Genomic DNA, 62,657 nt, shown 5'->3' with positions numbered 1-62,657 from the left:
GGTCAAACCTTTGGGACGGAGGTGGTTTGTTCCATTGATACGAACCCGCTGTGCCCTGATAGTCATTGTCAACCCCAAGCGTGCGAGAATCTCAGTTTTTAGCTTGCCATACTCTTTCGCATCCTGCAAAGCTAAATCATAGTATGCCTTTTGGGCGTACTATGCAAAGCTAAATAGGGCGTACTATGCAAAGCTAAATAGGACGTCCTGCAAAGCTAAATCATAGTACGCCTACTACGCGTACTTCTGGGGCTCTCCAAGTCAAGTATGGCGACAGTACCTCTGCCCACTGCTCTTGTGGAAATTTCTCCCTCTCGGTGACCCTTTGAAACACCATCAGGAAAGTCTCAACCCCCAGGGTCATTTTCTGCAAAGCTCGTCATGCTGCCTTCCGGACATGGGAGTCATCAGTCGGACCTGGGGTTGGAGCTCTCATCCTGTCCTGGATGGCGGTTGCCAGAAGCTGCATCTGCTGATGTTGTTTCTGCTAGTGCTGCTGTATCTGCTGTAACTACAGCCTGTTGGTCTCCTGTTGATGCTGCTGCGACTGGACCAGGTGTTTAAGAAGGTCCTCCATTTCGTCTGGCGATGCTTGCTGGCTTGCGACAGACTTCACCCAGGGCATGCAGTCCATCCTGTAGCACTCATACGTCTCTGCTGGGAACGCTGCCCGCAAGTCTAACACTAATTGTGGAGGTTTTACTCACTTGGGTGTGACCGGAGGAAAACAGGAGGCATGTTCCTTTAAAAGTTCATGTGGGTTTATTTCTTCATAAACCCAGAAGCCAAACAGAAAAGAAAATAGCCTTTAGATCAGGCAAACAAAGTAATTGTCCTTAGCAGGTCTCTGCTCAGCCAGGCCTGTGTGGCACACAAGCTGGGGTAGCGTCCAGTGTCCTGGCTTGGTCTGAAGACAAACATACACAGGAGGCCTTCTCCCTCCAAACACACAGACCATGTGCCAAACAACAGCCTCCATTTTATAGGCTGTTAACCACACCCAGAGATGAGGTATGTGGGTAGCTGGACCCACCCATTCTCTCCTAGCTACCCGTAACCCGGCTCCCAGGTGCACCAACCGATCCTCTTAGTGCTTATCTGCCCTAGAGAAACACTCCGGGTTACATCACAGAGACCAGCCATCTCTGTGACACATGCCTCCCATTGACTATGCAACCATTAACCACCTTAGAATACCTTGATACATATCTGGTTTTATGATTACCCCACGACTGATGAAAGGGAATCTGTCACCCCCTGGGACTTATCTGACCTCTAATATTGGCATACAGGTGATAGAAATGTGAGTCTATACATACCTGTATGCCTCATATTAGAGGTCTGTTTGCTGAGAAATGGCTTTTTATTCAGTGAAGATTCTGATGCTTGCTGTTCGTGGGGAGTGGATTCCCTTTAATAAATACTCACTTAGCCTCATTCTTCGTGCAGATACTAATAAATACAGGACCTATGAGATTTTTACCATATGATAGTTGGATAGTTAGGGGTGTATCATCCATAGCAGCAGCCCACAGGGCCACTATGGTGCCCGTGAAAAAACACAGAATTTGAGCTTGGTTTAAGTTGGTATCCATGCAGCACATAAATGCATGTTTACTATGGCAATAAATCAGAAAAAAACCTATAAGAAGAAAAATGATCATAAACCCTGCTGTAAATAAATAAATAAAAAGGAAAAGTGCATTTAAATAAAATAGGGTTCTTAGTAACTCTGTTTTTGATCAAAAATAGCATGAAAGCTATCCCACCATGGTAAAATGAACCCATTCAGGATAGTCCTACTCTGTTTAATATTAAAAACTTTACCATGTATCAAAGCCTCAAACTTCTGTGTGTGAATCAGACATGAGATCTAACGTGATAGAAGATTACAATCCGGGGAAGATGGGAAACATTCATATAGACGGCCGGAGGAGATGTAGTCAGTGAAGAACTCTGGCTAAATATGTTTGTAGAATCGTAGTTGAAGATGTCGTCGTCGTCCTCCTCATGAAGTAGTTATTTCTCATGTCACGTGTAATGAATATCTCCTGCAGTATTGCTAATGCCGATTCCAGTGTCGGTAAATGAGATGAGAATTAGCTTTATGGAAGATGAGTCTATGAGAAACTTGTTCAGCTACAGACTCCAAGGAAGAAACTGCTTGTTGTATGTGGCCTAAAATATATAGGTTTTATTACTAGATGTAAAGCAGGAAACTAAATACTGTAAAATAATATATCTCCTCATATGTTTCCCCTTATTATCTCCAGTAATTGTATTATTACACAATATCAGATCCTCTCAGTGAAGATCTTCTATTTAAGAGAATTTTCCTTATGGACCCATCAAAGACAGATATGGATAGAGACAAGATGGCGGAGAGGATATTACACCTCACCCTAGAGATCCTCTTCCGTCTTACTGGAGAGGTGAGAGATTCCAATGACCTCACATTACGTCATTCTTATCTATGGGAATAACAGATGAACAGAACTGGAGAGGTGAGGACTCTGGAAATGTCTGTAGTGAGATTTATTTATATGTCTTTCCATAACCAGGATTACATAGTAGTGAAGAAGACCTCTAGTGAGCGCTGTCAGGTCCATGTGTCTGAGGGATGGGAAAGACCCCTGAGCTCAATCACAGGACCTCCATCTCACCCCTTCATACATGAGGACATCAATGACCAGAAGATCCTAGAACTCACCTACAAGATGATTGAGCTGCTGACTGGAGAGGTGACACTGCTGGGACATTATACTGTAACGCTATGAAAGGATCGGGGGGATGACGGTATCATTGTGTGTGTCAGGTTCCTATAAGATGTCAGGATGTCGCTGTCTATTTCTCCATGGAGGAGTGGGAGTATTTAGAAGGACACAAAGATTTGTACAAAGACGTCATGATGGAGGTTCCCCATCCCCTCACATCACCAGGTAATAGACAGGACTAAATACACACGGCCCATAATTATCTGTATGTAAAGAATAAATTCAGTCCCTGTATGTGTTTCTTCCAGATCTATCCAGTAACAGGACAACACCAGAGAGATGTCCCCGTCCTCTTCTTCCACAGGACTGTAAACAAGAAGATCCCAATGTTCCTCAGGATCATCAGGTAGATGGAGAGAAGGTGTCATGAGATCTCCCCTATGATGTGTAGACGGCTGTGAAGGTCTTGTGTTCAGTCTTGTTTTATCCACCAGTTTTATATGTTTTCTACTTGTGTAATGAGAACAGTGGAGATGGCAGGATTAGAGCTGATCATAGATGTGACTTCTCATCTGTTTGTGACTTTTACAATATTTGTTTCAGGGTGAAGATCTCACCCATATTAATACTATAGAGGCATATGTAAGGGGTTATGAGCGGTGTAAAGAGGAGATTCCTACATATGACTACCCAGGTGAGTAGTAACCACTAAATGCAGAGAAGTCACAGATTCTTCTCAGTCACCGGCTGTGGCTGCTTTATCGGTGGTGTAGTCCGGCCTTATCACAATCGTGTGATCGCCATTTTGCCTCTAGACCACAACATTCTCTTCCACCCAAAACTGTTCAAATGATTTTGGGCATTGAAACCCTTTTCCATAGAACTTACAACCAGGAGGATCCACCTACCCCCTGTGATTAGGAGACGCTACCTGCCCAGATCTGTAAACCACAAAGCCAGAAAATCACTTGAAAAAAATATTATGATGGGACTGTAAGAGAAAGCGGAGGGTAATGATGCTGTTGGCTTCCTAGAACCCTGATATCTTATTGGATGAATCTACCTTCTCTCCCTTCTGTGCTGCTGAATGTGCTCATATGGTCCCTACAAGACCAGGTCCAGTCTTTCTGGCCAAACTTCACTTTTATGATCGACAACATTTAATGTGCAGTGAGGCCAAGTGTGAATTTCTGTACAATAACAACAGAGTTTCCCTTTATCCCGACTTACCAATTTCTTTTAAAACCAACTAACTTCAAACAGGATTGTGATAAACTAAGCAAAAAAAAACATTACACCTGTGCCATGATATATCTCTAAGCTAAATTTAAGATGCCTCATCTCTGCAGTATTATAAAAAGTTCCCTTTGAACGTCTAATATTTCTTCTTGAAATTCATCTGATAGAAAATATTGTCCCTTACGATAGTTTAGATTGCCAAGAGCCACCGAGCCCCAAACTGTAATTACCCCAGAGAGGTTTCACCACTAGTTACTCACTACTTACTGATGAAGACTGTTGAGTTTGATCATTTCAGTAGATGTGTTATGGTCTGTACTCACAGTTTTGACTATAGTAGTTAGTGCCCAAAATACTCTGATTTAACCCCTTCCTGCAGCCTGTTTTGTGTTCCTATCTGAGCCCATTTTTCAAATCTGACATGTGTCACTTTATGTGGTGATAACTTTGGAATTCTTCACAAAGGATAATAGGAAACAAATGGACCTTACAAATTATATTCCATCTTCTCTTGAATCTGACAATACCCTATATACGGTTATACACTACTGTCTGGGCACATGGCAGGTTAAGAAAGGCAGGAGCGCCATTTAGCTATTTGAATGCAGATTTTGCTGGGATAGTGTGCAGACACAATGTATTGGGGACACTATTCGTTGTCACCTGGCAGCTCAAAAGATTGCTACCACAAACAGGCTTGGCACTATCTACTCCATTTTCCAGATCCCAGGGTTTGCCTTGCTCATCATCCTTTAACCCCTCTACATGGATTTGGACTTAGACAGAGACCCCCCTAAGCTTGGGCCACAGTGTAACCTAATGTTCTGTGGTGTGAGCTGGCAAGAAGAATAGTCAGATAGCCAGGTCAGAACCAGGAGGTCAGAGAAAATATAAAATCACACAAGAGTAGTCCGTAAACGGGCCGAGGTCACAACAGGAAACAAATACACAAGCCGGGAGCTGAGCACAGAGGACTGAACCAGAGGAGAACAAGGCTGGATCTGGCAGCTTCCGGCAATATGCTTCCAGCTTTAGTAGGGTGCGGTGCTTTCCAGTTGGCTGAAACAAGGAGCAGATTACTCCAGCTGGACAGCACACACACCCATACTGCCAGACTGGATGGTGCTACTGGTCCCAGGCACCCTAATCTTAGTGGCTGGACAGAGCCTGCGCCGCCCAGAGCTTCTGGTTCTGACGTCTCCTCCATCACCAGCGCCGCCTGCAGGATGAATAAGGCGGCTCCTGGTGAGAGAAGCAGACGTCGCAGGAGCAGATCCCAGAGGAGATGGGACCCACCATTTGCAGAAGCCCTAATGTGACCAAATTGCAGAAAACCAGAGCAGTAGAAATCCCCATAAAGTGACACCATTTTGGAAATTATAACCCTCAGTGAAATAATCTATAGGAGTAGTGACTATTTTGACTCCACAGGCACTTTCCGGAAATTAGCACGCAGTGGATGTTGGAGAGTGAAAATTACAAATATATAATTTCATTACCCAACACATTGTGCCCAGATTGTGCTCCAGGAGACACACACCATCAATTAATTGGGTTCTTCTCACTATAGTAATGCCGAATACATGGAGGCTAAATGTGGTTTGAGGACACTGCAAGGCTCAGAAGTAAGGGGGAGATTTGACTTTGGGAGAGTGGATATTGCTGGATTGGTTTATGGAAGCCATGTTGCTTTTCAAAAGCCTTTGAGCCACTAATAATGTGGAAACCTCTGGTTTTCCATTGACAGATGATGGACCTGAGTGGGGACTTGTTTTTTGTGAGATGAGTAGAAGTTTTTATTAATATTATTTTTGCCTACATAACATTGTTTGGTGGCTTTTTATTCCACATTTGGGAGGCAGAATTAACAGTTGAACACTACGCTCCACTGGTTCATGCTATGAGGTTTTCTATTAGACTGTGAACTGTTATTGTCTTGGTGAATAATGATGGCTAACATAGGGCAAAATTAAAAAAAATCACAGAAAAAGATACAGCCTTACCAACACCAAATCATATAACAAATGCACTAGCAGGATGCAGCAGACCCCCATGATAAAGGGGGGGGGGGCAACGCAGGTGCAAAATACTGGTGGAGCAACCACTCACAAACCTACAAATTCATGCAGGGGGTGGTTGCCTAGTATTAAAGATGCACACAGAAGAAGCTTGCATAGGACGCCACTCACAGGTAGGTTTGATGCACAGTGTCTGGCTTAGGATAGTGATGATGCCCATACTATTACATCAGGAAGGCTGCCCAGCGCTATATAAGTGCACCCCACATGGACAGACACCCCAGTACACCCAACCAACACTAAAATGCTAATGCATTTGTTATCTGATTTGGTGTTGGTAAGGCTGATTTTTTCTGTGATATGTTTTCTTGGTAGATAATGATACTTTTACATAAAGTACATTTTTACGTAGAGTTTAATTAGAAATATTCAACAATATAAATTTTAAGGATATGTTATTCATAAATAATAATTGGTTTTATTCTTGACAGATGACTGCACCAGGAGATCAGAGGGACAGCTGACATCTTCAGTTTTTAAAACAGATGATCTTGAGATCACACAAGATACAATTGAAGTGAATGTCATTACTCCAGATTTACCATCATCCCTTCACAGCAAAGATTTGTCATCTGATCCTTTGAAACAGGTCCTGTCTTCTGATTCATTACCGACTAATAAGGAAAATCAAAGTCACAAAATAAGCATTAAAAAACAAACTGCTCCTAAAACAAAGAAGCCATTTTCATGTTCAGAATATGGAAATAGTTTTTCCCTTGAAACTTCTTTTCTTAAACATCAAAGCATTCACACAGCAGAGAATAGATTTTTTTGTTTCAAGTGTGGGAAATTTTTTAACCAGAAATCAAATCTGGTTAATCACCAGAGAAGTCACACAGAGGAGAAGCCATTTTCTTGTTCAGAAAGTGGAAAATGTTTTACAGACAAATCAAGTTTAATCAAATATCAGAGAACTCACACAGGGGAGAAGCCTTTTTGCTGTTCAGAATGTGGGAAATGTTTTAGCCAGAAATCAGATTTGGTTAATCACCAGAGGACTCACACAGGGGAGAAGCCTTTTTCCTGTTCGGAATGTGGAAAATGTTTTAGCCAGAAATCAGGTTTGGTTAAGCACAAGAGAACTCACACAGGGGAGAAGCCCTTTTCCTGTTCAGAATGTGGAAAATGTTTTAGCCGGAAAACATATTTGGTTATACACCAGAGAATTCACACATGGGAGAAGCCTTTTTCCTGTTTAGAATGTGGAAAATGTTTTAGCCGGAAAACATATTTGGTTAAGCACAACAGAACTCACACAGGGGAAAAGCCTTTTTCCTGTTCAGAATGTGGAAAATGTTTTAGCCGGAAATCAGTTTTGGTTAAGCACAACAGAACTCACACAGGGGAGAAGCCTTTTTCCTGTTCAGAATGTGGGAAATGTTTTATCCAGAAATCAGATTTGGTTAATCACCGGAGAACTCACACAGGGGAGAAGCCTTTTTCCTGTTCAGAATGTGGGAAATGCTTTAAAGATAAATCAGATTTGGTTAAGCACCAGAGAACTCACACAGACGAGAAGCCATTTTCATGTTCTTAATGTGGGAAATGTTTTACACGGAAATCAACTCTTAACAAACTTCATAGAAATCACACAGGGGAGAAGCCTTTTACATTTTTAACCGAAAATTGTATCTTCATAAAGGGGTTGTCCACTACTAGGACAACTCCTTCTAATTCCTCATGTTTGGCCTTGTTAAAATAAAAACACTCATACGCACTTACTGTTCTGGCGCCATTCCATTGGTGTCACAACTTGCGTTTCCGTAAGGCTGTTACATCACACAATCCTGCTGCCAATCAACGCCACCTTCAGATGTATTGTACATCAACAGGAAGGACATGGCCTGGACATAGCACCAAGAGAATGCACACACTGAACGCACTCTCTTCAGACCGTGTTCTTGGGGGAATTATAAGCAATTTACACCCTCAAACATGACTTTCGATATGGGAAAGAAAGACCAGATCAGAGGTTAATCTGAGGTCCTCCACCTCTGTCAGCATGTCTGGTATGCAGCGTTTCTTATGGAAGGTCTTATCTTCCTGCTCTGGAGCTATTACTGCCTCACCTCAGCGTTCACCTCAGCGTGGAAAAAGAAGCAGTCTTAACCATCATGATGTCAGACAGCTCCAGCCTGTAAGTCCTGCGCCAACTTCTCTCTTAATGTAGGCCCCACAAGAAAACAGCTCCACAAATCTCCCTCTACTCTCACCGAAGCCCACAGATTGAGCAGTGCTTGCTTCACAGGGACATTTACCCCCCAGCCACAGGTTATTCTGATATGGGGAACAACATAACTTATTTCATAGAATGGTAGAATTGGAAGGGACCTCCTGGGTCATCTGGTCCAACCCCCTGCTCAAAGCCGGATACTCTAAATCATCTCAGACAGATGTCTGTTCAGCCTCTGTTTGAAGACGTCCATTGAAGGAGAACTCACCACCTCTTGTGGCAGCCTGTTCCACTCATTGATCACCCTAACTGTCAAAAAGTTTTTTCTAATATCTAATCTGTGTCTCCTCCCATTCAGTTTCATCCCATTGCTTCTAGTCTTTCCTTGTGCAAATGAGAATAAAGATGATCCTTCTACAATGTGACAGCCCTTGAGATATTTGTAGACAGCTATTAAGTCTCCTCTCAGTCTTCTTTTTTACAAGCTAAACATTCCCAAATCATGTTGACGCGCCCCTGGGCCTGAGTCGTGCGGCATCGCGCGCACGGGGGCTTACCCGGAGCCGGATCAGATAGGGGTAGTAGTCTCGTGGCGGTGACCCGGTCCGTGCCCAGGGAGTCAAACTGAGTGGCAGTATTTAGCAGTAGATGTTAGAATGTTCGACTACGCCACCCGTGGATTGCGGTTATGAAACCGCCGCTGCAGGGCAGACCGCTGAGGCTGGTGTTGTTTGTGCAGCTGAAGATGGGATGACTCCCCACGGGAGGAGTATTGCCTCAGGGCAGCTATTGTAGAGTTGATGATGGGGGTGATGGTGCGGATGTCCCAGTACTGGTGGTGCAGGTGCGACGACGAAACACGGAGTCTGGTAGTGCAGTTTCAAAAGCTTTACTCACAGTTCTTTATCAGATCCTTGTGCACAGTAGGACCACCCGAGCCGTGCTGCGTCCACCAGGTCAGGGACTCGGCCAACTCCCAGGCGATTCCAGAGCGTGGTCCAGAGCTCCCATCTCTTCCTTCCTACTGGCCGTCCTCACCAGGGACCCACCTATGTCCGGCTTCCTCGGGCCTTATGGGGCAAAACCTCTCTCTGGCTTTCCTGACCCTATGTGGCGTGCCTTCCTGGTGGATGTGGCAAGGGGTCGTGCCAAAGCTTGACCACGACCTCCGGTTCCTGGCTAAGGATGATTGACCTCCACCAGTTTGGGATCCGGTACCCTTCTCTGCCAACCCTTCACCCGTTTTAGTTCACTCGTGGGATCTCAGGGTTCCCTCTATGCTTGCGTCTCTGGGCCTTTCTTCGTGTTTCTCCTCTTCCTCCTCTCTCCTCTCTGCTTCAGGCCTAGCTCTGGAGCTGGGCCCAGACGGAGCCACAGCTCCCCCTCAGCCCTCTCTGGCTGAACTCCTCTCTCCACTCCTCCAGGCTGAACAGACCCTGTCCTAAGATGGTGCCCACCATATATACTCCCTCTATGTGTGAGCCCAGGTGACTAGCACCCAATGAGCTCCTAGCTTTACCCAGACTATTCCCCCTATCTGCCCCTACACTACTGGGATGTTCCACCCCCCTCCCACTCCAGCCAGGGACAGACGCTGTCGTACCTGCACATATACTGGTGGGAGTACCGTAGTTCTGTCCCCCGGAAATGGGATGTATGTAGTGCATGCAGCCTACTGAGCTCAGTCCCACACTCCATCCTTACCCGGGAGTGGAATACCACACCTCTGGCTTGAGGTGTAATACCCCTGTAGCAGCCGAATCCTCAGGGTGCTACATTCCCCCCTGGTAAATCACAGCACGTCCTCGGGCTGTAAAAGAGCAAAAACATAAAACATACAAGCTTTTTTAAAGTGCACTACATATAAAATATATAAACAGTAACCTTCAATCATCCCTTTATGGGAGGTACTTCTCTTTTAAAATGTTACGGACACATCATAAAATAATATTAACTCTTTCATCATAATAAAACTTTTCATATAAAACATTTTTGACCTCTGGCCACTTGTGCAAATTGTGACCAGGTAAGTGACACAGTCTCTGGTAGAAAAAAAAACATTTTCCAATAAAACTGGTAGGGGGCACTTTAGGAAGCGCAACTATTTACAAGGGATATGGCCGCTCTCAGTCCTCGGCCAGTGGGGAAAAAGGGATGGCTGCTCACAGTCCTCAGCCTGTGGGGAGATGGGACACACTGGAACAGTTCACTGGTCCCAACGGGGACTATAATGGTAACAGTTATTGTACCTTCACGGGTAACTATTTACAGTGCTCCTACTGTACATCAGTGGCGACGTCCTCCAGCTCCTTCCTCCGTGTACCCTTCAGACCCGTCCGGGTCCTCTTGCTCCTCCTGACACCTCAGCTCTTTCTCTGTCAGTCGGTGTACATGAAGGGCATAGGGTCCTTTGGCACATTGGTGCCGGGTGAAGGTGACCTCATCACCCAGGTAAAGGTCACGACCTCTGTGTCCCTCCGGTAGGTGGGACTCGACATCTCTTCTGGTCACGAAGACGTCGCCGGGGGTGGGATGATCTCTGATGAAGCCCCAACCGTGCTGCAGTTGGAATTTGATTACAGTCCCGGTGGCACGGGGACCGTGGGCTGCACGGGGGTTCCTTCGGGTCCGGCTCTTTTGTTCTGCACTCTTTACTTGCAGCCGCTCCTCGCGGACCCGTCTCTCCGTTCTCGCTCAAAGACTTCCAACTGCTGGCGGCAGCACTCCGCACGCTCAGTTGCAGCCGCCCGGGTCTCTTGAGTGAACCCGATGAGGTCTCCTCCTGCGGGGTCCCACTCAAACTGCGCCTCCTCTAACGAGAGCGGGGTCATCTTGACGGGCGCCGGAACCGGGATTAGGGGCTCATCCAGGGGTCTTTCTTTCCGGAGTCGGGGATGGTAGTACTCCGGTGGCCACGCAAAGGGCTGCCCATCCGGGCAAGTGTGCTGGGCAAACAAGTCTTCACCCAGGTGCGGCACAGTGGAAGTTGAGGGCGCGGTGGTGGCAGCGGCGCCCGGGATCACTAGGCCTTGCGACCAGGCTTGGGGTACCCTGAAGGTAAAGGGCACCGTGAAGACGGCGGCGCCCGGGGGCGCTCGGCCTTGCGACCAGGCCGGTGGCGTCTCCTGCTTGGCCGCGCTCAGGGTTGAGGCGCGTGACGTCACAGGGGGCGTGGTCGCGGCTCCTGCTTGGGGCCTAGTCTGGAGCGGTAGCGGTGCGGCAACGGGCACGATCAGTGGGACTTCGGGCTCTGCGACGGGGAGCGGGGGTAGGCTTACGGTGCCTGGGCTCGGGGTAGTAACGTCCCCTTTACTTGCCTCCGTCTCTTCAGCTCCCTCTGCGGCGTCGTCTCCGGCCTCCGTCCCTTCTGCATCCTCTTCAGGGGCAGGCGTGCTCCTCGTTGCGGGTGGTGTGCTCCGCTGGCGGGTTCCAGCCTGCTGGGCCATCTCCCTGCTCCACTCCATCAGCGTTTCTCGCTGCACCTGGGCCATCCTCCGTGCGAGGCCCTCCAGCGCGGTCTGTGCACGCTCCCGGTCTCGGGGGAGCTGTGCCAGGATCTCCACCAGGTCTTGTGGGGTGGTGGCTTGCATCAGGCTCCTGACCACAGGGTCGGTGCTGCCTGCCTCTCCCTCCATCTCCGGCTCCTCCAGACTCCTCCAAGCTGCTCCCATCTTCTCTCTTTTGTTCCCTATCCGCCCCCATTGAGGGTGGTCCCGGGGCAACTTGGTGACAGTCAGTTCCAAGGGCAGCCCCCTCACGCTGATGGACATCTCTATCATTGCAGTCTCTGCTGGTGGGGGCGGTTTCCGCTTTTGGCGCCATTCTTGGACCTGGCCCACGATGGGAGGTGGTCTTTTGCCATCCTCTGGCACGCCCATAATGGAGTCCGCTCTGTCAGGGCGGGAAATCGTCTCAGATGGCGGGAATCGTCTCCTTATGGCGGGAAACTCCGTGGATGGCGGGAAAAGGCTGCAGATGGCGGGCAAACGGCGGGAAGCGATCCGAGATGGCGTCCGATGGCGGGGACCCTCCGGAATTGGCGGGAGACTCCTTTTTACGGTAAATGTGAACTTTTCTTCAGGCACGCAGTACCCGTCGGTTGCGGGCACGTAATCCTGCCGACTACGCCAATGTTGACGCGCCCCTGGGCCTGAGTCGTGCGGCATCGCGTGCACGGGGGCTTACCCGGAGACGGATCAGATAGGGGTAGTAGTCTCGTGGCGGTGACCCGGTCCGTGCCCAGGGAGTCAAACTGAGTGGCAGTATTTAGCAGTAGATGTTAGAATGTTCGACTACGCCACCCGTGGATTGCGGTTATGAAACCGCCGCTGCAGGGCAGACCGCTGAGGCTGGTGTTGTTTGTGCAGCTGAAGATGGGATGACTCCCCACGGGAGGAGTATTGCCTCAGGGCAGCTATTGTAGAGTTGATGATGGGGGTGATGGTGCGGATGTCCCAGTACTGGTGGTGCAGGTGCGACGACGAAACACGGAGTCTGGTAGTGCAGTTTCAAAAGCTTTACTCACAGTTCTTTATCAGATCCTTGTGCACAGTAGGACCACCCGAGCCGTGCTGCGTCCACCAGGTCAGGGACTCGGCCAACTCCCAGGCGATTCCAGAGCGTGGTCCAGAGCTCCCCTCTCTTCCTTCCTACTGGCCGTCCTCACCAGGGACCCACCTATGTCCGGCTTCCTCGGGCCTTATGGGGCAAAACCTCTCTCTGGCTTTCCTGACCCTATGTGGCGTGCCTTCCTGGTGGATGTGGCAAGGGGTCGTGCCAAAGCTTGACCACGACCTCCGGTTCCTGGCTAAGGATGATTGACCTCCACCAGTTTGGGATCCGGTACCCTTCTCTGCCAACCCTTCACCCGTTTTAGTTCACTCGTGGGATCTCAGGGTTCCCTCTATGCTTGCGTCTCTGGGCCTTTCTTCGTGTTTCTCCTCTTCCTCCTCTCTCCTCTCTGCTTCAGGCCTAGCTCTGGAGCTGGGCCCAGACGGAGCCACAGCTCCCCCTCAGCCCTCTCTGGCTGAGCTCCTCTCTCCACTCCTCCAGGCTGAACAGACCCTGTCCTAAGATGGTGCCCACCATATATACTCCCTCTATGTGTGAGCCCAGGTGACTAGCACCCAATGAGCTCCTAGCTTTACCCAGACTACTCCCCCTATCTGCCCCTACACTACTGGGATGTTCCACCCCCCTCCCACTCCAGCCAGGGACAGACGCTGTCGTACCTGCACATATACTGGTGGGAGTACCGTAGTTCTGTCCCCCGGAAATGGGATGTATGTAGTGCATGCAGCCTACTGAGCTCAGTCCCACACTCCATCCTTACCCGGGAGTGGAATACCACACCTCTGGCTTGAGGTGTAATACCCCTGTAGCAGCCGAATCCTCAGGGTGCTACACTATAACCGTTCCTCATAGGACATGGTTTGCAGACCGGTCACCATTCTGGTCGCTCTTCTCTGAACTTGCTCCAGTTTGTCAATGTCTTTTTTAAAATATGGTACCCAAAACTGAACACAGTATTCCAGATGAGGTCTGACCAAAGAGGAGTAAAGTGCGATAATGACTTCACGTGATCTAGACTGTATGCTTCTGTTAATACATCCCAGAATTGTATTTGCCTTTTTTGCTGCTGCATCACACTGTTGACTCCTGTTCAGCCTATGATCTATTAGTATACCTAAGTCTTTTTCACATGTACTGTTGCTTAGCTCTATACCTCCCATTCTGTATATGCTTTTTTCATTTTTATTGCCAAGACGTAGTACTTTGCATTTTTATATCATTTGCATTTGTATATCAGATTGCGTCTATCCCTACTAAAGAAGATATGGAGCAATATATTCAGAGGCTGGAGACCACATACAATACTGAAATACGTCCCCTCGCTTCTATCCTGTCACAGCTTACTGACAAGTTACAGAGATTAGAGGATAATGTCGTCCAAGTTAGAGGCCATCATAATGCTCAGAAACTAACACTGGATCTTCACAGCCAGTAAATAAACCATCTGTTTAATATGGTTGATGATCAAGAAAATGGCAATAATATCTGGATAAGGGGTATACCTGAAAGCATCAATGCACAAGTGATTATGCCAACACTACGATCATTATTCAATAATATCCTTGGTGATCCTATTGATAAGGAGGTGGAGATTTATAAGGCGCACTGGGCAATAGGCAATCATGGCCCAGATCCTGAGCGTCCAAGGGACATTATCTGTCGTATACAATTTTTTCAATGTAAAAGAGGCCATTGTGAGGAAAGCAGAGGAGTTGGGTCCTGGTGATTTCAATGGAAAACGCATGTAAGTGCTCTCATACAGTACAGATGAAAAGTTTGGACACACCTTCTCATTTAAAGATTTTTCTACATTTTCATGACTATGAAAATTGTACATTCACACTGAAGGCATCAAAACTATGAATTAACACATATGGAATTATATACTTAACAAAAAATTGTGAAACAACTGAAAATATGTCTTATATTCTAGGTTCTTCAAAGTAGCCACCTTTTGCTTTGATGACTGCTTTGCATACTCTTGGCATTCTCTTGATGAGCTTCAAGATGTAGTCACCGGAAATGGTTTTCACTTCACAGGTGTGCCCTGTCAGGTTTAATAAGTGAAATTTCTTACCTTATAAATGGGGTTGGGACCATCAGTTGTGTTGTACAGAAGTCAGGTGGATACACAGCTGATAGTCCTACTGAATAGACTGTTAGCTGCTTTTTTCTTGCCATAATACAAATTCTAAGTAAAGAAAAACGAGTGGCCATCATTACTTTAAGAAATGAAGGTCAGTCAGTCCGAAAAATTAGGCAAACTTTGAAAGTGTCCCCAAGTGCAGTTGCAAAAACCATCAAGTGCTACAAAGAAACTGGCTCACATGAGAACCGCCCCAGGAACGGAAGACCAAGAGTCACCTCTGCTTCTGAGGATAAGTTTATCCAAGTCACCAGCCTCAGAAATCGCAGGTTAACAGCAGCTCAGATTAGAGACCAGGTCAATGCCACACAGAGTTCTAGCAGCAAACACATCTCTACAATTGTTAAGAGGAGACTTTGTGCAGCAGGCCTTCATGGTAAAATAGCTGCTAGGAAACCACTGCTAAGGACAGGCAACAAGCAGAAGAGACTTGTTTTGGTTAAAGAACACAAGGAATAGACATTAGACCAGTGGAAATCTGGGCTTTGGTCTGATGAGTCCAAATTTGAGATCTTTGGTTCCAACCACCTTGTTTTGGGCAACGCAGAAAAGGTGAACGGATGGACTCTACATGCTTGGTTCCCACCGTGAAGCATGGAGGAGGTGTGATGGTGTGGGGGTGCTTTGATGGTGACACTCTTGGAGATTTATTCAAAATTGAAGGCATACTGAACCAGCATGGCAACCGCAGCATCTTGCAGCGGCATGCTATTCCATCCGGTTTGTGTTTAGTTGGACCATCATTTATTTTTCAACAGGACAATGACCCCAAACACACCTCCAGGCTGTGTAAGGGCTATTAGACCAACAAGCAGAGTGATGGGGTGCTACGCCAGATGACCTGGCCTCCATAGTCACCAGACCTGAACCCAATCGAGATGGTTTGGGGTGAACTGGACCGCAGAGTGAAGGCAAAAGGGCCAACAAGTGCTAAGCATCTCTGGGAACTCCTTCAAGATTGTTGGAAGACCATTTCCGGTGACTACTTCTTGAAGCCCATCAAGAGAATGCCAAAAGTGTACAAAGCAGTCATCAAAGCAAAAGGTGGCTACTTTGAAGAACCTAGAATATAAGACATATTTTCAGTTGTTTCACACTTTTTTGTTAAGTATATAATTCCACATGTGTTAATTCATAGTTTTGATGCCTTCAGTGTGAATGTACAATTTTCATAGTCATGAAAATACAGAAAAATCTTTAAATGAGAAGGTGTATCCAAACTTTTGGTCTGTACTGTATCTATCCTGAATGACACTTGCTAAAAGAAGGGTATTGAAACCACTACTTGATGCCATCCGGAAAAATGGCCTGATGTACTCCTGGGGGTACCCATTCCACCTGTATATTTTCAAAGATCCAAGCAACATGAGACGTATTTGTGATGTCCTGGACATTCCCAGAATCCATATATCTGACTGGCCACCTGCTCCACCATTGCCACTGACAGTTCCAGCACTTCACAGAAGGTGTTCAATGGATCAGGAACTTGATGGTGATGCAGCCAGATGGGAAAGGAACCTGCTAATCATATGAGCTCCTGAAATGAATCTGGTCTTCCCTGATGAGAGACAGTTTGCAGATGCTTACTTATTTCTTTAAGCATATAATTAGATATATCTAAATAGAGCATTAGGTGCCACTCTTCCACTATATAGAATGTCTAAGTTCATATAAGATCTTAGACCGGCATATAATTTGAGTTCACATGATACTACTGTAATATCAGGCTGTATTACATTACTTGCTTTATATTCCATGGTTCCACCTAATAGGAATCCTAGAACTGAAAGTTTGACTTACGTCTGTAAAGACAACCCCCAGTTAGGGACTTGCATTGGGATCTGCTTGTTTCGCAATTTCCTACTGTTTTGATATATTCATAATCTATACTTCTTAGACACTGAGAGGTAGACGTTACTATCTACCGTCTATACTTCCTCTTTTAATCTTTCTCTCTTCCATTCCTCCTTTTTTTCATATAATATGGCACAACTCAAAACTTGCTCATTGAATGTCAGAGGACTTAATGTTCCAGAGAAAGGAGCTCAAGTGTTTTATCGTAGGCATAAACAGCACGTACATTTTCTCTTTCTTCAGGAGTCACACTTTAGAGGGGATCATATACTGTACCTCAGATTATTAATAGATATTATTCATCTTGGCGTCCCAGAAAAATGCAGTTTTGAAGTCTAAGGTGCTGAGTATAGGCCGCCACAGATCACTGATGCATACTATTGTAGAAACACTGTCTGACACGGAGAGGAGGTATGTGTTTGTTAAGATCTCCGTCTACTCCAAAATTTTGACTTTGGCAAACTTCTATCTCCCTAATTGTGACCAAATTAAGACATGTCGTCATTACTTAAACAAACTAAAATATTTTGCGGAGGACCTTATCATCATTGGAGGTGACTTTAATTTTGTCTTGGATCCTTCTTTAGACGCGTCCCAGGGCTGGTGTCACCAATCTTAAACACAAACAAAAGCTTTGCTAATTGTGCTTTGGTCTCAACTGGTCGATGTATGGAGGATACTACATCCAGACGTAAAGGATTATACCTATTGTTCTCCTTTACACAATATGCATAGCCATATAGTCTTTTTCTTAATTAGCCATCACTTGCCTACATGGCAACCTACATCTCGGGTAGGAACTACTGTATGGTCAGATCATGCTCCTGTGTATTGTAATCTGACTATGCCGGACTCCACCAAGGCTTCAGATGTTGGAACCTAAATGATAATCTGCTGAAAGACTCACTCTGTGTCTCAGACCTTCTTGAGACTATAGACTCCTTCAAATATATGAGCATGATGAAACTGCCTTACCATTTAAATGGGAAGCACTCACATGCGTCCTCAGAGGGATAATAACAAAACATAGACAAAAGCTAAAAAAAGGAGAGAACAGCTAAAGTCTCCCATTTGCTTGAGCGGATTGATCTCCTTGACAAACAATATAAATGATCTGCTTCCCTCCAGGTATATGCAGACCTGCTTAACGCTAGAAGGGAGCTAAAGTAGTTTTATGGATGGGTACTTGAAAATATTGTGTAATTTCAGGGCACCTACTTATGGAAGGAACCAAGTGGAAGCTTCCATTCTCGGTACTAGATATGGGGCCTCCTCGAGAAAATGACTTAAAATGTCCTACACTAAAGTTAATATATAAGGCGTGGGATAGGGGTAAAAATATTCTGGGGATTGGAAAGTACACAAACTATACCCCTTTATGGCACAACTATAACTTACCAGAGCTACATAAACTAAAAAATGTTAGTGAGTGGAAGGATAGGGGTATATGTTTGGTGTCACAACTCTTGAGGGATGGATTATTCAAGATGTTTGAACAAATAAAGGCAGATTTTAACCTTCCGCATAGAGTGTTTTATCAATATCTGCAAATACATCTTGCATATAGTACACAACTAGAATAAACGCCATACTGATTGACATCACTCAATATATACCATTACTACATCGTTAGATACAAAAGGTCTAATATCCCTTATTTATAGGCAGTTACTGGCCCTACATTTGGATAAATATCCTTTGATAGTTAAGACAAAATGGGAGGAAGATGAGGGTCCCTTATCTGAGGAGCAATGGGGGAAATACTGGATTTGACACCGAAACTTTCATTGTCGGAGTCACAAAGATTGTCCCGAATTCTTCTCATTCATAGGGTATATAGATCCCCAAGTATTTTATTTAAAATTGAAATACAAACGGATGAAACATGTCCTAGATGTGGTCAAAATGACGTCCACCTGATGCATATGACGTGGGAATGTGTAAATATTGGCGACTACTGGAAGGGGGTGATCGCTCTTGTACTATCTGTATTTGGGATACAACTTCAGTTGGAACCTAAAATCTGTATCCTAGGACTCCTGGGAGAAGACGTAGACCCAGACTCCCATATGGCAGTAGGTAGCTCAAGAATATTATTCCAAGCCAGAAAGTTGTTGGCACTACATTGGATAGACAATTCTCCCCTAACGATAACAGAACTAAACTCCAGGATAAATGACACTCTATGCTTGGAAAGTGGAGCTTATATAAAAAGGAACGCTCTCAAGAAATCTATACACATATGGGAGCAATGGTTAATTACCCCAGGTATTGCTTCAGAAATGCTATACTGGACCATTTGTACATATCCCTGCAGTTAACCAGGAATTTATATCCTTATACCTAAGGTGTCAGCAAATAATAATTGTCTCAGTCCACACAATTGCCCCTTCTTAGATATATTCTTTTTCTTTTGATGTCCCAATAGGGGAAAAAAAGCCGTCAGGAAGTATTCAGATATTTATGTACAAATGTAAAATTACTATTCCAAAACATTGTACTATAGAGCGATATTGGGATTTATATCATTGTAAACCGGTTCTTGTATTGTTTACTTCTTTTTTCTTTCTTTTTATTTTTTTTGTCACAAAGTTTATATGACAAAAACAAAATGTTGGTCTTTCTTTCTTTTGTTAAATAAAAATGATCTGATTGAAAAAAAGAAAGGAGCGAAGGTCTTTACTAGATCAAACATATACAAAATATCAAGATCGCATGCGAAGGTACTCGTATGAATTCACAGATAAATGTGGTCTCTCATTGACAAGGAAGTTACATCCACGGATGCAAAGGACATACGGCTCCGGCAAAAATAAGAGACCACTGAACAGTTTTCTATTGGAAAGCATGGAAAGACTGGTGGAAAGCATGGCAAGAGGAATGAAAGCTGTGATTAAAAATCATGGTTAGTCCACCAAATATTGATTTCACATTTAAAACATGAGTAATTTGAGGTCTGAAAACACTGTTTCTTTTTAATATTTTGACACTTTATCATTTGCTGCAAATAAATACAAAATTTTTAGCTTTGAATTTCGGAGACAAGTTGTCAGTAGTTTATAGACTAAAACAACAATGTACATTTTACTCCAAAATATACCTATAAAGAGAAAAATCAGAGAAACTGAAAATTTTGCAGTGGTCTCTTAATTTTTGCCAGAGCCGTATGTATCCAAAACAAAAGGAGCACGACTGCTATAAATTCCTAACCCCACTGACATAGCTGACGCATTTCATTGCTGTTATAGCTCACTTCATAATATTCATGGAAAATATATACATTTTCTTGAAACAATAATTGACAAATATATTTTGGACACTACCGTTCCTTCCTTACAGACCCCTGAGCAGGAGATACTAGACAAATCTTTCACTGAACAACAGATAGGGAATGATTTAATGGCCTGTCCTATCGGGAAGAGCCCTGGGCCAGATGGATTCAATAATAGATTTTATAACATGTTTGCACCTCTGTTATTACCATTAGTGTTCAATAATATCTCACAAGACTCCCCCTTTTGCCCCCCAATCACTTGAGGCTCACATAACAGTTTTATCAAAGCCTGGAAAAGAACTAAATGCCTGCCCTAATGTTCATCCAATTTCATTAATTAATATATACATGAAAATATTCTCTAATATAATTGCACCATGGCTCTCCCACTACCTACCCTCAATTGTTAGCAACGATCAGGTTGGCTTCGTTAAGGGTAGAGAAGTGCGTGATAATACCAATAAAACGTTGTTAGTTTCACGTGCAAAAAAACGGGATCCCAATGTGCCTTGTTTCTTTGGACGCTGAAAAAGTGTTTGACAGAATGCACTGGACTTTCTTGAAGAGCACCTTACGAAAAATTGGGTTAGGCTCTTTCTTGTTATCTAAAATTCTATCCTTCTACACTGACCCTAAAGCTATAGGGTAAACGGCCTTCTATCTGACACATTTTCTATTAAAAATGAGACAAAGCAAGAGTGTCCCTTATCACCTCTCCTATACACATTGGTGATGGAACATTTCGCGGTAGCATTACAAAAAAATCCAGATATTAGTGGAGTTGCTATAGGCTCACATCACTATAAACTAGCTCTATACGCAGATGACTTGTTGCTCTATTTTCAAACCCAATTATCTCATTTCCTTCTATACTAAAGGAATTCGAAGAATTTGGTCAAGTAAGCGATTTTATAGTCAACTGCTCTAAATCAGAAGCAATAACATAAGACAACAGCTAATTTTTAACTTTCCCTTTAAGTGGCAGAAAGACACACCTAAGTACCTCGGTACACAAATTCCAGGGAACATGGATGATCTGTATAGTTTAAATTATATCACTGTCCTTGAACAAACTCTTTAAAATGTAATGAATTATAACTCCAAACCCTTGTCCTGGTTTGGTTGTATTTATGTGATAAAATGGACATTTTGCCAAAACTTCTTTATATATTCCAGACCGTTCCTGTCTGCGTTCCTCAGACCTTTTTCTCCCATCTCGACAACGCTATTAGGTAGTATGGGGAACGTCGAGGTCTAGGATATGTTTTAAAATATTGTGATGTTCCAAAAATAAAGGTGGGTACTAGTATGCCCGTTCTAAAAAAAATTACCATCAATCTTTGATTCTTATGAGAGCAGTGGACTGGTTCACGTCTGTGGAACATAAGCAATGGGTGAAACTGGAAGAGGACCTCTATCCGTGGATACTCACATCTCTACCTTGGATTGACTAAATACATGTACAAACTAAACAATTATCAATACCCATTCAACACTTTTTGAAAACATGGGATCAAGTCTTAATCTCTTCATCTATATCACGTAGGTTGGGTCCATTAATGCCCTTGTTTGACAACCCAGATTTTCCCTCTGCTTCAGGTACGGACTCATTTCTAATCTGGGACTGATCTGATGGGGTTAGATTGAGACACGTTCTCATGGAATCAGGCTCTTTTCCTTCCTTTATAGAACTTCGTGGCTCCTTTCTAATTAGGAGTCTATCCTGCCTGGCTTATTTCCAGCTCAGGTCATTTATAAATTCTCACATGTTACTAGTATAAAAGATGAACTCACTCCTTTTGAACCCTTAATCACGCAAGTAGGTCCTTGTACTAAACTTCTATCTTGCATACACAAAGCAACACAAATGGACACCAGCAATGACCCTCTACCCTTTACTGGGGTTGGGAGAAGGAATTGGGTAGTCAAATTTCAGAGAAGGATAGGCAAAAAACATTCATAATGCCGGAAATGTCACTGCGGAGACGTCTCTATGTAGCATCTTCACTCCGGATATCACTGTACAGGAGCCGCACAGTTTACACTGTGCATCCACTGAGGCCCCTGATCATGTGACCCCTGACTCCTCCCCTCCTGTGACCTCATCACAGGTCCTGTGCGCACAGAGCAGCCATATATGTGGTGGCGGCTCTGCAGGTGGAGGTATGTGGAGATTCCTCATTACTGGGCGCAGGGGGGCATTAACCCCTTCAGCACGGAGACTCTTGGGGTCTGTGTGGTGTGAACAGTGATGTAACAGCTGTGGACTGAATGCGGCTTAGCTGGTTCCCGTCCACATTAGATACATTCAGACGACTACAGGATGAAGGACAGAAGCCCAGAGAAGTCCTCACACAACGCCATTATTCCTCTCCTAGTTCCAGCACAATAATGTAGATAGTAGTGATAACCGTCCACACATTCTCTTTATACCCTCCGGTACGATGGATTTGGCCTCAGTGTCCAGGAAGCTTCACGGTTCAGCAATGCCCCTCTGCCATCTCCCCTCCACCTGAACGTTTTACCCTTTCAGTGCCACAAAACTGAAAGTTCTTTCAGTCCCCATTGTGTTTTCTTAGGAAATGTGTGGAAACATTGGAGGGGTTAATGGCTGCGGGATTAGTGGGGTCTCCTATGTGCTCATTAATTCTCTGCCTTATTTACAGGAGGAGCAGCCGACATATCTGACATTACATCCCAGACACTGAATACAATATACTACAAATTCTCTGCTGCAGGTGATACATTGTGTAATGAAATGTTTTATTTAATGTGATTAAATCTATTTCTTGTGTTTGGCATATTTACATGGTGGACATTTATCAATGCCGCATCTGTGAAAACCCAGAGGTGTAAGCCAGGTTCTCGTTATGTGTTTCTCTAACGATTAAACTAGGAGACAGGAGTTGTGAAAGGGTCGGGGCCGAGAACAAACATCCATCTCATAAAACCATCAAACCACCATCTTGTGAGAAACAGATTCAGCTGCAGACTCCGAGGAAGAAACTTCTTGTTGTCTGTGGCCTAAAATAAATAGGTTTTATTACTAGATGTAAAGAAGAAAACTAAATACTGTAAAATAATGAATCTCCTCATATGTTTCCCTTATTGTCTCCAGTAATTGTATTATTACACAGGATTTTTATTATGTTACATCGGCTCATCATCTTCTCATTCAGGTCCCTACAATATCAGATCCTCTCAGTGAAGATCTTCTGTATAAGAGAATTTTCTTGATTTACCAATCAAGGATGGATATGGACAGAGACAAGATGGTGGAGAGGATATTACACCTCACCCTAGAGATCCTCTTCCGGCTTACTGGAGAGGTGAGAGATTCTGATGACGTCACATTACATCATTCTTATCTATGGGAATAACAGATGGACAGAACTGGAGAGGTGAGGACTCTGGAAATGTCTGTAGTGAGATTTATTAATGTGTCTCTCCATAACCAGGATTACACAGTAGTGAAGAAGACCTCTAGTGAGCGCTGTCAGGACCCTGTGTCTGAGGGATGGGGAAGACCCCTGAGCCCAATCACGGGGCCTCCACCTCATCCTCTGATATATGAGGGCATTAACGACCAGAAGATCCTAGAACTCGCCTACAAGATGATTGAGCTGCTGACTGGAGAGGTAACACTGCTGGGACATTATACAGTAACGCTATGGAGGGATCTGGGGGATGATGGTATCATTGTATGTGTCAGGTTCCTATAAGATGTCAGGATGTCGCCGTCTATTTCTCCATGGCGGATTGGGAGTATTTAGAAGGACACAAAGATCTGTACAAGGACGTCATGATGAAGGTTCCCCTGCCCCTCACATCACCAGGTAATAGACAGGACTAAATACACACGGCCTATAATTATCTGTATGTAAAGAATGAATTCAGTCCCTGTATGTGTTTCCTCCAGATCTATCCAGTAAGAGGACAACACCAGAGAGATGTCCCCGTCCTCTTCTTCTACTGGACTGTAAACAAGAAGATCCCAATGTTCCTCAGGATCATCAGGTAGATGGAGAGAAGGTGTCATGAGATCTCCCCTATGATGTGTAGACGGCTGTAAATGTCATGTCTTCAGTTCTGTTTTATCCATCATTATTATGTTTTATATTTGTGTAATGAGAATGGTGGAGATGGCAGGATTAGAGCTGATCATAGGTGTGACTTCTCCATCTGTCTGTGACTTTTACAATATTTGTTTCAGGGTGAAGATCTGACCCATATTAATACTACAGAGACATATGTGAGGGATGATGAGCGGTGTAAGAAGGAGATTCCTACATATGACTACCCAGGTGAGTAGTGACCACTAAATGTAGAGAAGTTACTGATTCATCTCAGTCACCGGCTGTGGCTGCTTTATCGGTGGTGTAGTCCGGCCGTATCACAATCATGCGATCACCATTTTACTTCTAGACCACAACATTCTCCTCCATCCAAAACTGTTTAAATGACTTTGGGCATTGAAAGCCCTTTTCTATAGAACTTACAACCGGAAGGATCCACCTACCCCTTGAGATTAGGAGATGCTGACTCTTACCTGCCCAGATCTGTAAACTACAAAGCCGAATGACAGCGTACATAGAATGTGCTGACGAGTTAGAAAATCACATGAAGAAAAATATTATGATGGGACTGTAAGAGAAAGCAGAGGGTAATGATGCTGTTGGCTTCCTAGAACCCTGATATCTTATTGGATGAATCTACCTTCTCTCCCTTCTGTGCTGCTGAATGTTCTCATATGGTCCCTACAAGACCAGGTCCAGTGTTTCTGGAAAAATTTCATTTTTATGATCGACAACATTAAATGTGCAGTGAGGACCAAGTGTGAATTTCTGTACAATAACAACAGAGACTCCCTTTATCCTGACTTTTAAATTTCTTTTAAAACCGTCTAACTTCAAGGAGGATTATAATAAACTACATAAAAAAGCATTACCCCTGTGCCTCTGTGATGCTGAGTCACTTTTCATGGCCAAGCCGTGAGACAGGATAGTCAAGGAGTCCTGTAACATCCCTGGCGGCGTGCTTGCATGGTTTACCACCTCCCACCATGCAAGACCGCAATCTTACCTATCAGTCCAGGCTGCACACTTTGCTCCAGTGCCTGCTGTTTGCATGTCTCTTGTCCAATTGCTTAGGGCGGCGGCGCTGTTGCTTTCTGATTCTTATAGTTGCAGTGTGCGCACTCCTAATGCGTCCCCAACCTATTGCTGTGAGTCACTGGATACTTAAACCCCCTTCACCCAGTAGGAGGTGCCTGAGCAACACTTTCATTCAGTGTGTTCTGTGCAACTGAGTTGCCAGGTCTTGTCCTGTATCTTGTCTGTTTCTGCCACCCTGGGGGCTGTATACCCAGGCCTGTTACCTGTGACTTCTAGTCAGTTTCCGCCATCCTGGGGGCTGAGTTCCCAGGCTCGTTCCTGTATCTTGTTCCTGGTTCAGATCCTGTCTGAACAGTGTCCTAGCCCTTTACCTATTTGTCTCTATGTCTGTACCTTCCCTTTTCCTGCAGTGTCTGAACCTGCACCTAACTCCAACTCGTTGTCTCTGTACTTCTGTTTGTGAGTTTTGTGTCCACTCGCTACTTCATTGCAAGTACCTTGTGTGTATCTGGTTCTGCTCGTTCTGTTTCCCTGTCTCCGAATCTACTCCTGTGTTCCAGCTATCTTCTTGTGTTTTCCAGTCTGTTCCATGTGAACAGAGCCCTGTCCTGTCTACCGCATCTGCGGGTTTTGCTCTGCTCTGCTTGTCTGCCGCATCTGCGGGTTTTGCTCTGCTCTGCTTGTCTACCGCATCTTTGGGTTTTGCTCTGCTCTGCTTGTCCACCACACCTGCGGTTTTGCTCTGCTCTGCTTGTCTACCGCACCTGTGGGTTTTGCTCTGCTCTGCTTGTCTACCGCACCTGCGGGTTTTGCTCTGTTCTGCTTGTCTACCTCATCTGCGGCTCTGTTCCTGTATCATAGTCTGTCCTGGTTCCTATTTTGCCTGCGTTCCTACCTGCCAGTACCCACCTGTCTGCATATCAGCTGTGCCTGACAGTACCCACCTGTCTGCATATCAGCTGTGCCTGCCAGTACCCACCTGTCTGTATGCCAGCCTAACCTGCCTGTTCCTGCATTCCCTGGTGTGGTTCAACAGCTGTGACCAGGGTCTGATCTGGAGTAGCACCTGGTCCCTCTGCTCGGTTCCTCCCTGGTTTACAGAGTCGATTGAGCCGCCGTGCGACCTTGGTCGAACCGGGTTGATACTTAGTCACGCCCCTCCAGGCACTCCTCGGTTCATGATCCAGTGGGATCACTAATCACGCTCACGCCAGTCAGCCCGGGCGTGAGCGTAACAAGTCCGAAGTCAAAAGCCAGGAGGGTACATCATAAACAAAAGGAAGAAAGAAAGAAGTAGACAGGTAACGTTCCGTTCGTCAGAATACCAGGAGGATAGCGAATCAGAGCATAAGGGGTTAAACATGCGGATGGTCAGAACAAGGTCAGGCAACAGAAGATCAATTCACAGAACATAAGGCACAGAGAAAACCTCATACAAGCTGAATGTACATCTGGCAGAAACAGCCCAGTTAAGTAGCTTGGCAATCACCTGAGATAATGAACACTTTGAGATAGCCAGTTCCTTTTAGTCTCAGATTGGACAGCTGAGCTGTCAATCAACACACTGACAGCTCAGCACAACCCTGCACCAGACTGGATGACCGAATTGTCAGTAACTGCATCCCAGACACACTGAGTGGTATAACCGTGACAGTACCCCCTCTTCTAACGGAGGCCACCGGACCACCAAGCTTCCCAGGAAATTTTAGATGCAAGGTCCTGACTAACCAATCTGCCTTCACATCTCAAGCTATGACCCACGTTCGCTCCTCTGGTCCGTATTCCTTCCAATGGATGAGGTATTGGAGGGAATTTCGGACCCTATGAGAATCCATAACCCACTGAAACTCATACTCCAAGCCACCGTCGACTGAAACCAGAGGAGGCGGGGAAGAGGGAGACAATGCCGAAGGGACAAACTCCTTTAATAGGGATTTATGAAAGACTTTAGTGATGCGAAGAGATGGAGCAAGCTTTAATCTGAATGCCACCGGATTGACCACCTCTAGGATCTCATATTGACCAATAAAATTTGGACCCAACTTTGTCGACAGCACTTTAAGTTTAATTTTCCTATGACAACCAAACCTTATCCCCGATCTTAAAAACAGGACTCTCTGAACGTCTTCTATTGGCCTTCTGTTTTTTGACGAATCTGAGCAGTCCCAATATTCTTTTGAACATCCTTTCAGACATTCCCAAATCTTAGTATTGCGACCTCCACCCCAAGGCATTCAGAAATAATCATAGAAAATTCACCAAAATAAGGATGAAAACCATAATTACAGAACAATGGTGAGGTTCCAGTAGACTGATTCACTCAGCTGTTAAATGGAAACTCAGCAAGTGTAAAAATGAAGACCTCCTGCTGAGCCGCCACAAAGCACCTTAAAACTTATTCCAAAGATTGATTTGTCCTGTCAGTCTGACCATTGGTTTGAGGGTGGTAAACAGATGAAAATGACAAGTCAATCCTGAGTTTACTACAAAAAGCTCTTCAGAATTTAGAGACAAATTGTACTCCCCTATCAGATGCCATGTTAAGAGTGATCCCATGAAACCTTACAATATGAGAAAAAAAACCTGGAGAGTGTCTCTGCATTAGGTAATCCTGACAAAGGAACAAAATTAGCTTGCTTGCTGAATTGGTCAACTACCGCTCAGATAGCAGTTTTCCCACGAGACAGAGGAAAATCCGTGATGAAATCAATGGACAGATGAGTCCACTGGCTTTCTGGAATTGTCAATCGAATCAATTCCCCAGCCGGCCGGCTATGACTGACTTTATCATGGGCACAAATTTCACAAACAGATACAAAAATCTTTGATATTATTATGCATGCACGGCCACCAAAAAATCTAGCAATTGCTTTCTGTGCAGCAATAACACCAGGATGATCACTCAAGATGGAATCCTGAAATTCTTGTAACACACGCAATCTTAGGTACACAGGCACAAATAATTTAGATCCTGGAGTAGCGGAAGGAGCCAACGACTGGACTTTATGGATCTCCTCCTCCAATTTCAAGGTTACCATAGAATCCACAATACCGTGAGGAATAATGGAGGATGCAGGTTCTGGAGGAGAAACTGAATCGAGACTACAAGATAATGTGTCAGCTTTCACATTCTTAGACCTTGGCCAGACATAATGTGACGCTGAGTCACCTTTCATGGCCAAGTCGTGAAGCAGGATAGTGAGGGAGTCTGAAGTCAGAAGCCAGGAGGATACATCCTAAACAGAAGGAAGAGACAATGGCGTGGTCAGGTAACGTTCCGTTGGTCAGAATACCAGGAGGATAGCGGATCAGAGCACAACAAGGTCCAAGGTCAGGCAACAGAAGATAAATTCACAGAACACATGGGGCAGAGACCTCACCCAAGCTGAATGTACGTCTGGCAGAGGTCTAGGAGAAACAGCCCAGTTAAGTATACTGGCAATCACCTGGGATAATGAACACTTCGAGATAGCCAGCGCCTCTCAGTCTCAGATTGGATGGCCGAGCTGTCAAACAAAGTACTGACAGCTTCAGCACGCCCCTTTACCAGATTTAGTGGTTGAGTTGGCAGCAACTGCCTCCCAGTCACACTGAGGGGTGGAACTGTGACAATCTCTAAGCCTTTACTGACTTGCCTCTTATTTTACGTAATGCATTTAGTAGTGCAGGGTTAGGTAAAATAGGAGGCAGGTCAGTGAGCGATCAGTGAGCTGTCATAAGAGCATATAGATGAATATGTAAGCAGAGCACCAGATAGCGCACCCCCCACAGACCGCCCCGGAGCAAATGTATATCATTATCTCCAAACTGAAAGTAAAGATAACACAGCAACCACAGGACGGATTTCATCAACCAAGGTATCATATTAATCAGTGTAATGGTGCCCACCAGACAGTGTATGTAGCTTACTGAGCACAATCCCGCTGACAGGTGCGCTTTAAGATCTAGGAAGAGCTATCAATTAAACTCCTTTTGGAAGACCTCGTAATAGGACATATGGGGAAGTGAGAGATAATGCTTTAACTTCTTTTGAAGCATAGGAACCCTGTAGTGTACAGGTAATTAAACAAGAAAGTTATTTTAGGAGAAAACATGCCAAAAGGAGAGGGGTTTACTAGAGGAGAAGTGTGCTTTCCCAGGCACAGAACTTTTATTCATGCAGCACAGATTGTAGCCAGCCTAGCTCCAGACCGGAATATTGGCGTTGGTATCGATCCGATATGTATGAGATATAGATTTTCAGCGTTATAACGAAGAGCGGATGTGACGCATTAACTCACATCGGCGGGGGTGGGGGCACTAGAATCACTCCAATTGAATAATGGTCAGATAGATGGTGCGAACAAGGTCATATTTGATCTTTATGTACAGGTAAAATCATGATAAAAAAATATGACATCAATATCTAGTGCCTGTGATCTTCAGAGGTGAAGATATCTTAAGTTGTGGCTCTCCTAAAATCCTTAAAGGCTGAGAACATCTCACAAATAGTCACACATGAGTTCATAAAGGAGAAGTGTGTGGGCGTAACTTAGGAGCTAATAAAAAGCAAATCCTGGTCTGGATCATTGTCAGCACCTAGGAAGACCTACAGTAGTTCTCTGTGGAGGTTCTGTCCAATTCCAAATCGAAGCGCTTCCCTTCTCTAAGCTCTGAGCCGTTTCTGCGACCAAGTTTAGCAAGTTTCTTGTTTATACCTTTTATGTATTTGTATATATTCTGCTGTTTTGTTCCCATTTTGTGTTATCTTGTATATTGTTTAACCCCTTAAGCCCCGAGGGTGGTTTGCACGTTAATGACCAGGCCAATTTTTACAATTCTGACCACTGTCACTTTATGAGGTAATTACTCTGGAACGCTTCAACGGATCCCCCTGATTCTGAGACTGTTTTTTCGTGACATATTGTACTTCATGATTGTGGTAAAATTTCTTCGATATCACTTGCGTTTATTTGTGAAAAAAAGGAAATTTGGCAAAAATTTTGAAAATTTTGCAATTTTCAAAATTTGAATTTTTATGCCCTTAAATCAGAGAGATATGTCACACAAAATAATTAATAAATAACATTTCCCACATGTCTACTTTACATCAGAACAATTTTGGAACCCAAATTTTTTTTTGTTAGGGAGCTATAAGGGTTAAAATTTGACAAGCGATTTCTCATTTTTCCAACAAAATTTACAAAACCATTTTTTTAGGGACCACATCACATTTGAAGTCACTTTGAGAGGTCTTTATGACAGAAAATACCCAAAAGTGACACCATTCTAAAAACTGTACCCCTCAAGGTGCTCAAAACCACATTCAAGAACTTTATTAACCCTTCAGGTGCTTCACAGGAATTTTTTGAAAGTGGAAGAAAAAAATGAACATTTAACTTTTTTCACAAAAATGTTACTTTAGACCCAATTTTTTTTATTTTCACAGGGGTAACAAGAAAAAATGGACCCCAAAATTTGTTTTGCAATTTCCCCTGGGCATGCAGATACCCAATATTTGGGGAAAAAACACTGTTTGGGCACACGGCAGGGCACGGAAGGGAAGAAGCGCCATTTGACTTTTTGATTGTAAAATTTGCTTGAATAATTAGCGGACGCCATGTTGTGCTTGGAGAGCCCCTGTGTGCCCAAACATTGGAGCTCCCCCACAAGTGACCCCATTTTGGAAACTAGACCCCCCAAGGCACCTATCTAGATGCATAGTGAGCACTTGGAACCCCCAGGTGCTTCACAAATTGATTCGTAAAAATGAAAAAGTGAAAAAAAAAACACTTTTTCATTTTTATGAATCAATTTGTGAAGCACCTGGGGGTTCCAAGTGCTCACTATGCATCTAGATAGGTGCCTTGGGGGGTCTAGTTTCCAAAATGGGGTCACTTGTGGGGGAGCTCCAATGTTTGGGCACACAGGGACTCTTCAAATGCAACATGGTGTCCGCTAACAATTTGAGACGATTTTCCATTCAATTTGTTAGCGGACACCATGTCGCGTTTGGAGAGCCCGTGATGTGCCTAAACAGTGGAGCTCCCCCACAAGTGACCCCATTTTGGAAACTATACCCCTAAAGGATTTTATTAAGGTGTATAGTGAACATTTTGAACCCAGAGGTACGACACAGAATTTGTTTACATTAGGTCATCATATTGAATAAGTTGTCATTAGTCTTGAGCGCAAGTGCTCGCTACTTGAGCTTGCATCGGGTACTCAGGTATGCACCATGTACAGCGTGTGCTCGAGTGACATGCTCGAGTCCCTGCTCCGCATGTTTCACGGTTATTAGACACCCAAAAAAAAACATGCGGGGATCGCTCGTGCATGGCAGGCAATCCCCGTAAAGTTTTTTTGGCCGCGAAGCATATGGGGCAGAGACTCGAGCATGTCACTCAAATACCCACGATACTCAATGCATACCAGAGCACCCGATGCAAACTCAAGTAGCGAGCACTTGCGCTCAACACTAGTCGCCATATCGTCATCTTTTTTTCTTACTTTTGAAAAAAATCCCAACCCCATCACAACCCCAACCCCAGCCCTAACCGTAGCACAACCCTAACCGTAGCACAACCCTAACCCTAGCACAACCCTAGCCCTAGCACAACCCTAACCCTAGCACAACCCTAACCCCAAACCCAGCCCTAACCCTAGCCCAATCCTAACCCAAGAGTTTATTTTTGACGCCGTTCCTTGTGCGGTATAAGTGATTAGACGACTTTATTCTTCGGGTCGGTGTGATTACAGAAATACCAGAATCATATGGGGTTTTTATGACTGACAGCTGTCACACACTAAAAGACGCACTTTTTGTAAAATCTAGTTTTTGCATCGCCATATTTTGAGAGCTATAATTTTTCCCGATTTTGGCAGACAGTCATGTGACGGCTCGTTTTTTGCGGGATGAGTTGACGTTGTTATTGGTGCCATTTTCAGGCACGTGACATTTTTTGATCGCTTTCTATTCCGATTTTTGGGAGGCAGAATAAACAAAAACCAACAATTCAGGAATTGTTTTTTTTGTTTTTTTTTTATTCTGTTCCGCGTGTGGTAAAATTGATAAGGTAGCTTTATTCTTTGGGTCAGTACGTTTACAGCGGTACCACATTTATATCGTTTTTCTATGTTTTGCACTTTTACATAATAAAAGCAATTTTATAGAAAAAAATATTTTTTAGCATCGCTTTATTCTGAGAGCTATAACTTTTTTATTTTTCGGCTGATGGAGCTGTATGTTGGCTTGTTTTTTGCGGGACGAGATGACGTTTTCAGTGGTACCATTTTTATTTACATTTGTCTTTTTGATCGCGTGTTAGTCCATTTTTTGTTTGGCGGTATGGTGATAAAGCATTGTTTTTTGCTTCGTTTTTTTTTTTTTTTTTCTTTACCGTGTTCACTGAAGGGGTTAACTAGTGGGACTGTTTTATAGGTCAGGTTGTTCCGGACGCGGCGATACCAAATATGTGTACTTTTATTGTTTTTTTTTTTGTTGTTTTTTTTTATAATAATATTTATTGATGGGTACATTATATTTTTATTTTTGGTGGATTATTTTTTTTATTTTTTTTAAATATTTTTGCAATTTTTTTTTATTTTTTTTTTCACTTTCTGGAAGCTTATATAGTTTATTACTTTGTCCCACTCTGGGACTTTCACTGTTTTTTCTCTGATCGCCTGCATGGCACAGGAATGCAGCACCATCCCTGTGCCATGCAGGCTGTCAGCGCTGGACAGGGAGAAGATTGTTTGGAGATGCACTGCGCATGTCCAAACAATCTTCCTGCTGTCTGGTGACCCGGATGTTGTCATGACAAAAATCGGGTCGTCATGGCAACATCCAGGAAGCCTTTGCAGACAGTGCTGGAAGCCGGAAGAGGAGGTGAGTATCTGCGATCACCTCCCCTTACCCCCGCAATGCTGCGATCGACTTCGATCGACTTCGATCGCAGCATCGCGGGGGTTAATGTGCTGGGAGCGGTGCAGGACCGCTCCCTGCACATAGTACCGGGTGTCAGCTGTGACAATCAGCTGACACCCGGCGGCGATCGCGCCCGCACAGCCTGTGTGCGTGCGCGATCGCCATGACGTACTAATACGGGTCTGGCTCTTAAGTCCCAGGGCACAGACGCGTATTAGTACGTCAGATGTTGTTAAGGGGTTAAACACTGCCTATATTTTGAATTAAAAATATAGTTTAATAGTTCTGTACCTTTTGCTTTGTAAACCTCACCTGAAGCCATATGCTACCTGTAATGGGTGTCCAGTTGGCCTGTATAAATGATTGGTGCTGTTAGTTTCCTAATAACCGGCCTAGTAGTGGAAGCAGCTGCAGTCTTGTCCATCAATCATTGATCAATTGCGTATTTTCCTTACGATTTGGAGGCTGTGGAGTTGCGTTACCCTTGATGAAGTGATAACAATGGGTGGATCTGCATGACCCCTCCGGCTGTGTATCTTTGACACTGTGCCTAATGATAGAAGCAGACTTCGCAGGAGCAGATCCCAGACAAGATGGGACACACCATTTACAGAATCCCTAATTTGACTAAATGGCAGAAAACCAGAGCAGCAGAAATCCCCATAAAGTGACTCCATTTTGGAAATTATAACCCTCAGTGAATTAATCTATAGGAGTAGGGACTATTTTGACTCCACAGGCACTTTCCGGAAATTAGCACGCAGTGGATGTTCGAGAGTAAAAATTGCACATTTGCCATTTTACTGGTTCCCAGATTGTGCTCCAGGAGACACACACCGTAAATTAAGTGGGATCTTCTCACTATAGTAATGTCAAGTACATGGATGCTAAATGTGGTTTGGGCGCACTGCAAGGCTCAGAAGCGAGTGGGAGATTTGACTTTAAGAGAGCGAATATTGCTGGACTAGTTTATGGAAGCCATGTTGCTTTTCAAGAGCATTTGAGCCACTAGTAATATGGAAACCTGTTTTTCCATTGACAATCATGAGTGGGGGCTTGTTTTTTGCGGGATGAGTAGAAGTTTTTATTGGTGTTATTTTCGACTGCAGAACATTGTTTGGTGGCTTTTTATTCCATATTTGTGAGGCAGAATGAACAAACAGTTGAACGCCACGCTCCACTGGTTCATCCTGTGAGGATTTCCATTAGACTGTGAACTGTCATTAATTTGTGAATAATTCAATTTTTGAACATAACTTTTTATAGACAATTTAAGTACAAATGTTCAAAAATATAAAAGTCAAACATATATTATTGAAAAATAATAATGGTTTCTTTTTATTGCCAGATGACTGTACCAGGAGATCAGAGGGACAGCTGACATCTTCAATTTTTAAATCAGATGACCTTGAGATCCCACAGGATACAATTGAAGTGAATGCCATTACTGCAGATTTACCAGCATCCCTTCACAGCAAAGATCTCTCATTTAATCCTTTGAAACAGCTCCTGTCTTCTGATTCATTACTGACTACTATGGAAAATCCAAGTCGCAAAATAAGCATTAAAAAACGAACTGCTCCTAATGCAAAGAAGCCATTTTCACAGTCAGAATATAGAAATAGTTTTCCTCTGAAAAAGTCTTTTCTTAAACATCAAAAAATTCACACAGCAGAGAATAGATTTTCTTGTTCCAAGTGTGGAAAATGTTTTTACTACAAATCACAGCTTGTTAGTCACCAGAGACGTCACACAGGGGAAAAGCCATTTTCATGTTCCGAATGTGAGAAATGTTTTACAAAGAAATCAAGTCTTATCAGACATCAACGATTTCACACAGGGGAAAAGCCTTTTTCATGTTCAGAATGTGGGAAATGTTTTGTAGATAAATCAACTCTTGTTAGTCACCAGAGAACTCACACAGGGGAGAAACCATTTTCATGTTCAGAATGTGGAAAATGTTTTGTGAAGAAATCATCTCTTCTTAGTCACCAGCACTGTCACACAGGGGAGAAGCCCTTTTCCTGTTTAGAATGTGGGAAATGTTTTAGACAGAAATGTAATCTTGTTATACACAAACTAACTCACACAGGAGAGAAGCCTTTTTCATGTTCAGAATGTGGAAAATGTTTTAACCGGAAAGCTAATCTTGATAGTCACCGGAGGATCCACAAAGGGGAGAAACCTTTTTCATGTTCAGAATGTGGGAAATGTTTTAACTGCAAATCAGATGTTATTATACATCAAAGAACCCACACAGGGGAGAAGCCTTTTTCATGTTTAGAATGTAGGAAATGTTTTAAACGGAAAGTGCTTCTTGATAGCCACCAGAGAAGCCACACAGGGGAGAAGCTTTTTTCATGTTCAGAATCTAGGAAATGTTTTAGCTGGAAATCGCTTCTTGATAGCCACCAGAGAACCCACAAAGGGGAGAAGCCATTTTCATGTTCAGAATGTGGAAAATGTTTTAATCGGAAGGCGTATCTTGATGGCCACCATAAAACCCATACAGGGGAGAAGCCTTTTTCATGTTCAGAATGTGGGAAATGTTTTAACCGGAAAGCACATCTTGATAGCCACCAGAGAACCCACACAGGGGAGAAGCCTTTTTCGTGTTCAAAATGTGGGAAATGTTTTAACCGGAAAGCACATCTTGATAGACACCAGAGAACCCACACAGGGGTGAATCCTTTATCATGTTCAGAATGTGGGAAATCTTTTACGCGGAAAGTGCATCTTGATAAACACCAGAGAACCCACACAGGCTAGAAGCCTTTTTCATGTTCAGAATGTGGGAAATGTTTTGTGAAGAAATCATCTCTTCTTAGTCACCAGAGCAGTCACACAGGGGAGAAGCCTTTTTCATGTTCTTAAGGGGGGAAATGATTTACACTGAAATCAACTGTTAATGGGAACCTGCCACCAGAAATAACGCTATTAACCTGCAGATATGGGCTTAATCTGCATGTTACTAACTTGCCTGGTACATGCACATAGCCAAACACTGCTGGGAGAAAATTAACTTTATTCTCCCCGGCAGCATTCAATTTCAGTCACGTGGGCAGTGCCTGTGCGAATTTTGTTACCGCTCGGAGAATACAGAACGGCTGTTGTAAACAAACTCCCAGCTCTGACTGCCACTGACTCTGCATGGGGGCTGGCTGTCAGTCAGTGCCGGGGTGCTGTTACAGTCACTGCTCTTTATACTCAGAGTGATGACTGAACCAGCACCGCCCCTGTGACTGAAACCGAATGCTGCTGAGGAGAATAAAGTTAACTTTCTCCCAGCAGCGTTTGGCTATTTGCAGGTGCCGGGCACGATAGTAATGTTACTAACCTGCAGAGTAAGCTCCTATCTGCAGGTTAATAGCGTTTTTGGTGGTGACAGGTTCTGATTAATAAATATCTGAGAAGTCACACAGGGAAGAAGCTTTTTTCATGTTCAGAATGTTGGAAATGTTTTAACCGAAAATTGTATCATCTTAAAGGGGTTGATATGTTTTAACCAAAAATTGTATCATCTTAAAGGGGTTGTGAAATACTAGGACAACCCTTTGTCATTCCTCATGTTTGGCCTCGTTAAAGTAAAAACACTCATACTGAGCTCCTGTGCTGGCGCCATTTCAGGCGTTTCTGGGCTCGCATTTCCGGTGTTCATGTGAGGTTGTTACATCTCACAAGCCCTGCACGTAATCAGTGCCGGTTTCACTGTCCCTGCCTTTGAATGTATTGAATATCAACAGGAAGCCAGGGCTGTGGTTGCTCTCTGACTTCCTCATGATGTTTGATTTGTCTGAAGTTGGTGTGAGGCAGTGAGGGGGATCATATTCGAGGGACGGTAGATATTCCCTAGGATGTGCATAGAGGCATATTGGTTGTGTCAATGTTTTGTTTGCAAGCTGCAGAGCAGGAGGCTCTGTGCACTGCAAGCCTGAGTGAAGGCATAACACAGGCTTGTGAAGGAAACAACTGGTGCACCCCAGACTGGAACGGTACAGCCGTCTCCCATGGCATCAGGTTTACACGGACTATTTGGATATCCCAGCTGCAATCTGGAGGACAGCTTTTGCATTTGAGCTTGGAGTTTTGGCAAATAAAGACATTTAAGTTGAACTTTCCTTGGGTCAATGCCTCATTACTGCACAGTCTGAACACCGTCGCACTACAGTGGGGACATTGACGTCAACACTGATTGGGCACAGGGCTCACGTGACATACTAACCTCACATGAGTCCTAGGAATGCAAGTGCTGACACCGCTGGAATGGCGACGGCATGGGAAGTTTGTATTTCTTATTTTATTTTAATAGAACCAAACATGAGGAACGAAAAAGGCTTGTCCAAGTAGTGGACAACGTTTTTAAACATAAAAAAAATGAATTACTGGAAAGTTCTATTTTGTTGACCATCAAAAAGACTCCAATGGGGAGAAACTATATATGTTATTGACAAATTATGCAAAAACATATAACACACAGTTCTATAATTAAATGAGAAAGGGAAATTACTTTAGAACTTACCTTATTGTTTGACTTATAAGACACTTTTTAGCAATAAAAAAATATTGCTAATAAGTGAGTGTGTCTTATAGACTGGAGGCAATTTCCTGTGTCAGAGGAGGACAATGAGACAGTTTCCTTCCTGATCACTGAGATAGCTGCTCTCTCTCCTCCAACCCATACTTATCTAATTGATTGGTGCAGAGTAGGAGGGAAAGGTACCGGGACCTGCACAGAGCCTGTAAGTACTGAGTGAGCAGCTTAAGAACCTTCCACCCAAGTAGCTCATATATGTTTCAGATCATGTAACACTGTTTTACATATTTTCAAACTTTCTCATGTTCAGTTATGAAATGAGCCATTTCTTATGACTTTGACCTGCTTTCAAATATGACAATGAAAATTTTAGTTGTCTCTTGTTTCTATGATATCAAAGAGTTTTCCTTTTACTGCTACATATAATTAATGCATAAAAGTTTCAACACTTTGAAACATTATTATTTTTGAAAATATAAAGATTCAAAATATTTTGTTATTCCAATTTTCTGATATTTATTTAGTGGAAACTTGGCAAGAATTCAAAAACCTAAAATCTGTCTAAACACTATTGTGAATCATCAACAGTTAAAAAATTTGCATTACAAAATTTGTTACTCATTCAGTGACAATTCTTTTTTTGCTTGACTCTTGTCTTCCATCAGCTATTCTCTTACAATTGTCCATCAATAATCTGCAAGCATTGATGGATTCCATTTTCCGTGATATCTTTTCTCCATAGCTGCAATATCTTGGTGAAGTCTCTCAGCTTGCTTGTCACTTACTGCACCGCAGTTTGGTGGACACAGGTGATGTAAGAAATTAATCTTTAAATATGGGACCAAGGAAGAGAAGGTGGCTTGTATGCCAATGATTTGCTCTTCTTCCTAGGGAAGGCTCGGGGGGTCTCTGGAGAGCACGATGTCGACTATCTCCAGCTGACTTATTCCGTCCAAAGACCATTCTGAGGACTAGAGGGCACTTATTACAGGTGGAAGAATGGCCAATCCAGCAAACAGGCAAGAGTTCTTTACAGTTAGAGCAGTCAGACTGTGGAACACCTACTACAAGACGTAGTAATGGCAGACACTATTGTGAAGACCCTATTTCTTCCGTGGGCGTAACACTACTCAGACAACACAGTGTGAGGGGAAAACAGTGTGGTAATACTTTATTGAACCACAAAGTGGACAATAAACAGATAGAATAGTCCCAGCTAGTACCCTAGATGGTGCAAATGACAGAGTCCTCACCCTTCCACTGGCCCACCGGGAATAGAGAAGCTGCGATTTCGGGGCTTCCAGGGTCGACCACACCCACCACTGGCACCCCACTTTTGTAGGGCCCCCAAAGAGAGAAGGTAATGACAAGCTTAGAAAACTATCCGAGAGAAGTGAAGTCTGGGGCCAGGTGACTTGGATTGTTCAAGATGTCTCTGAGGGTTCAGCAATGGTCAATGGAGCCGATCTGTATTCCTCCAGCTGAGGTCAAAGTCCCCTAAGCTGACCAGCTGTAGAATGATACTGAATAGAGGCAGAGACCCCTTTTTATGGACCTTTTTGGAAGTGCATTGAGGTGAAGGGTGCATTGCTGGAAAGGGGAAAAAAAACAAAAAAAAAACTTTAAATCTCTTAGTTTGCGAGTGTGAACGAGCTGCGTGTGTCTGGAGCGTAAGTGCGAACGAAAGTAAGTGTGTGACTTGTTTTTCAGTGACTTTGTATTCAGGGAGTTTGGAAGGGAGGACTTTGGACTGAATTGCTGACTGTATTTCATTAATTCTTTACTTTACTTTTTACTTAACATTTCTGTCTAGTGCAATCCCCATTAGGAAATGAGCTCCATTATTGACAATGCTATCCAGTGTACATCTTGCCACATGTATGTATTCCTTGAACAGCCGGTCGTGGGTGCATACTGCTGTGCGAGATGTGTGCACGTTGTGCGTTTGGAAGCCCAGATACTGGATCTAAATGAGCAGCTGGCAACACTGAGATCCATTGACAACATGGAAAGGAGTCTGCTGCTCACTGAGCAGCAGCTCACTGGGGTAGATGTGGGGGAGGGTGGTAGTCGGGAGCTGCAGGACAGTGAGGTCTCTAGTTGGGTGACAGTTAGAAGGTGGGGTAGAGGGAAGAGTGCCAGGGAGGCTAGTCCTGATCTTGCACACCCCAATAAGTTTGCAAAGTTGGCAGATGAGGGGAGTGACGGTACAGGGGTAGCACTACTACAGCAAGGCATGTCCTCTGAAAGCCGGAGGAGTGTCAGCTCCAGTAAAGAGGGAAATAGGAGAGTAGGGCAGGCTAGGCAGGTGCTGGTAGTTGGGGACTCAATTATTAGGGGAACAGATAGGGCAATCTGTCACAAAGACAGGGATCGTCGAACAGTGAGCTGCCTACCTGGCGCTCGAGTCCGGCACATCGCTGATCGGGTTGACAGATTACTGGGAGGGGCTGGTGAGGACCCAGCGGTCATGGTGCACATTGGCACAAATGACAAAGTTTGAGGTAGGTGGAAGGTCCTTAAAGATAATTTCAGGGAATTAGGCTGCAAGCTGAAAGCAAGGACCTCCAAGGTGGTATTCTCTGAAATACTACCGGTACCACGTGCCACGCCAGAGAGGCAACGGGAGATTAGGGAGATAAATAAGTGGCTCAAGAACTGGTATAGGAAGGAGGGATTTGGGTTCCTGGAGAACTGGGCCGACTTCTCAGTTGGCTACAGACTCTACGCTAGGGACCGGCTGCACCTTAATGGGGAGGGTGCAGCTGTGCTGGTGGAGAAAATGGCTAGAAGGTTGGAGGAGTGTTTAAACTAGGGATTGGGGGGGAGGGTATTCATTTTATAGGTGGGGAAGATAGTGCAGATAGTGACCTGGGCACAAATAAAGAAATTGGGGGTGGGGTTTGAACAGTCAATAAAATAAGAAGGAATAGAGGTACAGAGAGATACATAAAATGCATGTGCACTAATGCCAGAAGCCTCACCAACAAAATGGAGGAATAAGAATTAATTCTGTTGGAAAATAATTATGACATGGTAGGGATATCTGAGACGTGGCTGGACGAGAGCCATGACTGGGCAGTTAATTTACAGGGCTATAGTCTGTTCAGAAATGACCGTACTAACAAGCGAGGGGGGGGGGGTGTTTATATGTAAAATCATCCTTAAAACCTGTCTTGTGGGAGGATATATGTGAATCTAATGAAAATGTAGAGTCCCTGTGGGTGGAGATAAGGGGAGGGGGAAAAAATAATAAATTACTGATAGGGGTTTGTTATAAGTCTCCAAAAATAATGGAAGTAGCGGAGAATATCCTCGTAAAGCAAATAGATGAAGCAGCGACTCAAGGAGAAGTCATTATTATGGGAGACTTCAACTACCCTGAAATACATTGGGGGACAGAAACATGTAGTTCAAGCAAAGGAAATAGGTTTTTGACAACTATGAGAAACTGGTCTGGTCATGGTTCACAACTGGTTCAGGACCCAACAAGAAGGTGGGCACTGCTAGACCTAATATTAACCAATAGTCCAGACCATTTATCAAATATACGAGTTGGGGGTCACTTGGGTAATAGTGATCACAAAATAATACGTTTTCATGTAACCTTTAATAAGATGTGTAGTAGAGGGGTTACAAGGACACTAAACTTCAGGAAGGCAAATTTCCAACGGTTAAGAGATGATCTTAGTGCAATAAACTGGAACAATATCCTGAGACATAAAGCTACACAAAGCAAATGGGAGACATTTATTAACATCCTGAATAGGACCTGTGCACAATATATACCCCTTGGGAATAAACATGTTAGAAATAGAAGGAAACCACTATGGCTAAATAGAGCTGTAAGGGGCGCAATAAGTGACAAAAAGAAAGCATTTAGAGAACTAAAGCAAGTAGGTAGTGATGAGGCATTAAATAAATCTAGAAAATTAAATAAATTATGTAAAAAACAAATCAAGGCAGCAAAGATTGAGGCAGAGAGAATCATTGCCAGAGAAAGTAAACATAACCCCAAAATATTCTTTAACTACATAAATAGTAAAAAACTAAAAAATGATAGTGTTGGCCCCCTTAAAAATAGTCTGGGTGAAATGGTGGATGAGGATGAGGAAAAGCCAATATGCTAAATGATTTTTTTTCAACCGTATTTACACAAGAAAATCGCATGACAGAAAACATGATTAGTGATAACAAAAATTCTCCATTAAATGTCACTTGCTTAACCCAGCAGGAAGTACGGCGGCGTCTAAAAATCACAAAAGTTGACAAATCCCCGGGCCCGGATGGGATACACCCGCGAGTACTGCAGGAATTAAGTAACGTCATAGATAGACCATTATTTTTAATCTTTAAAGATTCCATAATAACAGGGTCTGTACCACAGGACTGGCGTATAGCAAATGTGGTGCCAATATTCAAAAAGGGGACAAAAACTGAACTTGGAAATTATAGGCCGGTAAGCTTAACCTCTACTGTGGGTAAAATCCTGGAGGGTTTCCTAAGAGATGCTATACTAGAGTATCTGAAGAAGAATAACCTCATGACCCAATATCAACATGGGTTTACGAGGGATCGTTCCTGTCAAACTAATCTGATCAGTTTTTATGAGGAGGCAAGTTCTGGACTGGACCAAGGAAATGCAGTGGATGTTGTGTATATGGACTTTTCAAAAGCTTTTGATACGGTTCCACACAAAAGGTTGATACGTAAAATGAGAACAATGGGGATAGGGGAAAATATATGTATGTGGGTTAAGAATTGGCTCAGTGATAGGAAACAAAGGGTGGTTATTAATGGAAAACACTCAGACTGGATCTCAGTTAACAGTGGGGTACCACAGGGGTCAGTATTGGGCCCCCTTCTTTTTAACATATTTATTAATGACATTGTAGGGGGCATACAGAGTAATATTTCAATATTTGCAGATGACACTAAACTCTGCAGGGTAATCAATACAGAGGAGGACAATTTTATATTACAGGAGGATCTATGTAAACTAGAAGCTTGGGCTGATAAATGGCAAATGAGCTTTAATGGGGATAAATGTAAGGTAATGCACTTGGGCAGAGGAAATAAAATGTATAATTATATGCTTAATTGTAAAACACTGGGCAAAACTGTAACTGAAAAAGACCTGGGTGTATTGGTGGACGACAAGCTTACGTTTAGTAGCCAGTGTCAGGCAGCTGCTGCAAAGGCAAATAAAATAATGGGATGCATTAAAAGAGGCATAGATGCTCATGAGGAGAACATAATTTTACCTCTATACAAGTCATTAGTGCGACCACACTTAGAATACTGTGTACAGTTCTGGTCTCCGGTGTATAAGAAAGACACAGCTGAACTAGAGCGGGTGCAGAGAAGAGCGACCAAGGTTATTAGAGGACTGGGGGGTCTGCAATACCAAGACAGGTTATTACACTTGGGGTTATTTACGGTGGAAAAAAGAAGGCTTAGGGGTGATCTTATTACTATGTACAAGTATATGAGGGGACAGTACAAAGATCTTTCTACTGATCTTTTTACTCTGAGGCCTGAGACGGGGACAAGGGGGCATCTTCTACGTCTGGAGGAAAGAAGGTTTAATCATAAACACAGACTGGGATTCTTTACTGTAAGAGCAGTGAGACTATGGAGCTCTCTGCCGCATGATGTTGTAATGAGTGATTCACTGTTAAAATTTAAGAAGGGCATGGATGCCTTTCTTGAAAAGTATAATATTACAGGTTATAAATACTAGATTCCTTGATAGGGCGTTGATCCAGGGAACTAGTCTGATTGTCGTATGGAGTCGGGAAGGAAGTTTTTTCCCCAATGTGGAGCTTCGTGTTTGCCACATGGTTTTTTTTTGCCTTCCTCTGGATCAACAAGTTAGGCTATGGGTTGAACTAGATGGACTTAGTCTTCCTTCAACCTTAAAAACTATGTTACTATGTTACCGTTGTCCTTTCTGCCATAATTCACAGGTCAACCGTCAGAGATCAAGGTGGAAGGGGCCCATGACTCATTGTTTGAGCATTTAATCAACTTGCATAGTTTGTCCTCCATTTCTCAGCAAATCAACAACCCCCTGGGCTGGTGTAATACGTAATCAGCATATTATCAAACTGTATTGCTCCATGACCCTATCTTGCAAGATTTGCAGACAATACAAGTGCTTCTCACTAAATTAGAATATTATCAAAAAGTTAATTTATTTCAGTTCTTCAATATAAAGAGTGAAACTCAAAAGTCATTATCTCAGTAAATTAGACTAATTAACAAAAAACACCTGCAAAGGCTTCCTAAGCATTTAAAAAGGTCCCTTAGTCTGTTTCAGTAGGCTCCACAATCATGGGGAAGACTGCTGACTTGACAGATGTCCAGAAAGCAGTCATTGGATTCTTGTATGTGGCTCATAACAATTTCCTCCTTTATGTGTAATTATGAGTATACAATTTCTCTCGTTGAATGTGAAAGGGTTAAATTCACCTGCCAAACACTCTATGTTGTGGAGGGAGGTGAGAAAATCAAAGGCAGACATTGTGTGTCTGCTGGAGACACATTTATTGGCAGCTGATAATCATAGATTGCATCAGGCACAATTCCCCCAAATATTCTTTGCAAATGCCCAGACTAAGACAGCAGGAATCTGTATTATGATAAAAAATTCGGTGGCCTTCCAGAACATTCAGATGTGTGCAGACCCCATGGCTAGATACTTGGAGTTGGTGTGTACATTGAATGGGACCCCTCATACGATTTCAGCACTATACGCCCCAAATTCTGCCCAGCTCCCATTTGTGCAAAAAGTCCTCTCTACCATTTAAACACTTAAACAAGGGGAGGTTATTGTATGCGGGGATTTTAACATGCCAATGGATGGTACTTTAGACTGCTCATCTAGATCGGGTCGTCCTCGGAGAGAATTGGGCAAGTTGGTCCATGAATTTGGTCTGCACGATTTTTGGAGATACTCTCATGCCAGTGAAAGGGACTATACTTTTCATTCTCTCCGACATGGGTCATATAGTAGGATTGACTTATTCCTAGTAGACAATAGAGCTCTGAATAGATGTATATCTGCGGAGGTTGGAACGATTACGTGGTCTGACCATGCACCGATCTACCTACGTGTACGTCTTGCGCACCAATTCAACCCAAAACCACACTGGCGACTAAACACCTCTCTATTATTGAATGACTCTATAGTGACAAAAGCAACAGCAGAATTGACATCTTATTTTGAATTAAACAACAATAGCACAGTTTCCGACGAGACTTTATGGATAGCGCACAAAGCTGTGATACGGGGAGTCTTCTTACAACAAGCGTTACAATTGAAAAGAAAGAGGGAGCAACACAGGAATGACCTCCTGACTGAGTTGAAAAAGCGAGAAATATTAAATAAAACCTCCCCCTCCCCGGCTACCACTGAGGCCATATATCAGCTCAGATTTAAACTGCGCTCTGATTTGCTGGCAGTATATGAATATAACCTCTGCAAGTTCCAACTTAGTCACTACACCATGGGAGATAGGCCGGGAGCCGTTTTGGCCAGGCGGGTCAAGAAAAGGGCTGCAAAATCCAGAATAGATAATCTATGGGACTCAAAAGGGTTGATAGCCAGAAGTCCGAAGGACATAGCTGCAGTCTTTGCTGCATACTATAAATCTTTATATAACCTAAAAGATGATGTTGATACCCCACAGCCACAACAGGCAGATATTGATCAATATTTGAGTGATTTGAAGCTCCCGAAGATTTCCCGGGAACAGTTACAAATATTGAATGCCCCCTTCACAGAAGTAGAACTGAAAGATGTTATTAATTCATCCAAATGTCACAAGACCCCTGGCCCAGACGGCATGGCTAATGAGTACTATCGTGGTTTCCAAAAAATTCTTACCCCATACCTTATCAGGTTATATAATTCCTGGAGAGACTCGGGAAATTTAGCAGTACCTAATTTGGAGGCTACGATCGCCACATTGCCTAAGCCTGGAAAGACCCCTGATTCTCCAGGTAATTTTATACCAATAGCACTTTTGAATAGTGATGTAAAGATCTTTACCAAGCTCTTGGCTGTTAGACTAAATCGTGTCGTTGCTTCCCTGATATCCTCGGATCAAGTTGGTTTTGTAGCTGGTAGGGAAGCTAAAGATGGTACGAGGAGGATGTTGGATCTGATCAAAGTGGCAGAGTTGAGCGGCCTCCCCAGTACACTCCTGTCGCTAGATGCTGAGAAAGCGTTTGATAGGGTGCACTGGGGATACCTTAAAAGTGTTTTGCTTAAATTTGGACTAAAAGGACCTATTCTGTCTTCGATTAACGCATTGTACTCCACTCCTTCCGCTAAGGTTTTGACGTCTGGTTTCCTCTCTGAATCCTTCCCCATAACAAATGGGACACGGCAGGGCTGCCCCTTATCTCCAGTCATATTTGCTTTATGTATGGAGCCCTTGGCTGAAAAGATTAGAAAAAACTCAGAGATTTCGGGCATCTCGGTGGGGGGGTCCTCCCACAAAATCGGTCTATATGCAGACGATGTGGTTATCCCGTGCACTGATCTGGACAGGTCCTTCTCTGCCATTATGTCCGATCTCACTACGTTTACAAACATCTTGTATTATAAACTGAATGCAACTAAGATGGTTGTCCTGCCGATTCTTGTTCCGTTGTCACTTAGGCAAAGACTGGAAGGGGCATACCCTTTTCAGTGGGTGCAGGAAGGAATGACGTATTTGGGTATCACCTTAACCCTTTCATAACAATTGGTGGAAGTAAATTTTACTAGACTGATAAATACGGTGCGGGAGGAGCTGGCGGTATTACAAAACGTTGTTGCATCGTGGATAGCCAGGATAAATATTTTTAAAATGAAGGTCCATCCAAAAATGTTATACTATTTTAGGTGTATCCCAATTAAAATCCCTTCTAAAATCATAAATACTCTTCAAAGACTGGCTAATAATTACGTTTGGGACAATAGGAGACTGAGGGTGTCTGGTAGACTTCTGTATTATCCAAATGACATGGGAGGGATGGGCATGCCCAATCTCATAGCCTACTATAGAGCGGCGGTCTTGACGGGACTCAGGAACTGGTGGAACATGGACAGCGACCACAAATGGTTGCAAATAGAGTCCTTACTTGCCCGAAACCATTCTACCAGATTGATATTGGAGACAGAAGTAGTGAAGCGAAGCATTATGGTCGCCGTGTTACCAACATCGGAGGCTACTATGCATTGTTGGAGGAATTTGGCATCCAAACTGCTGTTACTCCCCAGGACTGAGATCTCTTTACGAGCTCTAGAATATCATATTCCATATATTAACCTTCAACGTTGGGTGTCAGCTGGAGTTCAATCGCTAGCAGACCTCTTGGAGGACAATGTAATAATTCCTTTTGATAAACTAGTCATGAGATTCCCGGACCTACGGCCCTTGTTTTACCAGTATTTGCAAATAAGGCATTCACTTCACTCTACACAGACATCCCCCTTTTTTATTCTACCTAAGGATAAAAAAGCTATGGGTTATTTTCTCCACTCTAAGACCGGTTCTAAGGGGGTTTCTATACTTTATAGGGCTCTAAACGACCCAGATCTGGACGATAAATTGAGGTATATGACTCGTTGGGAACAGGATCTAAGAATTTCGACGGACCCTCAGGACTGGCGGGATGGTTTGGATGAGGTCCAGCGAGTTTCGTCGTGTTTACACCACCTAGAGCAGCTTAAAAAGACGCACATGAGATGGTACTACTACCCGGCACAGATGGTACACTTCGGGTCATCTTTATGTTGGAGAGGATGCAATGGGGAAGGCTCGTTGGGCCACATGTGGTGGTTTTGTCCAAAACTTCAATCACTATGGGGGACATTGGATAGTTTGATATGGGATGTACTGGGGACTCACCTGGAGATAACACCTAGTATGGGAATACTTCATATAGGATTAATGGATGTCCCCTGGGAAATTATAGGAATTTTGTCACATATTCTGATCGCAGTTAGATCAGCTATCGCGGCTAAATGGAAAGGAGTGGGCATCCCTACGGTGGGGGAGATAGTGACCAGACTAAACACGAACTGTCAATATGAAAGGGCTCTGGCACACACACTCAAGGCAAAGAAGAAAACTGATAAAATATGGGAACCTTGGTTAAACAGCCCATTGTCTATACATGGGGAACGTTGAGGAAGCGGGATATTTTGTGCGCCGTTCTGAGTTTGGGTGACGCACGGGACGATTCTGGGCCCCTCTCCCTACATTGCACCTCCGATCTTGCAATAGAGCAAAATATGAGCCATGCGACATTCACAGCACTTACGGATATAAATTATTTCTCACAACCATCTAATATATGGGGAATTTAATGTAATGAATCCATTCTTTTTTCTTTTGTTTTCTTTTATGTATATGTAATTTCCTTTTATTTTATTTTTATACTGTTCATTTTGTACATTTTGTAAGCCCAGAGGTTGGGGCACAGTTTTTGGGCATCTGTTGGCCCTATAGATTGTATGTTCTGATTTTTGTGCAAAATTCAATAAACACATTGTTTAAAAAAAAAAAAAAAAAAGAAAGAAAAAACGACCAAGTATGGAATGGACAAGGCAACTGTTAGGTGGATTCATAACTGGTTTAGTGATCGGACTCAAAGAGTGGTCGTAAATAGCTTCACATCCAGTTGGATGAATGTCTCAAGTGGGGTACCACAGGGCTCTGTCCTGGGACCTGTATTGTTCAACATCTTTATCAATGATTTAGATGAAGGAATTGAGGGTAAACTGATTAAATTTGCTGCGGACACAAAGCTAGGAGGAATAGCTAATACTAGAGAAGAGAGAGAGGATTCAAAAAGACCTAAATAAACTGGCGCAATGGGCAGTGTTACGCTCGTGCCCGGACTGACTGGCGTGAGCGTGATTAGTGATCCCACTGTACCATGAGCCGAGGAGTGTCTGGAGGGGCATAACTAAGTATCAACCCGATCTGACCAAGGTCGCACAGCGGCTCAGTCGACTCCGTGAACCAAGGAGGAACCGAGCAGAGGGACCAGGTGCTACTCCAGGTCAGACCCCAGTCACAGCTGTTGACCCACACCGGGGAATGCAGGAACAGGCAGGTTAGACTGGCGTACAGACAGGTGGGTATTGGCAGGCATGGCTGGTATGCAGACATGTGGGTACTGGTAAGCACGGCTGTATGCAGACAGGTGGGTACTGGCAAGCACGGCTGGCATGCAGACAGGCAGGTGCTAGCAGGTTGGAGCGCAGGCTGGATAGGGTCCAGTACAGACTGGGAGACAGGAACAGAGCTGCAGATGCGGTAGACAAGCAGAGTAAAGCGAAACCGCCGGAGCGGAGGACAAGGCAGAGCAGAGCGGAACCGCAGGTGCGGTGGACAAGGCAGAGCAGAGCGAAACCGCCGGAGCGGTGAGCAAGCAGAGCGGAGCGAAACCGCAGGTGCGGTGGACAAGGCAGAGCAGAGCGAAACCGCCGGAGCGGTGGACAAGGCAGAGCAGAGAGGAACCGCCGGAGTGGTGGACAAGGTAGAGCAGAGCGAAACCGCAGGTGCGGTGGAGAAGAAAGAGCAGAGAAGAATCGCCGGAGCGGTGGGCAAAGCAGAGCAGAGCGAAACCGCCGGAGCGGTGGACAAGGCAGAGCAGATAGGAACCGCTGGAGCGGTGGACAAGGCAGAGCAGAGCGAAACCGCAGGTGCGGTGGACAAGGCAGAGCAGAGGGGAACCGCCAGAGCGGTGGGCTGGGCAGAGCAGAGAGGAACCGCCGGAGCGGTGGGCAAGGCAGAGAAGAGCGAAACCGCCGGAGCGGTGAGCAAGCACAGCAGAACAGGGCTGACGGTGCAGGCAGAGAGGACAGGGCTCTGTTCACATGGAACAGACTGGAAGATACAGGAAGATGGCTAGAACACAGGAGGTAGATACAGAGGAAGGGAAAAGGGACAAGCAGAACCAGATACACACAAGGTACTTACAATGAAGTAGCGAGTGGACACAAAACTCACAAACAGAAGTACAGAGACAACGAGTTGGAGTTAGGTGCAGGTTCAGACACTGCAGGAAAAGGGAGGGTACAGACATAGAGACAAACAGGTAACAGGCTAGGAGACAGTTCAGACAGGAACTGATACTGCAACGAGATACAGGAACGAGCCTGGGTATACAGTCCCCAGGGTGGCGGAAATGGACTAGAAGTCACAGATAACAGGCCTGGGTATACAGCCCCCAGGGTGGCAGAAACAGACTAGAAGTAAGAGATAACAGGCCTGGGTATGCAGCCCCCAGGGTGGCAGAAACAGACTAGAAGTCAGAGATAACAGGCCTGGGTATGAAGCCCCCAGGGTGGCAGAAACAGACTAGAAGCAAGAGATAACAGGCCTGGGTATGCAGCCCCCAGGGTGGCAGAAACAGACAAGATACAGGACAAGACCTGGCAACTCAGAGGCAAGGAGGACACTGATAGATAGTGTTGCTCAGGCACCTCCTTCTGGGTGGAGGGGGTTTAAATATCCAGTGACTCACAGCAATAGGGTGGAGACGCATTAGGGGTGTGCCCACAGCAGCTATAAGAATCAGGAAGTAACCGGGCCGCCGCCCTAAGCAGTGAGACAAGAGACATGCACACAGCATGAACTGGAGCAAGGTTTGCAGGCTGGACTGATGGGTAAGATTGCGGTCTTGCATGGTGGGAGGTGGTGCACTATGCAAGCAGGCCGCCAGGGATGTTACAGGCAGCAACTAACAGAATGTTTTTTAACAGGGAAAAATGCAAAGTACTACATCTGGGCAATAAAAATGAAAAAAGCATATACAAAATGGGAGGAACAGAGCTAAGCAACAGTACATGTGAAAAAGACTTAGGTATACTAATAGATCATAGACTAAACATGAGTCAACAGTGTGATGCAGCTGCAAAAAAGGCAAATACAATTCTGGGATGTATTAACAGAAACATATAGTCTAGATCACGTGAAGTCATTATCGGACTTTACTCCTCTTTGGTCAGACCTCATCTGGAGTACTGCGTCCAGTTTTGGGCACCACATTTTAAAAAAGACATCGACAAACTGGAGCAAGTTCAGAGAAGAGCGATCAGAATGGTGACCGGTCTGCAAACCATATCCTATGAGGAACGGTTACAGGATTTGGGAATGTTTAGCTTGCAAAAAAGACTGAGAGGAGACTTAATAGCTGTCTACAAATATCTCAAGGGCTGTCACATTGTAGAAGGATCATCTTTATTCTCATTTGCACAAGGAAAGACTAGAAGCAATGGGATGAAACTGAATGGGAGGAGACACAGATTAGATATTAGGAAAAACTTTTTCACAGTTAGGGTGATCAATGAGTGGAACAGGCGGCCACGAGAGGTGGTGAGTTCCCCTTTAATGGACGTCTTCAAACAGAGGCTGGACAGACATCTGTCTGAGATGATTTAGTGAATCCTGCTTTGAGCAGGGGGTTGGACCAGATGACCCAGGAGGTCCCCTCCAACTCTACCATTCTATGATTATGATTCTATGATTATGATTCTATGATAGGTTTGTTAACAAAACAACTAAAAGAAGCTGAGATTGTATTTAGACATGAACAAGGTCATTTAAATGATATTGAACATGAATGGACAAGTATGTCAGGCTCATCTTGTTGGAGGAATCTAGGATGATCAGTAACTAGTTGGTCACAGTCTTCAGCGAAAATGGCAGCAGGAAATGTATTAAATCCAATTATAATCATTTTTATTTTGATCTTGCTGTATATCATTTATCGGATTTTAATAATGTGTAAAATTAAGAAAATATCTAAAAAGATAATGACAGAAATGAAAAAGGAGGATGATATTTTAAGAGAAATGCTAAAAAGAAAAAATGTACTTTTTGAGTGAATTTTTATTTTTATTTTTTAATTTAGAAGTTTTTGAGAACTCAATGACATTCAGTACAGGAGTTGATACAAGGTTTTCAGAATAAAGAATGAATGTGATACGAATGGTGAGACAATGTGTTTAGGATTGATTATGATATTTCTTAAATTATAATCAGGGGGGACTGTAAAATATTAATCTCTTATGATAAAAAATACATAATAAGAAACTTTGAAGCTCTGGTTCGAACCATGTTTAGTTTTAAATATTTTTAGAGAAAGACTGAGGGGTTATTTTGAAGATCTTGGCAGAGACACCTGTTGTGTTTGTCAAACCTATAGGGCCTTTGTCAATATGGGTTATTTGGAGATAACTAATGATCCTTTTAAAGGTCATTAGTAGTGTTGAGCATTCCGATACTGAAATATCGGGTATCGGCCGATATTCGCGGTATCGGAATTCCGATACTTAATTCCGATACTTTTACAATATCGGATACCGGAATCGGAAGTTCCCATAATGCCTGCGCTCTGCAGTGTCTGTGAAGGATGACAAGTTGGATGGCAGCGCGATCCAGCCTGTCATCAGAATGCCATCCCAGCGGGGGAGAATTCTCCTGATTGTTTAAAAGCCGGCGGGCGGTATAAAGCCGCCGGCTTTTAAACAATCACACAGCCCCATACTGCTTCCCCGCAGCCTCCCACCCCGATCCTCCGCTCCCCTCGCCACCTCCCATCCCGATCGTAAGTTAGGACCGGGCGGGGAGCGCAGCTCCAAGGAGCGGGGAGTGAAGGACCCGGGCGGGGAAGCCGGCAGTGAAAAGACTTCACCGCCGGCTTTCCCGTTCTGTGCTGCGCTTTCCCGCCGGTTATTTCAAATGAACAGCTGAGGTATCAGGTGATGCCGATCAGCTGTTCATTTGAAGTCGCCGCGTTGCCCTCAGAGGGTTCATGTGAGTTCATGCTTGACTGCATGAACTCACATGAACTTTCCCACGGCCGCACAGGTCAGCCTCACCTCCCAGACCATCAGCCCGTCATAATTAGTGTGTGTGCGGGGTGTGTGTGCGGGGTGTGTGCGCGATGTTTGTGCGGGTGTGCGCGGTGTCTGTGCGATGTGTGGGGGTGTGTGCGGTGTCTGTGCGGGTGTGTGCGTGCAGGCAGACATAGGCCGATGTGACACTACTACTCCCATCGGCCTATGTCTGTCCCCCGTCCACTCCTGCCAGCAGGATCAGCTCGATGGGAGCAGTAGTACCCATCAGACTGATCCTGCTATTTAAATTGCCCTACTGTGTCCCCAATAAATGTTAGATACATGTCATTGGTGGCCAGTGGTTACCTACAATAAATTAGTTTATACATTACCTGTCCCCGCCGATCGCCACCTAAAATAAAGTAAAAAATAAAAAATTACACCTATACTCACCTAGACACCTAATTCCCCGAAGCCATCGATCTCCTGTAATAAAATATAAAATAATAAACCACAACCTTATCCTTACCCCTCCGTAGCAGTCCACGAGTGTCCCACGAAGATCTCCAGTTCAGAGCAGCCACATAGAATGTGACCGCTCTGAACCGCTGCCGCCGCTAGAATGACGGGGCCGTAAGGGTTCACCGGAGTTCAGGCAGCGCTGCTCCGGTTAGCTCCTTTACGGCCCTGCTGTATCGTGAGAAATTCCCACGGTACAGCAGTGCCGTAAAGGAGGTCTCCGGAGCTGCGCTGCCTGAATTCACTCCGGTGACCTCAGTCAGTGGCTCCCGCTGCCGGGAGCGGACGTGTTCCCGGCAGCGTGAGCTTACAGCAGCCATGCACAGCTGTCACCATCTCCAGATGTGACAGCTGTGCATGGGAGATCAGCGCAGGAACGTGGACAGGTAACTATTATTTTTAGTAAACTAAGAATTAAATAAAATTGTGTGTTTTATTTCAAATAAATTATTTTTTTCTGGGTGTAGTGTGTTTTTTCTTTTTAACACTTTGTAGGTTAGTAATGGGGGTGTCTTATAGACGCCCATCATTACTAACCTGGGCTTCATGGCAGCTGGCGCTGACATGAACCCCACCACTATTACCCCCTGCCACCGCACCAGGGCAGCGTGGAAGAGCGAGGCTAAGTGCCAGAATTGGCGCATCCTATGGATGCGCCATTTCTGGGGCGGCTGACGACTGGTGTTTCTAGCCTGGGAGGGGGCCAATATTCATGGCACCCTTCCTGGGCTATTAATATCAGCCCCCAGCTGTCTGCCTAGCCTTTGCTAGCTATTAAAATAGGGGGGACCCCACGTCATTTTTTTTGGGGGGGTCCCCCATTTTAATAGCTAGTAAAGGCTAGGTATTCAGCTGGGGGCTGATATTAGTAGCCTGGGAAGCTCCGTGGGTTTTACCCCCTTCCCAGGCTTCAAACATCTGCCCCAGCCGTCTGCTTAACCTCCGCTAGAGACTAAAATTATGGGGGATCCCACGCCATTTTTTTTTTAAATAAATCCATTATTTTAACACTAAATGACATTTGAGGAGTTAATAAAGATGCAGTCCCTAAATTATTATTTATTTTTTAATTAATTTTTCCCAAAACTTTTGACGTGGGCTTCGCCATATTTTTGTATGCCAGCCAGGTACAGCATCCAGCTTCTATGAACGCGCCATTTTCCGGGGCGGCTGCGGACTGCAATTTTCAGCGGGGGGCAGAAAGCTTGGGCCTCCCTGCGCTGCAGATTCCATCCCCCAGCTGCCTAGTTGTACCTGGCTGGACACAAAAATAGGGAGAAGCTCCACGTTTTTTTTTTTTTTTAATTATTTCATGAAATTCATGGAATAATTAAGAAAAAAAGGGCTTCCCTATATTGTTGTGTCCAACCAGGTACAAATAGGCAGCTGGTGGTTGGGGGCAGCCCGTTCCTGCCTGCTGTACCTGGCTGGACCCAAATATAGTGCAAAGCCCCACGTCAATTTTTTTTTAATTATTTCAGGAAATTCATGAAATAATTAAAAAAAAATTATGTGGGGCTTCGCCCTATATTTGTGTCCAGTCAGGCACAGCAGGCAGGAACGGGCTGCCCCCAACCACCAGCTGCCTATTTGTACCTAGCCGGACACAACAATATAGGGAAGCCCTTTTTTTCTTAATTATTCCATGAATTTCATGAAATAATTTAAAAAAAAAATACGTGGGGCTTCGCCCTATTTTTGTGTCCAGCCAGGTACAACAAGGCAGCTGGGGGCTGGAATCCGCAGCGCAGGGAGGCCCAAGCTTTCTGGGCCCCACCCGCTGCAAATTGCAGTCCGCAGCCGCCCCGGAAAATGGCGCGTTCATAGAAGCGCCATCTTCTGGCGCTGTACCCAACTCATCCAGGGCCCTGGTGCGGTGGCTCACTGGGTAATAAAGGGGTTAAGGCCAGCTTGGCATTATCAGCTGGCCCTAAGCCCGAAATTCATGGGGTCACGCCAATATTAGACATGACCACCATGAATTTCTAGTAAAGTATTTAAAAAAAACACAAACACCCAGAAAAAAGTCCTTTAATTGAAATAAAGACACAATTCTTTATTGTTCTAAATTAAACCATACTTACAGTCACGCCCATTCCAGCTGAAGCCAACGATCTCCTGCAATAAAAGTAAAATAATAAAGCAACCTCATCCTTACCTTTCCATGGTTCCCAGGACAGCTTCAGCTCTGCTACATCGAGATGACAGGCTGGACCGCAGCAGAACGCTGCCATCCAGCCTGTCATCCCGCAGACACTGAGAAGCGCAGGCATGCTTGCGCTCCTCAGTGTCTCGCTGTGACGGCATCCAGATGAGCCGAGGTCATGTCCAATGAACTCAGCTCACCTCATGCACGTCACTGACAGCGTGGGAAAATTCTCCTGCACTCAGCGCTTCAGCGTGAGAATTTTCCCACGCTGTCAGTGACGTGCATGAGGTGCGCCGAGTTCATTGGACATGACCTCACCTCATGCACGTCACTGACAGCGTGGGAAAATTCTCACGCTGAAGCGCTGAGTGCAGGAGAATTCTCCCACGCTGTCAGTGACGTACATGAGGTGAGCCGAGTTCATTGTCGGCTCATCTGGATGCCGTCATAGCCAGACACTGAGGAGTGGAAGTATGCCTGCGCTTCTCAGTGTCTGCGGGATGACAGGCTGGATGGCAGCGTTCTGCTGCGGTCCAGCCTGTCATCTCGATGTAGCAGAGCTGGAGCCGTCGTGGGAGCCATGGAAAGGTAAGGATGAGGTTGCTTTATTATTTTTCTTTTATTGCAGGAGATCGTTGGCTTCAGCTGGAATGGGCGTGATGGTAAGTATGGTTTAATTTAGAACAATAAAGAATTGTGTGTTTATTTCAATTAAAGGACTTTTTTCTGGGTGTTTGTCTTTTTTTAAAATACTTTACTAGAAATTCATGGTGGTCATGTCTAATATTGGCGTGACCCCATGAATTTTGGGCTTAGGGCCAGCTGATAATGCCAAGCTGGCCTTAACCCCTTTATTACCCAGTGAGCCACCGCACCAGGGCCCTGGATGAGTTGGGTACAGTGCCAGAAGATGGCGCTTCTATGAACGCGCCATTTTCCGGGGCGGCTGCGGACTGCAATTTGCAGCGGGTGGGGCCCAGAAAGCTTGGGCCTCCCTGCGCTGCAGATTCCAGCCCCCAGCTGCCTAGTTGTACCTGGCTGGACACAAAAATAGGGCGAAGCTCCACGTTTTTTTTTTTTAAATTCATGAAATTCATGGAATAATTAAGAAAAAAAGGGCTTCCCTATATTGTTGTGTCCGGCTAGGTACAAATAGGCAGCTGGTGGTTGGGGGCAGCCCGTTCCTGCCTGCTGTACCTGACTGGACACAAATATAGGGCGAAGCCCCACATCAATTTTTTTTAATTATTTCATGAATTTCCTGAAATGATTTAAAAAAAATTGACGTGGGGCTTCGCACTATATTTGTGTCCAGCCAGGTACAGCAGGCAGGAACGGGCTGCCCCCAACCACCAGCTGCCTATTTGTACCTGGTTGGACACAACAATATAGGGAAGCCCTTTTTTTCTTAATTATTTCATGAATTTCATGAAATAATTAAAAAAAAAAAATACGTGAAGCTTCTCCCTATTTTTGTGTCCAGCCAGGTACAACTAGGCAGCTGGGGGATGGAATCTGCAGCGCAGGGAGGCCCAAGCTTTCTGCCCCCCCCCCCCCCCCCCCCGCTGAAAATTGCAGTCCGCAGCCACCCCGGAAAATGGCGCGTTCATAGAAGCTGGATGCTGTACCTGGCTGGCATACAAAAATATGGCGAAGCCCACGTCAAAAGTTTTGGGAAAAATTAATTAAAAAATAAATAATAATTTAGGGACTGCATCTTTATTAACTCCTCAAATGTCATTTAGTGTTAAAATAAAGGATTTATTTTAAAAAAAATTGACGTGGGGCTTCGCCCTATATTTGTGTCCAGCCAGGTACAGCAGGCAGGAACAGGCTGCCCCCAACCACCAGCTGCCTATTTGTACCTGGCCGGACACAACAATATAGGGAAGCCCTTTTTTAAAAAAATTATTTCATGAAATAATTAAAAAAAAATTGACGTGGGGCTTCGCACTATATTTGTGTCCAGCCAGGTACAGCAGGCAGGAATGGGCTGCCCCCAACCACCAGCTGCCTATTTGTACCTGGTTGGACACAACAATATAGGGAAGCCCTTTTTTTCTTAATTATTCCATGAATTTCATAAAATAATTTAAAAAAAAAATGCGTGGGGCTTCGCCCTATTTTTGTGCCCAGCCAGATACAACTAGGCAGCTGGGGGCTGGAATCCGCAGCGCAGGGAGACCCAAGCTTTCTGGGTCACCCCCGCTGCAAATTGCAGTCCGCAGCCACCCCAGAAAATGGCGCGTTCATAGAAGCGCCATCTTCTGGTGCTGTACCCAACTCATCCAGGGCCCTGGTGCGATGGCTCACTGGGTAATAAAGGGGTTAAGGCCAGCTTGGCATTATCAGCTGGCCCTAAGCCCGAAATTCATGGGGTCACGCCAATATTAGACATGACCACCATGAATTTCTAGTAAAGTATTTAAAAAAACACAACACCCAGAAAAAAGTCCTTTAATTGAAATAAACACACAATTCTTTATTGTTCTAAATTAAACCATACTTACCATCACGCCCATTCCAGCTGAAGCCAACGATCTCCTGCAATAAAAGTAAAATAATAAAGCAACATCATCCTTACCTTTCCATGGCTCCCACGACAGCTTCAGCTCTGCTACATCGAGATGACAGGCTGGACCGCAGCAGAACGCTGCCATCCATCCTGTCATCCCGCAGACACTGAGAAGCGCAGGCATACTTCCACTCCTCAGTGTCTGACTGTGACGGCATCCAGATGAGCCGAGGTCATGTCCAATGAACTCAGCTCACCTCATGTACGTCACTGACAGCGTGGGAAAATTCTCCTGCACTCAGCACTTCAGCGTGAGAATTTTCCCACGCTGTCAGTGACGTGCATGAGGTGAGCTGAGTTCATTGGACATGAACTCGGCTCATCTGGATGACGTCACAGAGAGACACTGAGGAGCGCAAGCATGCCTGCGCTTCTCAGTGTCTGCGGGATGACAGGCTGGATGGCAGCTTTCTGCTGCAGTCCAGCCTGTCATCTCGATGTAGCAGAGCTGAAGCTGTCCTGGGAACCATGGAAAGGTAAGGATGAGGTTGCTTTATTATTTTACTTTTATTGCAGGAGATCGTTGGCTTCAGCTGGAATGGGCGTGATGGTAAGTATGGTTTAATTTAGAACAATAAAGAATTGTGTCTTTATTTCAATTAAAGGACTTTATTCTGGGTGTTTGTGTTTTCTTTTAACTTTGACTATGGGGTTAGTAACCTGGGCTTGATGTCAGCTGGCATTATAAGCTGACATCAACCCCAACCCTATTACCCCCTGCCACCGCACCAGGGCAGCGTGGAAGAGCGAGGCTAAGTGCCAGAATTGGCGCATCCTATGGATGCGCCATTTCTGGGGCGGCTGACGGCTGGTGTTTCTAGCCTGGGAGGGGGCCAATATTCATGGCACCCTTCCTGGGCTATTAATATCAGCCCCCAGCTGTCTGCCTAGCCTGTGCTAGCTATTAAATTGGGGGGGACCCCACGTTATTTTTTTTGGGGGGTTCCCCCATTTTAATAGCTAGTAAAGGCTAGGTATTCAGCTGGGGGCTGATATTAGTAGCCTGGGAAGCTCCGTGGGTATTACCCCCTTCCCAGGCTTCAAACATTTGCCCCAGCTGTCTGCTTAACCTCCGCTAGAGACTAAAATTACGGGGAACCCCACGCCAATTTTTTTTTAAATAAATCCTTTATTTTAACACTAAATGACAAGTACAGTAATCAACACTGTCACTGTACTTCATATATATGTGACTGACATGTTTCTATCTATCTAATCTATGTGTGAAGCTCTATTCTTTCTGTTGTAAATTGTCGGGTACCGGTGTATGCCACTGATGAATTGCCGGCTTTTCATGTCATTCTACATTATTCTTAGTTGTTTTACTTCATGTAGAATTAACCTACAAGGAAAGAAAGGGTTTATTTTCATTCCGATATTTGTGTCCCATTGACTTGCATTGGTTTCCGGTATCGGAATCGGCGATATCCGATACTTTTTGGGTATCGGCCCGATCCAATCCGATACGATATTTCCTGATATCGGAAGGTATCGCTCAACACTAGTCATTAGACATATGCCAACATGAAGTAATTGTGCACGTAGTAAAAATACATATTCCATTACTAGGTTTGCCTTAATATGGAGACGCTACGAATATATTAGTGACGCGCCCCTGGGCCTGTGTCGCGCTGCGTTGCGCACGCGGGAGCTTACCCGGAGCCGGATCTGTTTAGGGTTGTAGTCTCGTGGCGGTGACCCGGTCCGTGCCCAGGGAGTCAAACTGGACGGCAGTCTGTTAGCGGTAGAAAATGGTTGATGACTACGCCACCCGTTGAATGCAGCCAGGGGCTGCTGCTGCAGGGCAGACCGCTGAGGCCGGTGGAAGGATGGTGCAGCGTGATAGTATAACCCCCAACGGGAGGGGTATGGCCTCAGGGCAGCCGACGTGGATGATGGGGGTAGCAGGAACCACTCAGAGACGGTATGGTAGCGTTCAGGGTCTTTACTGGTAACAACGATAGACCCTCCCGGAGTACTTGCTAGCGAACGGGGCCTGGTCAGTCCTTGAGCAGATGGGATCTCCCCTGGCCAGGCGTAGTTGTAGGCCTCCCAAACTGACTGTACTCTTCTGGCTACCTTGCTAGAAGCTGATGTAAGTAGCCCACGTCCCTGAGTGTACCGTGTGGTGCTCACCCGTATGGCCGGTGACTCGGGGCCTTCTAATGGCTTCCGCTCCACGATGGCGGTGCTGGTCCCACGCGTGTGACCGGGCCTTCGGGCTTCTGGGCCAGGGGACCTGAAATCCCCTGCCTGACGGATTCTGCTGCTGGGTAGAAGTTAGTCCCCACAGCCTCGGACTCCGGGTCCGGTAAAGAATCTTCTTAGTCAGGGCGAGCTCTTTAGCTGCCAGCCCCTGACTCCTTGTGACTCTGCTGCTTCCTATGCTGCTCTTGTCTCTACTCTTCCTGGACTCACTAACCCTGCCTCAGCCCCGGGTTTATACAGGGGAAGTTCTTCCCCTCCCAAGGCTGGGCAGGAGGTGTGGCATGCACAGGATCCCTGACCAAAGGACCTCCCACCTGCTCTCAGACGTAATATCTCTATCACTGTGACAACCAGACCCCTGGGGTGTCACACTCCCCCCTAGTGAAATTTAGTACTCCGGGACTAAACACTTTTTAGAAAAATATAACAAGGTATATCAAAGAACAATAAAATACAATAAGGAAACACAATAAGATGGTCACGGATGTCCGCAACCGGGTGCAGTCTTTGAAGAAAAGCAAAGGTGTCCATTTCACCAACACAGGGAGACGTAACCAGGTAGGGGTCTGTCCTACCCCGAGTCCTTAACAGTCTCTAGTCCATCCTGGGTTACGCTCCAACTATATACAAAGGATTCCCGGTAAATCCACCGAAGACTCCTAAAAACAACTAGAAACACAAAATTACACACAAGCAACAATAAACAGGTAAACATTGTAAAACAACTTAAACATTTAGATCCTCCAACGTGCGGGTAACTGGCCTCTAGTGGCCCTAGTGGACCTACGGAGCTGACTGTCTGGCCCTGAACTACAGGGTGTAGGAGCTGTCAAGGGTAAACTGGGCAGCTGTCTACCGGCTCTTTGTCTCACTAGGGGTACGGCAGGCTCACTATAAGCAGAGGGTGGATTCTCCTGTTCCGCTTGGGTGGAGTCTTCTGCCTCCTGGACCGGCTGCTCTTCCAGCTCTACCCGTTGCTCCGTAGGTTCTTGGGATGATGGTTGGAGGAAGGTGAGTACGGGTACCACAACTGCACCATTGACTTGAGTCCAAGACCGAGGGAAGTCCCCGAGCACGGTACTAACCATATCTTCCCTTTCTTCCACGGGTCGATGGTCTTCCTGTTCCTCCTCAGGGTTCCTCAGTTGTTCGGGGCACTTCTTCAGGTGGTCCCGGGATACAATGGCTGTGGTTTCCCCTCCGTCTTTACTGATGGTACAGACCTTCGGGTTCTCGTGGCTTGAGGGCAGTATGGTGTACGGGTCCTTCTCCCACTGGTCGTCCAACTTGTGGAGCCGTCTCTTCCTCTTCAAGACCTGCTCTCCGGGTACCAGGGGAACAGCGGGAGCATACTGGTTGTAAGTCTTCTCTTGTCTTTCCCTAGCCTGACAGAGACTTCGCTCCACGCTCTCCTGTACTTTCCGGTACTGCTGCTGCCTCTCTGTGTCCCAGTCTGTTTCTGGTGAAGTGTCCTCGGGCGTCAGGACTCCCATTTCCAGGTCAACAGGTAACTTACCAGGTCTTGCCCTCATTAGGTAAGCCGGGGTACAGTTGGTGGAACCTACCGGGATGTGGTTGTATAGGTCCACCAGATCGGGCAACTTCTCAGGCCACAGACTGCGTTCTTCCAGGGGCAACGTTTTTAGAAGATCCATTACCACCTGGTTCATTTTCTCACAAAGTCCATTAGTTTGCGGATGGTAGGGTGTCGTCCTTATCTTCCGGCAGCCATACAGATTGCAGAATTCCTGGAAGACCTCCGCTTCAAAGGCAGGTCCCTGGTCCGTCAGCACTTGGTCCGGGTACCCGTGTGGACGGCAAAAGTGCTGCTGGAAGGCTCTAGCTGCTGTTCGAGCCGTTAAGTCCTTGACGGGGACGACAACCAGAAACCGGGAGTAATGATCCACGATGGTTAACGCGTAGACGTAGCCACTTCTGCTGGGGGTCAGTTTTACATGATCCAAGGCTACCAGTTCCAACGGTTGCCGGGTGACGATGGACTGCAGGGGAGTCTTCTGGCTGGCCCGGTCCTTCCTTCTCAGATTGCACGGGCCACAGTCTCTGCACCACTTCTCGATGGTTCCCCTCATGCCTACCCAGTGGAACCGCTCGCGCAGCAGGAACTCCAGCTTTTTCCACCCGAAGTGTCCAGCTCCGTCGTGGTATGCCTCCATCACCATGGCTGCGTCTCTTCGTGGCACCACTACTTGCCAGAGTAGTTCATGCGTCCTGGAGTTAACCATTCTGCGGCACAACTTCCCCTTGTAAAGGAACAGTCGACTCTTCTCTGCCCATAGTTGTTTGGCTTCCTCTGGAGCGTCTGATTCCAGGCTAGCCTCCGGGCGAGTCAGCATCTCCTTCACCAGTCGGACGGCAGGGTCGCTGTCTTGCGTTTCCGCCCAGTTGTAGTGAGGTAAGGGGTTCAACGTAGCAGCCTGCTTACTCCTTACCTGGTGGGAATACTGGATAGTCCCATGACGGTGGAACGCAGGGAGTTCAACTTCTTCCAGTCCCTCCGGATCTTCTCCTCCGTCCGGCAGGTTGGGCATCCTGGACAGGGCGTCCGCGTTGGTATTGGAGCGCCCTGCCCGGTATTTAATTGTGAACTCGTAGTTGGACAGACGGGCCATCCACCTCTGCTCCAGGGCACCGAGTCTTGCCGTGTCCAGGTGTGTCAGCGGGTTGTTATCCGTGTATACGGTGAACCGGGAAGAAGCGAGGTAATGCTTAAAGCGCTCGGTGACTGCC

General features: G+C 45.0%; 1 protein-coding gene across 1 annotated transcript; it reads left to right on the top strand.

Annotated features, from left to right (window-relative positions):
• Positions 1–2,276: 2,276 nt before the first annotated feature.
• On the top strand, positions 2,277–38,130 carry LOC141191612 (uncharacterized; the record flags this gene model as incomplete). The annotated part of the gene is made up of 7 exons (XM_073661536.1): positions 2,277–2,432; positions 2,562–2,741; positions 2,816–2,939; positions 3,023–3,120; positions 3,318–3,408; positions 6,463–7,522; positions 34,810–38,130. Coding segments are annotated over 7 exons (2,742 nt in total), but the record flags the coding sequence as incomplete, so codon positions are not given.
• Positions 38,131–62,657: the final 24,527 nt, after the last annotated feature.

The sequence above is a fragment of the Phyllobates terribilis genome, unplaced genomic scaffold, assembly GCF_046119375.1.
Source record: "Phyllobates terribilis strain yellow unplaced genomic scaffold, ASM4611937v1 Scaffold_49__1_contigs__length_9717188, whole genome shotgun sequence".
Lineage (NCBI taxonomy): Eukaryota > Metazoa > Chordata > Amphibia > Anura > Dendrobatidae > Phyllobates > Phyllobates terribilis.
Note: the sequence above shows the minus strand (reverse complement) of the source record. Positions and strands in the feature narration are given on the sequence as shown.